This window comes from Rattus rattus, chromosome 7, assembly GCF_011064425.1.
Source record: "Rattus rattus isolate New Zealand chromosome 7, Rrattus_CSIRO_v1, whole genome shotgun sequence".
Taxonomy (NCBI): Eukaryota; Metazoa; Chordata; class Mammalia; order Rodentia; family Muridae; genus Rattus; species Rattus rattus.
Window position 1 is genome coordinate 100329450 of NC_046160.1, and position 71828 is coordinate 100401277.

Here is a 71828-nt window from a genome sequence, read left to right on the forward strand (position 1 = left end):
ACACAGTTTCCCGACAGACGCTTCTGGAAATCCACAAAGCAACAGTTTGGAGATAGGGGTATTTATACAAACCATTTTTTTTTTTGAGGCAGGATCAAACTATGTATTCCTGGCTTGCCTGTAACTCTCTGTGTAGACCTGGCTGGCCTTGACCTCACAGATACCTGCCTGCCTCTGCCTAATGAATACTGGGATTAAAAGTGTGTGCTACCACGCCCAGCATTTGGAGGGTTATATAGTGTAATATTCTGGTCCTATTCCTGTGGATGCGTAGTCCTGATTTCTTTCATCCATTAAGAGTTTAATTCTAACTTTTCTATTGTCATTTCTTTATTGAAATGTAATATTATATAGAAATATATATAATTAATCAGTAACTTTTTTTTGAGACTGTCTTTTTATGTAGTCCTGACAATTGTAGAACTCTCTACGTAGATCAGGTTGACCTCAAACTTCGAGATCTGCCTCTCTCTTTCTCTGCCTCCCCAGTGCTGGGATTAAAGGCGTGCATCACCTCACATGGCTTAGATCAGTAAGTTCTCTTGTCATCAAATAATTTCCTGCTACATTAACTTTTATTTATGTTGCTGGGATGGAATTCAGGACCTTGTGCATGCTAAGCACGTGCTTTAGCAATGAGAACAACCTGGTCTCATGACATCAATTCTGTGAGACTGCAAGGAATTCTGCTTCATAGATATACCATGATTTTACTGACAAATCTCTGGCTATTTTTTAGCCAGAAGCATTGCTCTTTTTCTGCAACAAATGCTGCAGAAACCAGTTTGTATATTTTGATGTTTTTAAAAAGTCTATTTCGATTTTTCCTTAGAATAAGTCTTAGAAGACTTTCTGAGCCAAAATTCATATGTAATTTTTTTAAAGAAAAACTTTCAATTTTGAGATAATTTTAAGTGTACAGAAAAATTATGAAGAGTCCACAGTTTCTATATGAACCATACACATTTAACATTTTATTTATTTAAAATGTTTTTTCATTTATTTATTTATTTATTTATTTATTTATTTATTTATTTATTTATTTATTTATTCAGTTTACATCCTGATCACAGTCCTCCCTTTCCAGTCCACCCCCTTACAAGTCCCTACCCTAATACCTCCTACCCTAATCCTCCCTCTCCTTCACCTCTGAGAACGGGAAGGTCCCTCCTGGGGAACTAACTTACCTACCTAACCTACTAACCTAACCTACCTTAAGTCACTGCAGGACTATTCTTTCCCACTGAGGCTAGACAACACAGCCCAGTTAGGGGAGCAGGATCCACAAGCAAGCAACAGAGGGTAAGCCCCCACTCCAGTTGTTGGGGAACTCAAATGAAGTTCAAGTTACACATCTGCTACATATGTTGGGCTTAGTTCTGGCCCTGGTATGCTCTTTGGTTGGTGGTTCAGACTCTGGTGGTGCTCAAGGTTCCAGATTGGTTGAGTCTGTTTGTCTTCCTGTGGAGTTCCTATTCCCTCCAGGCCCCTCAGTCTTTCCCCCAACTCTTTCACAAGGCTCCCTGAGCTCCATCTCATGTTTGGCTGTGGGTCTCTACATTTATTTCCATCAGCTGCTGCACACCCAAATTTCCTTTGCTTACATCTTAGATAATATATAGTATATTAATCATAATTAATACATCGTTTGACTCAAGTCTTGCTATGCTAGCTGGAACTTGATGTGCAGTTCAGACTAACGCCAGGCTGGCAATTTTTCTTCCTTGACCTTCCAAGTGCTGGGATCATAGGCATGTCCCACCGTACCCAGTGTCTTAGTTACCGTTTCTATTGCTGCAATGAAACACCACGACCAAACTGTTATCATCTGATCCCCTACCCCCCCCCACTCCCCAAATAGCTATAACCATTCTGTTCCGTGCCTGCCAGTCACTGTCACAGAGAAGTGACTTGGCTCAAGGACATGCTGACCACACCCTGTTTTGTTCTGTATGTTCTGTATGAGGATCGCCAATCTTAAGTCATGCCACAAAGCTTTACGTAGGAGCCATCAAATCAAAGGTCAGTGTGAACTGTTATGTCTAATGCAGCCTGAGTCAGAGCTGACCACCAGGCAGCCCTTCCTGCACCTGTGATTGAGTTCACTGGTTTTTGTGACTGACGCTAAAAAATGCTACTAATAAGCCAAAAGTTATGATTATCATACTCATGCTCTGTTATCTCAGTGTTGTGAAATTCCACCCATCCACCTCCCCTTACCTTTAACCAGTCAGCTTAAAGGTTATCTGATAATGCAGTACTTAGTAAGCCAACTGCTCCTCTCCTTGCTCTTTAAACTTTTGAACTTAGTTCTGACTCTGATACCACAGTCCTTTTTTGGGGCCTGAACATCCAGTATTGCTTAACTGAAACCAGTGTTTGTTTTGAGTGGCGATTCCTGAACCCAACACAAACCAAGCTGGGGAGGAAAGGGTTTATTTGGTTTACACTTTCACAGAATTGTTCATCATCATCAAGCAGAAATCAGGATAGGAACTCAAATAGAGCAGGAACATGGAGGCAGGAGCTGGTGCAGAGGCCGTGGAGTGATGCTGCTGACTGACTTGCTCCTCATGGCTTGTTTAGCTTGCTTTCTTACAGAACCCAGGACCACCAGCCCAGAGATGGCAGCATCTACAATGGGCTGGGCCCTCCCCCACCAATCACTAATTAAGAAATGTCCTACAGACTTGCCTCCAGCCCTATCTAATGGATTCATTTTCTTAATGAACTTAATGAACAAGGAACTCCCTCAATATAGAAAGACATTCCATACATTCTGTGTGTGACATATACAATGCCCTTAACAGTTTTGAGGAATACTGGTGAAGTGTTCTGTAGGCTAGTTCTTAACCATACGTGGTGTAATTTCTTTCTTTTGTTTGCTTTTTTGAGACAGGGTTTCTCTGTGTAGTCCTGGTTGTCCTGGAACAAACTCTGTAGACCAGGCTGGCTAGCTTCTCCAGTATAAAGTGACCCCTTTGATACTGCATTATTCAGAGGGAAGCTGCCGTGTACAGTTCAAAATGCTCCAAGAGAGCCTATGTCTTCTACGGGAAATGTATCTCTTTTCCACTTACAGAATATGGAATATCAATAACCACTCAATATGGAGTTAATATTTTAATGCTTTGAGTTATAATACAGTATGACTTGCTTTTTGCTCAAGCCACGTACACTTTTAATGTCATGAGTAACTTAATGTGAAGGCAGACGACCCACTTCTTAAGGTCAGCACCCTTAGGGAGAGGTCTTGTCTCATCTGTCTAGCCCATCTGTCCTGACTTGCCTCCAGGCACTACTTCCTAGTTTCCCGGAGGCCCCGCCCACCGTGGAGCGGAAGTAGGAGCACCGTAGGGCGGAAGTGCAGGGCGGGCGCCTGTCCTTTCTTGTAGCCCGCCCCCTCCCTTACCATTTCAGCCCCACCTCTTAGGCCCAGACCGGAAATGAGGTCAGAGAGGGAAACCCAGGCTGGGAGCTACGGCCCCGAAGGCGGCGCCGGGTGCAAGCGACTGCGGCAGCCGGTGAGGAGCAGGATGGCGGCCGCTGGGCCAATGCCGGGCGGGATAAGGGCTCCGGGTTGCGTCAGGGCGACCGAGGGCACCGCTGGGCTGTGGCGAGTGACCGAGGGTGGCGGGGCCTGGCTGCCCTAGGTGCGTCTTCTCAGCCTGAGCTCTGAGGGTCGGCCGCCTCTGTGGGGCTGTCCCTTAGATGGGCGACAGCGAGAACTCAGGCTTGGTGTCCCGGGCAAGGGTTTCCCTAGCCCCCGAGGACGGGCTGGAAATGGAGGAGAGTCCTTCAAAACGCGGCTTTTTTCATATCCGTGGTGGTGCTGTGATACCTCTCTCCCCAGCATCACAGAGGGAATGCAGTCACTAGGACAAGATTTGAGACAGTTTCTGCCCTAGACAGCTGACCTCCAGTCTCAGGTGAACCCAAATGAGAAGTTGACTCCTGTCTCCCCCACCTCTGGTTACTCTGACCTAGAGAGTGGCTCGCTGCTTTGCGGCCCACCAGCGTCCTGTGACTCAGACCAGGGTCTCCAGGGTGTGCTCTTGAGAGTGAGACTGGAGGTGTGGGTGTACCAGGGTACTTTTGAGACGCGGAAGAATTCTATGTCAGCTTATGATGACACGTTGTTTAGTTTACTTGTCCCACGTTAAAGTTTGCGCAGTTCTGCCTGAGTTTCAAAGCTGTAATTCTTTATTAGAGACTTAGGCGTGTTGTTCCCACTTGTTTATCAGCTTCGGGCTTAGGGACAGTTGTCTTCCAAACCGCAGTCCTGGCATTTTAAACTACTACCGGTTGCTAAAGGGAAATGGTCTTTTATGTGTAAGGCTTTTGACCCTTTGAGGAAGTTTGCGTGGTGGTTTTGGAGCAAGGTGGCTCTATTGCTCTCACAAGTGTGACACATAATCCAGAAGACTTTTCCTGCTTTTGAATTTGTTGACATAGGGACCCTGTGAGATTAATTTTTAGAAAGCCCCTTGCAAAAAGTAAATTGCATGAAGGGAAATACGGTCTGAGTTCAGCTTTAAGCTCCAATTATGGGCAAGATGTATTTTGAGCTTACCAAGAGCTGGAAAGAAAGTGCTATTTTAGCATACAAAATTTAGGTGTTGTGCAGATGGTATTAGACATTTCTTTTTGAAAACCGAAAATTTGAAAATTGCCTCTGCCAGGCATGCCTGGAAAGGGTTGCTTCTGCTAGCCAGGTATCTTAGAGATTTTATGCTGTCCCTCCATTTTGGTTTCATTTATGTCCCAGATTTTGTGTGATTGGCACTAAGCACATAATTGGGGTGACTCAACACTATACTACTAGTACTGTTAGTGTTTCTATTACTACTACTGCTGCCACCACCAGGATGAGGGGTCTAAAAGTCCTACACTGCTGCTCCTGCTACTACTAATATAACAACAACAATACAACAATGCTAGCAACATCAAATCAGTGTCATACTCCACAGCAGTCTGTTTCTAATAACTTTCAGGTGGCAGTTGGTACCATGGTAGTACCAGATGTGGGCTTTCTTTTTTTTTTCCCCATTCTGAGTACCTGCTTGGGTCACTGAAAGTTCTGGGACTATGAATATCGTGAAGTCTTCTTCATAGGTGCCACTCAGCTCTTCCTCTCCTTCCTACCGCAGCCTTTTTAGCAGAAATCCCAGACCTCAGTGTGACCTCTATCGTGGTTGGTTCATGCCTGGTGCTCTCTTGGCTCTACCGTAGTGATGAAGTTGTGTGGTTTGCTCCACACAGTGATTAGGCAACCAAGGGATCACTTAATTGGAGAAAGGAGGAAGCTCAATTTGTTTATTTTTGCTAATGTCCTAGTTGTCATCTGGCGAGCTACTGGATATGTTGATTTCCAGTACTCGCCAATGGCCAGACACCTGTTTTTTGTGGTATGTGGATGGTAGAAACGGTAGCCGATGAAAGAAGTCTATTTTCTGTAGCCAGCCAGGGAGCCCCAATGGCAGTATGCTTTATAAGCTTTCTGGAAAAGCAGCAGGTCTTTTAAAGCATCTCTTTGCTTTTATTTGGCAGATGTGGCCTCATGGATGAGCTGGTGCATGACTTAGCCTCAGCCTTGGAGCAGACATCTGAGCAGAATAAGCTTGGTGAGCTGTGGGAGGAGATGGCCCTGAGCCCCAGACAGCAGAGGCGGCAGCTTCGGAAGCGCCGAGGCCGGAAGCGCCGTTCTGACTTTACTCACCTGGCTGAGCACGCCTGCTGCTTCAGCGAGGCCTCTGAGTCAAGTCTGGATGAGGCCACCAAGGACTGTCGAGAAGTGGCTCCGCTCACCAACTTCAGTGACTCTGATGACACAGTGGTGGCCAAACGGCACCCAGCTCTCAGTGCCATTGTTAGGGGTAAGCAGCACTCTTGGCATGAATCTGACTCCTTTACGGAAAATGCACCTTGTCGACCCCTCAGGCGCCGGCGGAAGGTGAAGAGAGTGGCATCCGAGGTGGCTGCCAGCCTTCAGCAGAAGCTGAAAGTGTCAGATTGGAGCTATGAGAGAGGCTGCAGGTTCAAGTCTGCCAAGAAGCAGCGTTTATCCCGCTGGAAGGAGAATACTCCCTGGACCTCATCTGGCCATGGGCTGTGTGAATCAGCAGAAAATCGGACTTTCCTAAGCAAAACAGGAAGGAAAGAAAGGATGGAGTGCGAAGCAGAGGAACAGAAACACGGCTCCGACGAGAACATGTCCGAAAGGTGAGCTCTCCCTCCGTAAAGCCAAGGTTTCCGGGGGCTGACACACCCAAATGCAAACCCACAGCCTCTGAACGAGTTCTGCTTTCTTTTAAACCAGCCCTGCTAGAATTGCCTTTGCAGCCCTCTTTTAGTCAGATGGTAGTTGGTCTCTGCTTTGCAAAGTATCCTTCATGAATCTCTTTCTTCAAGGATCTTCATGAAGGCTGTGTGTGGCGGAAATAATTTCACCCTAAGAATAATTTCACACATGTACCTCAAATGCGTAACCAAGAATTTGTTTTAAAAATAAATGCTCTGCTGTTCTTTTTACCATTCCGGTCACACAAAGATACTGTTATTTAGAACCAAGGTATCATCAGCAAGGGCTGGCAGTGACAAATGTGACAGAGAAGCCATGCAGGTGCCAGGTCTAGGCAGTTTGTAAATGAATGCAGGCTATGTTTGCTCTTTAATTGTCAGGGCTCTATATACTTTGGGGCTATAATTCTGTTCTCTACTAGTTATACTCTGACTATATTGAGTGCATTTCCTTTCTGTGTGTGTATGTGTATGTATGCACAGGTGCATGTGGAGGCCCAAGGAGGGCGGCACGTGTCTTCCTCTATTACTTGTCACCTTATTTTGGGGAATAGTCTGTCACTGAACCCAGAACTTACCAATTGGCTTAATTAGGTGGCCAGCAAGCTCTGGAAATCCACCTGTCTCAGCTCTCAAAGTAAGAGTACAGAGGTGTACTGCTGTGCCTGTCTTTCATGTGGGTGTTAGGGCTCCAAACTCAAGTCCTCCTGCCTGCTCAGGAAGCACCTTACCCACTGAGCCAGCTCCTCAGCTTCTTGTCTCTGTCTGTCTCTCTCTGTCTTTCTCTCATACACACAAGTGTGTGTGTGTGTGTGTGTGTGTGTGTGTGTGTGTGTGTGTGTGTGTGTGTGTGTGAGATCAAACTTAGATCATCAGGCTTGACAACAGGTGCCTTCACCTACTCACTAAGCCATCTTGCCAGTCCTTGAGTGTATGTGGCAAACATTTAAATTGTATGAATATAGAGTGGGGTTTCAAAGTAACAGTGTGTCCCTTTAACCTTGTATCACACGGGATCAAGTACTCTGATGGTTGTATGTTTAAAATGTCAGTGTAATTTTGAAAACTCACTTTTCTCCATGTCCAATCTCCTGTAAACATGGGTCCTTGGTAGCTTCATACTTTAATATGTGACCTCTCAGTGGCTGGGGCAGTGCCTTGTGGCACACTGTAGGATGTTCGACAGCTCTGCCATGTTGCTGCCCCTCTTCCTCAGATACTGCCAGTGGTGGCTTTTAGGTGGGTTGAGGACTGCGGGTTTGTTAAGCACTCTGATAGGCATGGAACTGCATGCCTGCTGGGTATTCTTATTTAATGCGTACAGTTCTCCTGTATGGTAGAACATCATTATTTGTATTTTTAGAAGTGGAAACTAGGTTTAGAGTTTGGTTAATTAGGGAGGGTCACCTAGCATTTGAACCTGATTTCCGGGTTCATATCTCATCAGGTTTGCTGCCTGTTGTTTTCCAGCTGCAGAGAAAGTAACCTTGTTCTTTTAAGGTTTGCACCCCCAAAGACATAAATGCGCTTAGGTACGCCGAGTGCAGTGAGGCTGTTGTAGCTCGGTATGCGTCCTCTTTTTCTGGCTCTTTTTTAACTTAACTTTAAAACTCGTTTTTAACGAACTGTGTATTGTGCGAGCACGTTCAGCTGCGTTACAATTTGACTCTTGTAATTTTCTTCTAAGCTTGATTCTTTCTAAGGCCTGTTTATCCAATTTATATGTAATTTTTAGATTATTTAGACACACTTCCTCCATAATCTTCTATTTTTAATCGGACAAGAATTGCTTAACTAACTTGTAGCTCTTTATAATAAACTTTCTGTTGAGATATTCAAACTGACTTTAAGATTAAGCATGTGCATCTTAGATTCTTATAGTTGAGAATGGAGAATTAAAATAGCCCCTTGGAATGCTACTTGTATCTTTTTCTTACCCAGAGTTTGTTGTTAAACTGAAGTTACTGTGTGTGTGTTCCAGCTGTGGGGCTGTCCCTTCCAACCCAGACTGTCAGGCTCTGAGTTGTGGTCACTCGAGAGCCTGGAGACACTGAAGTCCGACAGGAGTTCTTGTGAAATTCCTGTTTTTACATTGAGGAGACCTGGTTCTTCCCTGTGGGCTCCTTTCCTGGCCAGGACATCAGAGCCTTGCAGTGATAGGGATGGCAAAGTCCTTGTCACTGTGAAGAAACAATGGGTGAAGTGCCAGTGTCACATTGGTCCTGTGTGAGCCATGGCTGGGAAGGAGACATTCTAAAAGGATACCCTCATGTGGAGGCCAGATAAAGGGCTCAGCAGTTAAGAGCACTTGTTTTCAAGAAGACACAAGATCAGTTCTCATACCTACTTTGGATGGCTTACACCTTTAATTTAATACTTTCTTCTGGGGATACATGCACATGCACACGCACACACACCCTACTTTAAAGAGCAACCCTTGTGCTCTCAGTGTCCACTGTTAAGATGATTGAAACAATGGACCCTAAAGAATTAAAATTTCCTGGGAGTTCTCTGCTGGGGCAGAGAGAGGCTGAAATGCTGGTTCAAGCAGAGGAGGTGCTCCCTTGCCTCCCTGGAAGAGATTTCACACTTGAGAACAGCTTATCTCACTGTTAATGGGAGCATTTTCCGGTTATTTCATCCGAGGTGGTAACAGTGTTACAGGAAGGCAGTGGGAACCCTAGGAGTTTTTATCTCCCCAATTTTGGCCAAACTCTAAATAATTCCATTTTTGCTCACCAATCTTTGTTTCCTAATTTCTCTTAAAATACTGGGAAACTAGGTGTTGGGTTTGTGGTAAGAGTACTAGACATGCACTGAAAAAAATCTGAACTCTGTAATTGGATTACAAGGCATAGTAGCACACTGTTGTAGTCCGGCAGCTGGGAAGTAGAGTCAGGGAGATGAGGAGTTCAAGGTCAGTCCCAGCTATATAATGAGCTTGAGACCTTGAGCCCTGGCTTTTGAGACCCTGTTTTTAGAAAAATAAGTAGGATCTCATTTTTAAGGGAATGTTAAGTGGCTCTTTGACTTTGTCTCCATTTATCTGCAGTTACAAAGAGAAATGATTTTGTATTTTTCCCCCTAAATACATTCTGTAGAGAGACATGCTTCTTACTCTTTTTCATCAAAATATGTCCAAACTTTCCTCAATGGAGACGGGAAGTGAAATCTTATCATTTTCAAGCAGCTCTTAGCTATATCTTAGTTTTACTTTTGTCTCCTCCTTGTTAACTGTACCATTATTTGGAATAGGGTCTTTAACTCAAGATGGCCTTCAACTTGCAATCCTCCTGCCTCAGCTTTCTAAATGCTAACAGACACGTGGCCCGGCTCTTGTTTTACTTTGGTGTTGGGGATTGAGCTCAGCTTTGCACTGGCTGGGCAGGTTCTCTGACACTGAGCCTCACCCCAGCCCCGCCCAGGTAGTGAGCATATTGTGTAAACAGGGCTAACATTAAACTGCAAATAGAAAATAGTTATGATTTGTATACTACAAATATAAAAATATTTGGTGAGTTGGTTATGTCAAAATGTCCCTACCTCCTGTTTTAAAAGAAGCACTTTCAAGAATCCCTGAGTAGTTTGTTCTTTAATGGAGCTGCTTGGCAGTGCCATGGCTCAGTCACAGAGATCAAAGCGTTGGATTTTACTTTCTGTCAGTCATGTTGAGGGCTCTCACCAGCAGCCTTGTAATCTAATCTTGATCTACCTTGTAAAATTACTGACATCAGAAGTTGATCATTAATCTTAGCCTAGTCTATGGATAGTGTTTTTAAAAAACTGTGTGTTAGATGTTTTGGGTTTGGGAATGTCTATCTTAATTTGGCTTTATCTCTAGTGTACTTAAACTTAACAACTGAAAATTACCAACAGCTTTAACCTTACCACTATTTCTTTCTGCTTTTCTCTCTTTGGTCTTCATTCAGTTGTGTTCTAGTCAAGAACAGTGAGGATTTAGAAATGGGTGCAACATAGTAGCTTTATTTATGCTGTATAAAGTTATTGCTGTCATGTTCTTCTGTGTATGTATGGGAGTGAATGCTCTGAGATTTAACAGATCTGTGAAGTTAGTTCCTGCCACTCTTCATTCAGATTTTCTGAGAGTCACTTATCCGTTAGGTGATGGACTTAGCCCGCATCTGCGCTTCAGCAGCGAGTTGTTCTTCTTGAATATAGTCTAGTTCTCATGAGCAAATTGGTCAGGTGGTAGCCCAAAGTCACATCAGGAGCCTTCCTCAGGTGATGTATTAGAGGCTGGTCTCACAGGAAAGAAAACATTCCCTTGTCCTGGAAGGCAAGTGACAGAGATGGAGTGCTAGGCCTGTCCCCTCCTCCCCAGCCCAAGCTGACCTTCTGCAGCCCCTTGGTGCCTCTTGTTTTCTTATTTTTATAGAAAATCAATATCCCTTCTGACACAAACAATAGCTCAGAAGCAAGAATAAATGGGAGAAAGCTGAGATCTCTGTCCATCACCTCTCACTTTAACTGCCCCAAACTCTTTAATTACGAGTGTGCTCTGCTCCAGGTGTTCGTGACAGTGAAATTGCTAAATGAGGACCATTTTAACCAAAGATTGGGTGATCAATAACACTCTATAGCAGTAGCTTGTTGGATCAATAGCCTTCATTATTTCATGGTTAAGGTAAGTAGTCTCCTTTGCAAGTGGAGGTCATTAATCAGGGGTTACTGGGGCAGTGGAAAGAATATCTGTAGTGTTAGAATGTTCTGCTTGTCTGTAAACAGGTGCCGACCAGGAGCACACTTACCTTTTCTGCAGTTGGCAGCATTCCCCAAAAGGTATTAAAGGCTAGCAGAGACTGCTTATACAACAGGCTTAGTCTGGTTCTGCTGGTGAATCCTTAGAAAGCTGGACAACACTTGGAGGCACCTGTGAGCTGACTGTATTTGAAGGTCTGTCCCTAAGGCTCTCCCTCTAGGAAAGAAAGAACTTTGCTAGGAAGTGCAGAGCTCAATGGCAAATAGCATTCGAAAGGACATAAACTGGAACACTTCTAAGGACCCTGACATAGGAGGTTTTGTTTCTTAGTCTACCTGCTACTGTGAATTCATATCTTAAAAGGCATCTAAGAAACAGTTTCCACTGCCTACTGGAATACTTAGAAAATATGAACCATTTGGGCCAATGGGTGAAGCGTTTTACCATCAAGCTGGATGTAATTCATTCTCTAAGACCCAGGAGGGAGAAGGAGAAAGCCAGTCCCCTACATGCAGGGCATTGAGTCCTGGGAAGTTGAGCCTCCAAGCAGACAGTTTAGTATTTCGTGGCCAGAAAAGAAAAAAATTCCCACTTTGTAGCGTGTTCAAGAGATTGTAGTGTTTCATATACCTCAGTTTGTTACAAATGTCTAGGGTGGGGTTGGGGAGAGTAGGGAGATGATCCAGTGTTGGTCTAGTAGACCTGTGTGAGGTGACGCCCCCGGTCGCCCTGGGGGTTCTTCAGAGCCTCCTCACCTCATGCCCATTGGTCAGGTGTGGGTCTGGCAAAGGGGAATGGGTCTGAGGCCATATAAGTATCTGTGGACAGATGGGAACCAGTGGCCTTCAGAGAACTGGAAATAATCCTAAGACTTGACAAATAGGATTGCATAACATAAAAAAGCTGCTACCCAGAATAAAGAGAGCCTCTAGGATGGGAGGAAATCTGCCAGCTATTCATCTGGTTAATATCCAGAATCTACAGAGAACTCAGAAAGTTAAGCACCAAAATAAATAATCCATCAGGAAATGGGCATAGTATGTAAGCAGACAGTTCTCAAAAGAAGTACACAATCCCAATAAATAAGTGAAAAACTGTTCATTATCTTTAGCTGTCGGGCAAAGCAAATCAAAACTACACTGGCATTCATTCAGTTTTACTCCAGTCAAAATGGCTGTCTGCAAGAAGTCAAACAATAGCAAATGATGGCAAGAATGGGGTTGTGGCACTTACATACAGCGCTGTAGTGTAAACCAGTGAGGCCCCAGTGGGAATGAGGGTGGAGACTCCTGAGACAGCCAATGATTCAGCTATGCCGTTCCCAGCTAGATACCTGACAGAGCTCTGCCAACGCAGATAGAGATGCTGCCATGCCTGTGTTTGTTGTGATGGACTCACTTGGTGATAGAAAACACTGTAGACACAAATAATGGAATATTAGGTAGCTATTAAGAAAAATGAAGTCATATTATTTTCAGGAAATGGCTGGTACTGGAGATCATGCTAAATGAATTTAGCCAGACTCAGGAAGACAAATATCACATGTATTTTCTCTTCTTATATGGAATCTAGACATTAAAAAAAAAATAGAGGATAAAGCAGTGGGGCAGCGATCTGGGAAGGGGAAGAGGCAGGGGCCAGCATGGGAGGAGAGGTCATGGGAAGGGTGAACAGGAGCTGGGCATGTGGTGTGCAGGTGTCCTCACCATAATGAAATGTGGTGTTCTGCACAGTGATGTGACTAAAAGCACACTAGAACATGAAGTCAGAGGAACTGAATTTAATTCTGCTCAGTTTCATTTTTTAGTTTTTTGATTTAATAAAGTTTTATTTTCCCAAATGTACAGCAGATTGAATCTGTTCATGCATCTTCACCAGCAGCTGGGGCACCTCCACCCTTTGTGTTTCTGCTGTCAATTACTTGTTCTGTGCTTTGAAACCAGCTTGACAAGTCCTTCACTAAGTAGCTCCTGAAGGGCTGCCCCGGCCAAGGAACCTCCAGTCTCCAGTCTCTTGGAGACCACAGCTGGAGTAATAAGCTATCGTTGGGAACTTCCTTACAGTTTGTCATAAGTAGCTTTGTCACAGATTTAATTACTGGATCTGTGTCTTTTTTGGTCCACTTTCTGGCGTCTTTCTTCTTGTCATCTGGGCTGCGGCATGGCGAAGCTCAGAGTAGTGTGGACCACTGCAGCCTCACTAACATGTCAGAAAAAAAGGCCAGTTTCATTTATTATGAAGGAAGAAATATTAAAAATAATTTAGCACATGTTCACCAAAAGAAAAAGAGAGGCTTTTGGACACATTCTGTAGAGTAAGGGAAGGCAGAACATTTTTCTCAAAGTTCAGAGGAGGAGCAAATCAGGAAACAAAAAGAACATTCTGAATGAGGAAACGTAATTGGAGAGCAACTATTCAGACAACCAGTGTTTCACAGGAAAACAATAAGGAAATTTAAAGTGAAATTATAATTATAAAACAAAGGACAGAAAATTGAGTTGGTGTCATGAAAGACTTCAAAGTCTTCCTAGAACACAGATGGTGAGATGTTGGGGACAAGGAATTGAGGCGTTGTCAGTGAGCATTCTCCCAAAGAAGACAGGAAGGTGCTGGGAAGGAGGAGTTAGGAGATACAACTGTTGGGGGGAAAATCCTTAATTAAAAAAATTAAGCCTAATGTTTAAAAGGGAGATCTAATGAAAGCAATCCTCTCTCCATACATGTTCTGGCATGTTTGTATGCTCTGCATGGGCAGTCTGGGGAACAGGTATGAAGGCAGATTCTGAAAGAAAGAAAATGCCATGGCCTTCATCCTCTGTGATAAACGTGAGGGGCTGTGTTTGCTGACATTATTTTGAGGAGAAAAACGTGGTCTCTTCTGAATTTTACACATAAAAAAGAGAAATTTTATGTGGAAAGGCAGCATAAAGTCTCAGAAATGGGAGCTAGAGAGATGACTCAGTGGTTAAGATTACGAACTGCTCTTCTAGAGACCAAAATTTGATTCCCAGCACTCACATGGTGGCCCACAACCCTCTGTAACTCCAGTGCCAAGGGCATCCAACATCTGCTACTGACCTCTGCAGGCACCCACCACACACAGAGTACACAGACTACATACAAGAAAAACACCCATGCACATAAAAAAGATTTCAGAGAGGTCTCAGAAATGTAGGCCTCTTAAAAATGAGCCCTTTCCCACTTAAAGGTGAACTGCTACGAATGCTACACATAAGGTGCCCATTAAGAGGATGAGTGGGCTTCTCTGAGCTCAGTGCCAGCCTAGATTAACCCAGCAGACTACCTAACTGTCTAGTCCCTTTCTGTTCATGATCATGTGACCTGGAGAGGCTGCTCTCTGCATAAACTCACTGCATTCTAACTCGAAAGACCAGTCTGGAGGCAGAGCTGTCTCTGAGTGACCTGAGTTCCATTGTGGGATCAGGTTCACAATGGTGTGTGTGCCCTTGCAGAGACCTCACCTCTGCCCAGAAGCATGGTAGGAAGCAGATGGCAAGAACGGGTGTCTCTGGGTGACAGGGTGACATTTTTCCTCCTTTATTTTCCTGGATTCTAAAATATTTTTAAAGTTTTTATTAAATGCACTTTTACTTATTTTTGAATAATTTTAGTTTTTGTAATACGAGATTTAAATTTCTGTTTAGTTTTAAATATATGAAAGTTATATATAAAAGATAACTTCAAATTTTTTTGGTTAATAAATGAGAAGCAACAAACCTGTGGTGACAACAGTTCAGGGTGTGTGTGTGTGTGTGTGTGTGTGTGTGTGTGTGTGTGTGTGTGTGTGTGTGTGTGTGTTATGCATGTGTGCACTCAGATGTGCACCTCTGGATGTGGAGGCCAAAGGAGGACATTGGGTTTCTTCCTCTCTGTCCACCTTAGTCCTTTGATCTCCCACTGACACTGGAATGTCGTGATTTTCAGTTAGGCTGTCTAGATAGCAAGCCACTGTGGCGCTTCTGCCTCTCTCTTCACGGGATATACCAGAATTACTAAAATGGCTTCCAAGGACTGTGGCGGTATGCGTGCACTCAGTGATGAGGCCCGGGCTTCTGTCTCCTAAGAGGAGGGAGGAGATTGGAGGCATTGCTGAATGCCCCTGAGTGGGATCAGAAGTGCCTCCAGTCAAGAATGACTGCTCATGGTCCTCTGCTGAGATTGGGTTTCGCTTCATTGACTCAACTTTATATAATAGCGTGGGTTTCAAATTGAGAAAATGAAATAAAACCAAATAATTGATTTTCCCTATAGAATAAATATACCATAGATTTCAAACTGAGACCTCGTATTTATTTGAAATGCTGACCTTTAGTTCTCCCAGAAGTACATACACTTCCTTTTCAGAATTTGGAAAGAGCAGCACTCAGAGACCAGAGCAGTGGAGTCACTCTGGAGAGTTATAATGCCGCCTGGCAGTGACTGGAGTCACTCCTGAGGGTTATAATGCCGGCTGGCAGTGACTGAGACGGTGGCAGCAGGTGAGCGGCATCAGGCAGTTTATTGGGCTCATTCCTGTGATACATGCTTATGTGGATGTGAACCCTGTGCCCAATCATCTGCTCCACTGAGAGAGCCTCTAATTACAAGGAGGCTCTGGTGAAGCTTAGATGGATGGATGTGTGATAAAGCAGCGTGTAAGTGATCAGTGGGTGCCAGCCACCTTTTAATTCTAATAGAATGCTGGTGGGAGGATCAATCTTTAGAGGAGCTGGCGAAGGTAGCTTTCTTTACACTTCTGTTATTTCGTTTGGATGTGCTTCAGTAGCTTTTCCAATAATACTGTAGTAATTAGATAATGCAATTCCTAGTCCAAAATCCTGGCTCTAATTTTGTGTCTCATTTAAAATGGTGATCATGCTGCTCAGTGAAATATGGAAACTTTTTTTTAGTAGAAAGCATTATAGAGGAGTCTGGGGTCAGTGAGATGGCTCAGTGGGTAAAGGTGCTTGCCTCTGCACCTGATGATCAGAGTCCAGTCTCTAGGATGCACATGGTAGAAGGCAAGAACCCACTGGCAGAAGTTGTCCTCTGACCATCACACAAGTGTACACACACATGCACAAATAAGTAAGTGATCAGAGAACTCACCTCCCGGTTTGTCTTAGACCACCTCTAAATTTCTTTTTATCCTCCTAAGAATCCTTAATTCTAATTCTTCATATCTCTCTCCCATTAGCTTGACTAGGAGTGTTTATCAAATACATCGTTTAAATTGCTGCTGAGATGATTCTCGTTGGTTTTGATGTGATTCTAGCAGTGTCTGGTAAATGTGGAACAAATGCTTCCTCAGTGAGCTCTGGGCTTATGCAGAGGATCTCTTCTCTTCACTTTTCTGTTGGAAATGTCATTATTAGGGTTGAGTGGTGGTGGTGGGGGTTATGTGCAAGTTATTTGTAAAGATAATGTAGTCCTTCGTTGTTTCAGAGCTAGTCAGGAAGAGTTTGTATGCGCACCATTGGTACATTTGGATCTCATAAGAATGGGGAACCAAAGCTAGGAGGCATGGATGCCACCCAGCTACTGCCTCTTTAAGAGATTGGCATTGCATTATCCGTCTTCCTGTGGAGCTTCAGAGGAAAATTAGTGTACATGCTAGAGAGGTGGGATCAGTTTCTCTGAACAGAAAGGAGGAACAGAGCTTTTCTCCTTGCCTACTCAGAAGGCTCCTGACAAATTACATTTTGAAGGCTTGGGGATGGGAAAGAATGTGCAGGGGCCTGACACTTCTTGGCTTGTGGTATGCAAAGGTGATAAGAGGAATCAGCCTCATCCAGATGTGATGTGCACAGCTTTAACTGAGCACTAGGGAGGCAGAGGCAGGAGAGTCTTTGTGAGTTCGAGGCCAGCCTGGACTACAAAGTGAGTTACAGGACAGACAGGGCCATGTGGAAAGACCTGTCTCAAAACAACAAAACAAAAGCTATCAGTCAGGCACACTTATGCAGCCAAAACACCCATGCACATTAAATACAATCAATCTAATTGTTAACAAGGCATAATCTTTGAGCAAGAAACGAGTGAGGAGGCTGTAGGACCAAACACCTCTGTCCCAGCTCAGACACTGAGGAGGCTGTAGGGCTCGGCACATTTGCCAGCTCACAAAGGGACACACTTACCTATCTAGCAAGGACACCTCCTGCAGGCTGCTTCTTAATTCTTACGTGCAGGCTTGCTATGACTCATTACACTAAGGGAGTACACAGGGTTAGGAAATGCCATCAGATAGTACACTCATTTCCACAGTGGTAGAATAAGATACTTGTATGGACTAAGCATCCTATAGACTCTTTTTTAAATTAAGAAAACACATACCTCTCTTGGTCAGAGTCTTCAAGTTCTGAAGACGATTCATGACATCATTGTCTCTACAAACTCCATATAGGAAACTCTTAGAGAAGTTCAGTCCAAGTTTTTATAAGAATATTCTCTTGAAATGCTGTTGATAAAATGTTTTTTCATCTTTTTTGATCAACAGATCCTCTTTGAGCCTGACTTTTAATTTACAGTATAAGGAGGGACTAGATTCTGCCTAAAAATAATCATAGAGACATTGTATGCTGTAGTGTTGCTGGTGACTTGAAATGAGTGGAAAAAGAGATTTGACAGACTTTACGATAAACACCTCCCTTAGTTTTTTAACATTAAAACAGTGGAAACATAGTCATCTCAGAGGAGTACTTTCTCTGTATGAGCTACACAGCCAGTGACTGGCTGAGGACTCTGGGCTGTGTATCCCTGCTGCACTGCTTACCTTTGTGGAAGAGTGCAGAAGCCTGGGTGGGACGTGAATGAGTGCACATGGCTGCCTCCAACTACACTTTATGTACATTGAAGTTTGAATTTTATGTGGTTTCTACATATCAGGAAATACTCATTTTTTGAGTTTTTTTTTTTTTTTTAACTTCTTCCAACCACTTAAACTGTAGAAAAGCACTGTATAAAACTGTAGAGCCGACATCTGCACTCAGGTAAGCGCGTGGCCAAGAACCGAGAGCCACAGAGTGCTCACGGGTCAGACCGGAACAAGAAGAAAGAGGAACAGCTAGTGCTTGAGGCTCCCTGTGGCTTTTGTAACAGTGGCTTGAAGTATTTTGAAAACAGTTTAATCATTTTAGCATTCTTCTCTTACCTTTTGGAGGATGGATAAACTTGACTTGTGTCTTCTGTGTGAAATGTATGTATCAGATTGGCTAACGGGCTGAAGTGAAGTAACAGGCAGTTGGAATATTTCCATTTGAAAATAGTTTTTACCGGAGTTGCTGAATCCTCTTGTCTTTTTCTTCCCCAGTGAAACTAGCAGCGTGTGCAGCAGCAGTGACACGGGGCTCTTCACCAATGATGAAGGACGCCAAGGTAATCTTAAAGCCTTTTCATTTTTTAAGAGACTTATTTTTTAATTTTTGAATTATTTATGTACCTGTATGTCTGAGTATGGTTAAGTACATGTGAGTGCAGTTGCCCACAGAGACCAGAAGAGGGCATCAGATCCCCTTGGGCTAGAGTACAGGCCTTGTGATCAGCCTGATTGGGGTGCTGGGAACCAAACTCTGGTCCTCTGGAAGGTCAGTGCACACTCTTAACTGCTTAGCTGTTTCCCCAGTTCCAGCTTTGGGACTTTGTCTCAGTGACTGAATCCAGTGACTGTAGAGTGACTTATTTAAGGTGTATAAGAGCCACTTGGGGAGTTGTGAAAATTTCAGATCTTCTGAGGTGCTAGAAATCAAATACATTTGGAGTTGGTCCCTAGAGTCTGTCGTTTTTATAAGGCCCTAAAGTAGTTCTTATATATTAGATTACTGCTTGAGAATCCTTGGTCCCTGGGATCAGAGCATCAGGGCCGAGCTTGTGGAAGTTTCCTTTGGTTATAACCAATAGTATTCTGATATGTAATTTTTTGGGGGAGGGTCGACATATTTGTATTTTTACTGAGGGATAACTTTGTTATTTAAAGTTTAAATGCCTGAAGATTATTACAGAGTCATGTGAATAAACCCTGTAGTATCCTGGGTGAATATTTAGTAAATGTCTTTAAAAGTCACCATGTATTCCACTTAAATATGCTTTTTTTTTTTCCTTTTTCTCTTTTTCGGAGCTGGGGACCGAACCCAGGGCCTTGCGCTTGCTAAGCAAGCGCTCTACCGCTGAGCTAAATCCCCAACCCTTAAATATGCATTTTATTCCCCTGAAGAAACCCTGAGTGTGTGCATGTACGTGTGTGTGCAAGTATATGCCTGTACACACACACACACACACACACACACACACACACACACACACACACACACACGTTCCTTGTATTTCATGATTTTGTTTGTCTTTAATAGATATTTTTAAATTTTATGTATATGAGTGTCTTGCCTGCATGTGTGTAATATATACCATGTGTGTGCTCGGTGCCCTTATAGATTAGAAGAAGGTGGATCCCTGGAACTGGAGCTGGGGATGGTCATGAATCACCATGTGGGTGCTGGGAACTGACCTCAGGTCCTCTGTAAGAGCAACAAGTGATCCTTAACTACTAAGCCATCTCTCTAACCTCTGCTTTTTAAAATTACCTATTGTGTTGTGCATTTCCCTTGAAGTATCCCACAGCTGGGAATTACTGTTTTTATAGATTTACTTATTTTATTTTTTATTTATGTATGTTTGTACCTGAGTTTATGTCTGTGCACCATAGGGTGCATGAACCAGAAGAGGTTAGAAAAGGCGTCAGTCCCTGTACTGGGGCTATGGGACAGCTGTGAGATGCCATGTAGCGACTAGGAACTGAACCCAGGTACTGTGCAAGAGCAGTAGGTGATTCCAACACTGAGTCCTCTCTCTATTCAGCCCTTGGAATTATTTATAACCATGACCCCTTAGACATTGCCTGGAATGTAAGAGTCCCTGTTAAGTTGACGAACTCGGGTAAGTGTAAGCTAGGGTGCAGTGAAACCACCAAATTAGACTTCTCCATGGGTAGAAAAACTGTGTATTAGGTCACACTGCCAAGGCTATCTCTAGATTAGGGCGGACACAGAAACAAAATGGCAGGAAAGCATGAGGATTTTGTATGGTAGTCTCACAAAGTCTCTTCTAGCTCAGGGAGATATTGCAAACCCCCTGCCCCCCTTTTGTTTTTGTTTTTGAGAGAGAGGATTTTTCTCTGTCTTTCTGGCTGTCCTGGAACTCATTATGTAAACTGGGCTATCCTTGAACTCATATAGATCTTCCTGCCTCTGCCTCCTGAGTGCTGGGATTAAAGGAGTGTGCTACCACATCCAGCTACAAGTCCTTTTAAAAATGTGTATTGGTTCATGAGTGAATTTTAAGAACCAAAATTTTGGGTTAATTTGCTGTCAGAAAACATAACATAATGGGTTTACCTGTTGAAGTGCATGTCCTGAGAAATGCTTCTGGATGACAATGGAGTGAACATGTCAAAATTGTATAAACTGGCTGGTTGTCGAATAGTGTTCTCAGGTTGTGCTCCCCACACGCACTCAGCTTCATTAGGAACTCGCTGGTATTTGGTTCAAGTCAGAATCAGCAACTTTGGTAGATAGGGCCCTGCAGTTTGCACGTCACCTGGCATGTATCTTCCTTTCTATCTGTCGACATCCCCTCACTTCCCTTCTGGTGCTTCTGGTGCTTCCTGAAGCTTAGGAATGCCTATTTCTAAGACAGTTGTTTGAAGCTTATAGTGAGACACCGGTAGACGCCTGAGTGCGGCTTCTTTAGTGTTTGGTATAACTGCTGTTTGCAGGATGCAGGTCTTACTGCCACTCTTGGAAAGTTCCACATTAATTGAAAGAGTCATTATTATTTTGGGTGTCAATGGGGGGTGGGATCTATCCGGTATATTTTAGAGGACAAAGGCAGCATGAACTGTAGATGCTGACGGTACTCTTGCAGTCTGGAAAGAGGATGAGGTAGCAGACATGGAGCTTCCTCGTTCTTACCTGTCTTGCTGGCAGGAATACACTGTAGTAGAAACAGAGCTGCTGTTAGTGTAGCTAGTTGGGAGTTTGGACCAAGAGTTTGGACGTATGGCTTAGTTGGGACCTTACCATTTATGAACAGCATGGGTTCAGGCAAATGGTATAGTTTCTTGAAAAGGCCTAGGGGGGTTTATTGTTGTTACTTGTGGTTGTTTTTTTTTTTCCTGGAAGCTTGGATTTCTAGTTCAGAATTATTTTCTGTCCTATCAATGATATATCAAGGCCAAAACAAAGTGTTGGCATACATTCTTTACTGGTCTATTATGATAAAATGTAATTATATAACTCCCCCCAAGCAATTACAGCTAATTTTTCGAATTGAGGAACATTTATAGCTTTGAACTATATTATCTACACCATGGGTAATGATCAGGAAGACAGTTTGTTTTTTATAGAAAATACCTTGGGCTTCATTTGTCAGGTTCTGGGTTCAAATTCTGACTTCATTTACTAGCTGAACCCTAACTTTCAGGCATTCATTGCCTCACTCTAAGTTGGAGCTGTTGTGTGTTTTTAAGAGGTAAATTATTTGCAGGGTTTCCACATGGATTCTGAAGGGCGTGAGGCTAGAGCTTAGATTTTACTACTTAGTGGTGAGAACAGTTCGCCATCCATGAGGAACTAGGTGGATGCCTCAGTTTCCATTTTACTGCGTACCAGGAGGGACTGGACAGGCTCTTTTGCACCTTGGCTTACTTGAAAGTAGCACAACTATGGCGTGAGAAACCCTCCTGGCATTTGGATTTTATCATGACAGCTCAGGACACGATCTGTTTGCTTTAGGGGATGATGAGCAGAGTGATTGGTTTTATGAAGGAGAATGTGTCCCCGGATTCACTGTCCATAACCTTCTGCCCAAGTGGGCTCCTGATCACTGCACTGAAGTAGAAAGGATGGACTCCGGACTGGATAAACTCTCAGATTCCACATTCCTTTTACCTTCCCGGCCAGCTCAAAGAGGTGAGTTTGGAGAAGATGAAAGACCAGGTCATGGCTTTATGGTTCTCTGTGGGACGACTCAGCATGCTTTGCTCAAGCTCTTGCACGCCTCTGATCCTGCATTGCTCTCTGAATCGTGCAGTTGGCTTAGGGTTCTAGGGGATTCAAGGGTGAGTCTCAAAGCTCAGAGTTCTCCTTCTCCTAAGTCAGTCCATGTAGGCTCTTGGGACACATCCCCAGTGTGTGCTGTGTTAGGAGCCTGGTATCAGTCACAGCCACATATCAGGGTCATGCCAATGCATTACTTTTTGAGTGCTTGTTGGAAGCTTGAAAGTTTGGCTCTGACAAGGAGCAGGCTTTTGTAAGGACATTCACATACAGGAATCGATGACATTTTACGTGGATGGTCTAAAAATACTTCTTTAAATGTACTTGTTTTAATGACCCTCTCGTCGTGTACTTTGACACAGATGCAAACCTCCTTTTCTTCAGTTCTAAAGTAGCAGAATGGGCTGGAGAGGGCCCATGGCAGGGGACAGAAATGTGATGGTCCTTCTATTTTAGTTAGCTCCATGCTCTTGACCAAGTCACTTTACTTTCAGAGCCATTGTCTAAGATGTGTGACAAGGAAGAGGACTGTTGTGCTCTGTAAATTTAGGACTCTCGGGAGGTGGCAATCAATCATTGTCTGGTATCTATTGGTGCTTAGTGTGGCTTCCCTGCCATCATACTGCTTAGGACAAAGATTTGGGCATAGTAAGTCTTTTTCAGATAGCCTTGTGCGGATGCTGGGTAAAGCTCCAGTGTGCTGTAACATCTGTGCTTGCACAGTTTGTGCTTACGCAGTCTGTGCCTTCAGTAACTGAGGCCTTCTTTCCACAGGATACCATGGTCGCCTGAATCGGTTGCCAGGAGCTGCAGCTCGGTGCCTCAGGAAGGGGCGGAGAAGGCTGGCTGGGAAGGTGACAGATCTCATGGTTTCTCCAGTGCTGTGGGAAGGTGTTAGTCCCCATGGGATTTGCCCTACTGACAGTTGAAGGCATCACCAGACTCTCTGGAGTTAATGAATCAACTGAATGTTCTGGGAGTTAAGAAGGGTGAATGACCATTATGTGGGATTTGAATGGATACAAATGTGAAAGATAAGCACTTTATCAACACAGAAGTTCTGACCAAACAGACATTCCTTGTAGCCTCCATAGTATGTAAACCTGCTGGCTGATCTCTCTCTCTCTCTCTCTCTCTCTCTCTCTCTCTCTCTCTCCTCTATTACTGTATAAGTTAAAATATTCTGATTTAAAAATCTTTTTACAACTCCTGAATTCAGGAGTTTTTTTATCCTAAGGTAACTTTTCATCCTAGAAATGATTTAAAGGGATGCAACAGCAAACAGGCAGAAACAAGCAACCCCTCCCCCCACACAAACAACACTAAGCTTGCTTTGCAGAAGTCCAGGAGCTCCTTGTGGCCCCTCGGGCCATCCACTGCTCCTTCAGTTCTGTCCTTGCTAGGGGCATCTGGCTGGGCGCCCGGCCATTGATTCCTCCCATTACCTGCTTGAAGTAGTAGAGAAGAAGCTTGGACCTAGGGTAACGTTCTTCCTTTTAAATTGAATTTATCTTGTTATTTTTAGGTCTCTATGAAGTCCACACTAGCCTAGTACTTGTTTATGTCTCCCTTGCTCTGTGGCCTTCCACCTTGAAATTGTCCTAACTCCCTGACTCCTAGGGTTATAGGCATGCCCTAGTGCTTGACCTAATTCATATCCTAGCTTGGAGACTGAGAAGTAGGCTATGGCAGAGGTTCCCATCCAGGAGGGATAACAGTAAGGAAGAATTAGTCAAGCTCTTAGAACGCCTGCTACGGGGTTGTCTGTTTGCCAAGCCATGCATATGTTGTCGGTCACAGTCTTCTGGCTATTGCTCTATACTGTAGTCTACCCAGAGAACAATTTTAGGGGTTATTTTAGACGTTTAGGACATGGAAAAGGAAAAGAGGTGAGCTTAATTAATTTGTGTATATTGACTGCAGAGGATGACCTGCAGAAGTCTCTTCTCTTTCTGCCACGTGGATCCTGGGGATTGAACTCAGGTCGTCAGTCTTGTCAGCAAATGCCTTTACCTACTGAGCCACCTCTCTTATTTCTTCCCTTTGAATTCCAGTTCCAGTCTCTAACTGGAGAGCCATTTGATCATTGAAAGAATCGCACATTGGCATGCTCCATTTACAGACAGACCATGGACTCTCGCTCCCTGTGCTGTTTAGGAAGCTCACCCTTGACAGGAGTGCTTCTGTGTACAGAAGGCTAAGGAAGATAGAAGCAGCTGGGGAGTGGAGGACAGTGGGAAGGTTTTACTTTCCCTTTGGTTGAGCAGCAGAGTCATTGTCTCCCATCTGCTGCCTTGCTTTAAGCTCTTGTAGAGTAAGAGCCTTCTGCTTCCGTGGAAGCCGGTTAGTTCATCGTGAAGGGTCTCTTCAGCGCACCTGGGAGGAGCCCAGGGTTATTGGACGTGCAGCTAATGATCTCAAGTGAATAGGGTGATATACACATGTTTAATTCATCTTCATCACCTTAAAGGGAGATCTGTCATTTCTAGCAGAGGTCACCGCTCCCTTCCCTCCCTCCCCTCCCTCCCCTTCCCAGTCCCTCTCCTCTTTCTAAACTGTAATCATAAATAATGAGTTTCATTCACAGCTCCCTGCCAGTGAGCTGCTAATTACGTAAAGTACTGCTTGTAATTTACACAGTAATAAACTGTAAATTTAAATATTACGGCATTTTAAGTTAATAATTTTTCTGCTTTAATAAATAGCTCATTTTTCATCCATCTTTTCCCTTGGCCCCTCTACCATTCTCTCTCTGACCTGGAGCCATAGCCGGAGGGATAAAAAATTAATGTGTATGGACCTTCCACTTACTCCACTCCTGTTTAGAATCTGACCTCAAATTAATTTTTCTAAAGCTGGTGCTTCTACTGAAGTGTGTTTCCTACTCTTCAAGCTAATTCATACACACAGCTGAATGCAAACACCATCTGCCAAGATACAGATGTGTTTGAGTAATGCTGACGCTCATGCCTGTGACGTGACCTGTCACCCTAGCACTACTCTGGTGTGTGACTCTGGGCTCTGTTTGGGTTGCTGAGGCAGAATTCATGTGAATGTGCGACAGTTATGGGAGGAGAGTGCCTTCACTCCAGTGGGGTGACTGGCTTGCTGTGGGCTTACAGAAGGCTTTTACACTGCAGTCCCGAGAGCCCCAAATGTTAGTTAGTTTACACAGCCTTCTGTTTTACTTTGAAATGAAGTGCAAGGGACAGAACACAGTGATAATCCTTGTGCCTTTTGTTTCTTGTGGTGGTAGGGATTGAACGCGGCCTTGTGCATGCTAGGCAAGCACTCTGCCATTGAGCTTCATGTATCCAGCCTGGCTGGTCACTTTTATAAGCAGCACAGTTCTCTGACACATTTCACACACAGTATTTAGGTTTCACAGAGGTGGTCGTTGAGCCTCAGTCACATAGTTCATGGAGCTTAGTGTGCTCTTCTGTTAAAGTCTGGCTCCTGTTGAGTTTAGTGACAGAGACCTCCATTCTCAATACTTGGGAGTCTGGAGCAGGCTTTGAGGCCAGCTTTACCTACATAGGGAAACCATGTCTCAAAACAACATCAGCAAAAGTGCTGAGTCCTCTAAATAAGTTTTTCTACTTCTTTACACTTTAGTACTGTAGGAAGTGTTATTATATTAGTACTCCAGGAAGTATTCTTATATTAAAATTACATACACATGCAAACAATAAACAGTGTATACACATGTTGAAACATCACTTGGTATTAGTTTTATATTTCGCTTATGTGCTAATCAATAAACTGGAGAGAAAGCTCAAGCTGGTGAAGCATTTCCGGAGGACTTGAGTTTGTTCCCCATCCATGTGAGGGGGAAGAAGAAGCCTCAGGTCTGGTGGCATGCTTGTAATCCCAGCAGTGGGAAGATAGAGACAGGGAGATACCTGAAGCTCACTAGCTAGACAGCCTATTGTGTATGGTAAGCCATGGCTAAGAGGTAGACAATGCCTGAAGAATGACATGGGAGATGGTCCTCTGGCTTGTGTACATACACACACTAACCCATGTGGGAGATGGTCCTCTGGCTGCCATATATATATATATATATATATATATATATATATATATATATATATATATATATGGATGGATGCTGTACGTCTATACTCTTACACATGCCCACACACAAATACTGCCCTGCATATTTACACAAAGCTAAACAGAAGAAATCCCAAGTCCAACAAATGATATTTAAAGGCTTTTTTCTTTTTGGATCAGCAGAAAATAGCTAGGTAATATATAATACTCCTAAGATGGCTTTGCATAAAAAAATATTTGCTGTTGGTTTTTAAGGTTGACACAACCTTGAGGCTGCTTAGCTGGCATAGTTAGGGAAAATTCGAGCTTGGTGACAGCTTGCATTGTCACATTTGCTTCTGTTGTTAGATGACACTCTTGCTCTTGTCCTCTTAGGAGACCGGCATAAGCAGCCTGGGAACCGAGAGGATCGGCCACCCCATCAGTGACCCCCGGCAGACGGAGTAAGTGACTGAGCCCCCACTGGCTGGTCTCGCCTGTTCCTTGGAGAGGAGGCAGAGAAGTTTTTATAAAGCACCTTCATGCTAGGCTTGAGAGCCGAAAGGGGAGATCTGAAAGCTTGCTGCTTCCTAGCAGTAAAGATGGCTCCGAGGCTAAAAGTGCTTGCCCCCTGGTGTTGCATGTCATGAGCAGAGTGCAGTCCCAGAGTCCACGTAACGGTAGAGAAAAGAACCAGCTCTACAGGCTTGTCCTCTGACCCCCCACATGTGTGCTGTGGCATACACAATAATTAAAAAAATAAGATTTTAAGATTGCTAATGTCCTAAAATTATGACAGTGGTTTCCTTTTCCCTTCTACATTAATGTCATATTTCTAGCTGTTGTATTAGTTAGTGTCCACCACTGAGATGCCATATTTTATTTTATTTTATTTTATTTTATTTTATTTTATTTTAAAGCCAGGTTTATTGGGGAGCTTCCTCTGTTGAGCTCACTGGCCCCAAGGATTGAGGCCAGGGGAGTTGCCCTGGGGAGAGAAGAGGGGAGGGGGAAGAGAGCAAGAGAAGGGGTGTAAGCACAGGGAAGAGGAGAAAAGAAGTAAGATGCCATATTTTAAATGCATTTTTCTCTTTTAAAAGTTTTGTTTTAATGGAGTTAGGGGAAGGACTGAAGGAGCTGAAAGGGATTGCAACCCCATAGGAAGACCAACAAAATCAACCAACCAGACCCCAGAGCTCCCAGGGACTAAACCACCAACCAAAGAATACTCATGGAGAGACCCATGGCTCCAGCCGCATATGTAGCAGAGATGGTCTTGTAGGGCATCAATGGGAGAGGTCCTTGGTCCTGTGAATGCTCAATGCCCCAGTGTAGGGGAGTATCAGGGCAGTGAGGTGGGAGTGGGTGGGTGGGTGGGGGAGTTCCCTCATAGAAGCAGGAAGGATGGGGGATGGTATAGGGGTTTGCAGAGGGGGAAGGGGGATAACATTTGAAGTGTAAATAAATAAAATAACCAATAAAAAATTTTTAAAAATGTTTTGTTTTAAATAGTCATTTCAAATGGCTGATTGCTTCTGTTCTCCTTTAGACCTCTTTAAGGAGAAATCTTTTTGTCCTTGTTACCATGGTGAATACAGTGGAAAGCCCAAATGTAACCATTCAGGAATCATCTGCCTTTCTTGGAAAAGCTTCATCTCCTAAACAGTTGGCTTTGCTGTGTGTTTTGCCTTCCTACTGGGTCTTCTGTGGCAAAAATTTAAATATTTGCTGAATAAATACATACATATTGGGGCTGGAGAGATAGTTCAGTGAAGCAAGCATAAGGACTTGAGTCTGGATCCCCAACACCCACATAAAGGCAGGTGGGTGTGGCAGGCCTGCCTGTAATATCAGCACGTGAACGGTAGATCCCAGAGCAGGCTGGCTAGCAGTGAGCTCTAGGGTCAGTGAGAGACCCTGGCTCAGTAAACGAAATGGAGAATGACCCAGGAAGATATCAGGCATCAACCTCTGGCCTGCACACACATGTACACCTGTGAACTAACACACTGCAGACACATACACGTACACGGTGTGCACATATGCCAAACATACCCACACATGCCAAAAAGCCCCACATTTGTATATGGTAAAGCATTCGTATAGCTTATTCCTTATATATTATGGTCGACATATGTAGTCCTATCCATGTCTCACCTAGTCTACTTGTGGAGTTAGAGCCCTCTCTGGCTGTACAGCCGAGATAAGGGCTGTCAGGCTGTAGTCAGGGTAACTTCACTTGTGGCTGGTGTCCTTGGGCCGCCTGTCTCCCAGTCCTCCTCTGTCCTCGCTGCAGTGTCCCCTTCTCTTCCCTCACTCTTTCCTAGCGCCTCTTATCGTCTCTTTCCTGTTCTCTCTTTAGTTTCTGGTTGCCATCAGCTGGGAAAAGAGAACGCCATCAGGTAAGGTCACTCTTCGTGGCCATCTTTATTTTATCATTCAGTCTCCTTTCCTTCAGAAAGAGTAAAGCATTAGCTTCTGGGTTCCCCCACGTTTCTGCTTATGCACACGAGGTGAGTGAGATTTGCTCTTGGCCATTACTGGTGACTGTTTTAGGAGCTGTGTTCTTTGATGGCCACATGCTCATCTGCAAGAACTGTAGTCACTTTCCTCTTAGGGTCCTCTGCAGATGACAGTTTCTTATTAGTCACACATTTCAAGGGAAGCCTGGTTTTATTTTGGTTTATTAGTTTTTGCTCCCTGGCTCCCTGTTTAGGGGTCCCTGATATATCAGGCTTTTGAATGGTATCCATGATTTAAAAGTGACTCACGGTTGTGTTCATGGTTATGTTTAGAGATGTTTGAACCATTTTCAGTTCAGGGGTAGGGTTGCTTTTCCTTAGTGAAATTGATGGAAACTGATGGGGGAAGTGTCTCAGGCTTCCTCTTGCTCCTTGCTTGGTGGTTGGTCTTTTTGGCTACCTCTTAGTAGCTTATGCTACACAGTTCACACTTGGAACGTTCACTGTGGAGTTGCTGGTTCACCGTTAACGAGAACAGTGGGAGATAAGTGTGTTTATGAGGTGATGTTAGGTCATGTATTTTAAGTCACATAATAGACGTTAGAAAAAATGTAATTACTATGTTGTGCTTACTTTGTGGAAACAGCGAAGCTGAGTGTAAGTAATGGGTGTAAAGGAAAGTTCTAGATAAACAGTAGTGCAACAGGTGGGCAGACAAGGGAAGGGTCATGAAGCTGGCTGGTGTGCAAGAGACTCAGGACTGTTAAGCTAGACTGTGGATCTTACTTGGTTCAAAGCATGCAAAGGCAGAAGGGGACTTATGGCGGTCACTTGCTCCACATCTGATGTACAGTGAGGAACATGCACCATGAAAGTTGCAAAGCAGTGAATACCAGCTTCGTTGCTGTTCTTTTTAAGTCCATTTCAAGTTGCCATTCAAGTTCTTTCTCTTACATTATTAAGTTACCCATCTTCAAAGGAATGCTTATTTTGGGACAGAAGTGCGGTGCTTTGTATACAGTACCCCATGTGATCCTCAGTGCTTTGTACACAGTACTCTATTTGATCCTCAGTGCTTTGTACACAGTACTCCATTTGATCCTCAGTGCTTTGTACACAGTACCCCAATTGATCCTCAGTGCTTTGTACACAGTACTCCATTTGATCCTCAGTGCTTTGTACCCCATTTGATCTTCAGCCTCATTTTTGGGTTTGTAGTTTCGGGGCTGAGGATGTCTCGCTAACACGCGCACTGAACTCTTCACCCTCTCTCAGTCATCTTTTAAGGTCAATAGAAACAGAAATTCTTTATAGCCTGAAAGCAGTACTTGAGCTAGCCCTGCCAGTAGCCCCGTTCTACGGCAGGTAAGATGGCCAGTGATATATCCTGGAGAGCAGGCTAGCAAAGCTCTGCAGGCGATGCCCTTTTTTTTTTTTTTTTTTTTTTTTTTTTTTTTTTTTTTTTTTTTTTTTGAGCTGGGGACCCGAACCCAGGGCCTTGCGCTTCCTAGGCAAGCGCCTACCACTGAGCTGAGCTAAATCCCAACCCCACCACTCTTAAATGTACAGCAACTCAATGGCACATTCAGTTGGGCACTCTAATTCCAGGCGCCTTTTCTGTACACTGTACTTTGTGCACTGGAATGTGCTATGCAGTTGTCCCTGACATGGTAATTTCATGCTGGCCCGCTTGGGAGAGGGCTGCTACCCAGTGGATATTTGTGAGGTAAGTTCCTGGACTGTCCATTAAGAAGTACTGTGTTTGGCCTTTAAGTGATTATTGCATTAAAGTTTTGTTTGACAGGCAACAGCTCTGTTTGCTCTATGCTGGGACATTTATGGACAAGGTTAGACCCTTATTGAATGGCATCGGTGTTTATGGCAGAAGGGTTGGACATTGTTAAAGAAAGCATGTAGGCTGCTTTGTGGACTCAGGTCTGTTTCATTCAAGCCTTACTGAAATGATCTCCTTCGTCCCCACAGTTTAATCCACTCTCTCCTCTTTACTCCCTGGATGTTCTTGCTGATGCCTCTCATCGAAGGTGCTCACCCGCACACTGCTCTGCCAGGTAATTGGCTTCCAGTGGCTATTATTTTCCTTTGGGAAACTCCATGTCCCTTTTCATAACACTTGAGATTACACGGTGTATGTACAAAGGATCCAGTTTGATCCTCTCGGCAGTCGTGAGAGGTAAGTTGGAGTTTCACAGAGGCAGAAGTAGGCTGAGGCCTGAGGAGTTTTTCCTGTGATCACATGCGTGATTCAGTCTGAACTGTGGCCTGCGTCTTCTGCCTCACATTTTACGTTATTTCTGCTGCTAAAAGCCCTTCCTCAAAGAGCATTACTAATGCCTCTTGCCCTGCCCTGCAAAGCCCTGCATCATCTGATTTCTGCCAACATGGCCACCTTCCTCCCATGCAGTCCTGCCCCTCTCTGAGTGGAAAGATGAGGCAGTACCAGGGAGCCCCATTTTCTTCTTACAAAATGGCAGCCCTTCCTGCTGTGGACTTTGCTCTCACTCCCTTTGCCTAGAAAGCTCTTTGAGCCCCTGGATACTTAGGGGGCCGCCTGCAGCACCATCTGGTTACGGTGTCTGTTTCCACGCAGTGCTAACCTCGTACGTAATGACGTCTACTAGCTCATTTAAATTCCACCCCATCCCATCGAGCTTCTCACTGTGAAGCAGAGACCTCGCCTTACTCCCTGATGAATCCTAGCACATAGACTTGGCACTCGTCAGACATTTTGTTTGTCACGTCACTCTCTTAACTCGGGTGACATGGAAGTTTGATGATGGCATTTCTTAGCAGTGTTATTGTGTGTAAAACAGCTAACAGTTTAGACCAAAGAACTCTTGTTTTATTTTTTGGTCGCATAAAGGATTTCTTTTCCAAGGTTCTGATGCTCTTTCGGTTGTTGGTTTTGGTTTTGTTTGTTGTTTACTTGAGACACTCTCATATGTAACCCTGGCTGTCTTGCAGCTATATACAACAGGCTGGCCTGGAAATCACAGAGATCCACCTGCCTCTGCCTCACAAATGCCTGTCTTCTGATTTTTGTTTGTCTTTTTTACTAGTCAGCTCTTAAGTGAATGCGCTCAGACTGCTCCTGTAGACTACACAGTAGAAGTTAACTGTCCTTTGCACATAGTTCCATAGGGTGTGGATGATGAGCCCTAGTTCATAACCTGCTGCTAGATCTTTCGAAGAAGTATTTTAATAAGGATAGTCTTTTGAGAAGAAAGACCATTATAAACAGTGTTGCTCCAAATGTGGAAGAGTGAGGTGATACAAACTTCTCCCATAGGCCTTTCCATCAGTGTCATGCTGCTTGATTTTCATTCATTCATTCATTCATTCATTCATTCATTCACCATGCGCTGACTCCCTACTATGTGCTAGGCTCTTTGTCTAGAACTGAAGCTCTAATGAAAAAAATCAGGTATGAAAACTGACAGTTATGATAAAAGTTTGCACACAAAAGCTATGACACACATCAGGTAAGGCTCCTAATGCAGGCCCATGGGACGTTTTCTAGATTTTAATCCAAAGAACACACCTCTGCATTTTCTTTTAGTACTAGAACAGTGGCTGTGTGTTCTTTGGGACAGCCAGCTGAGCAGCACCACACAGATCTGATGCACACTGGATTACTCTGTTCTCCTTCCTCACGTCCACTACCTGGGCTGCTCTAAGGAGAGCATTGCCACTTCTCTCCTCCATTGGAAGCCTTGCCCGTGGCCAGGGCCCAGAGCTGGATTCCTGATCCTCTGCGCATCCTGTTAATGTCATTATTGTTGCTGTCTTGACCGGTGGTGTGTGTGGCTAACCTTGGAAACATTAAGTAGTCTCAGCCAAGCTTCTAGTGCACAAAGCTGCGGGGCTGCTGCTGTTGGCTTTCAGCTCTTGCTAGAGGCAAAGGAGAGAGAATGGAGATGGTTGCCAGTTGACGGTCTTATCTTTAGGTAACAGTCCCTAGGTTAGTAGGCTGCATGCATGTTTTTAGAGTTGGGGAAAGAAGAAAGTTTAAGTTAGCATTCGTTACGTTATCCTTACACTTCTCTTTGTTTTAAGTTATATGTGTGTTTGTCCTAAAGCCACATGTGTGTGCATTCTCTTTGTGCGTGACATGTGTAAAGTCTGCTGTCCCTAACAGTTTTCACTTAGTGAAGCACACATAAAGGTTTGCCAGGCACTGCTCTGAGAGAATAATCAGTGCAGACCTGCAGTGCAGGGTTCAGAGAACAGGAGTGGGGCACAGGTCCCGGGGATAGTGCTCAGCACCTTTATAGTGATGGGTCCTGGGCATCGAGATGTGGTCGCAGCAGGACCTGTCTAACTCCAGCTCATACGAGGGGTTGGAACCATCAGTGGGTTTTAGGAAGCATGACTGTTTAGGAGTGGAGTACTAGAGAAGAGGCAGCTGAGTGACTGCACGGAGGAGTGTTTCGAATTGAGAGTCTGTCTTTTCCTTGTCCCATTTTATTTGCGGTAGGAAGAAATTTCTCTTTCAAAGCATCTGGGCAGCCCTGGGATTTTTACGCCCATCATTAGAACGATTTGTGAGTGTGTGTGGTGACTGTGTTATCATTAGTGGTATAATTTTATTTTGCAAAGAGCAGTGTTTCCTGTTTTATCGCAGCTTTCCCTGAGGAGGGCCGCTGTATTAATTTGCTGTATTGCCTCCTGGCTGTTCCCAGGCTGGTTTTCCTCTTCATCATGGAATTTTTAATGGCCCTCGTGCCTCCTGGGAAGCATGTGAGGAAGAGTTCCTCGGGGAGTGCTTCCCTTTTCTCACATGCCTATAATTACTCTCCTTTAAGAGCACAAAGAGTCTGATAGTCATGCCTGGGCTCTGAAGGTCTCTCCTGTCAGGGATCTGAGCTGAGCTACCTCCTGGCTGGACACTGCCACTCACACTCAGTGTGACTTCAGCGTCTGAACATGGCTGCCTCAAAAGCCACATACAACCTGGGATCTCAGAATATACTGAGGCCATGGCAGTGTGGTGAGTGGCTTCAAGTACTGGAGGGTAGCATTTCACTAGAATCAAATAACTAATGACACCCAGTTTACGGTAACACTGTGGATGTGTCATGTGCTGGGTGTAAGGTGCGGGAAGGAGACTTGTGGTCGTTGTACCAGTCAGTAAATTTGGAGGGTCACTCTAAAAATACTTAAGCTTGATGATAGGTTTCAACCCCGACTCTACTTGGCCTTCATTTGAGAAGTCTTTAAAAAATGCACTCATGGGCAGTAAGAGAGGTGGCTTAATTGGTGAGGACTTGAACAAGCACTGGGGCCTGAGTGTGAGCCCTAGCACTCATTTTTTTTAAAAAGTGGGGTGCCACAGTGTGGATCTGTAATCTCAACACCGGGCAAGCAGAGACAAGAGACTCCCTGGGTTTGCTGGCCAGCCACTCTACCCAAATCAGTGAGCCCCAGGTTGGAAAATGATTCAGAAAGACACCTAATACCAACCTCTGGTCTCCATACCATATGTGTGCACCTGTATGCAAACACACACACACACATACACACATACACACACACACACACACACACACACACACACACACACACACACACACACACAAGAACAAACTAAAAACAGCAGTGATCATCCATGCCAAGCCTGACCTTCACAGATCATATATTGTTGGTCTGGGGTAAGGCCTTTGACGTGACCTTACAGCTTCTGAGGTGACTGCTAGGCAACTGGGTTAAGGACCATTGCCCTAGGTAGTAATGGTTTCCCGCTGGCACAGGTCCCATGCCTTGGTATCGTGGACACCATTCTTCCTCGAGGCAGACCACTGGGATTCCTTTAGTTCGGGAGAAGCCATTCCAGGTGAAAAAGAGTACACTTGGTTGATGAATGAGAGAGAGCAGGCAGTGTTTAGTTGGGGGCAGGCCTCATGATCACTTGGTGGATGTCTTCATAAAGTCCATATCGCTGTTTTAGTTTGGTTCTGTTTGCTAGCATTGGCATTTGCTGTGAAGCATGAATGGGCAGGGTAAGAATTGCTGCTGCTCGAACGGCAGATGGGGTGGTTGGGTTCTGCTAGAGGCACTGCTGTTCTAGACAAATAGACCAGAGCTGTAGGCAGCTTTTCCCCAAATGAGATTGACTGGGAAGGAAAACCTTAACATTATTACCTACAGAAAGCACGTGGAGATTAGCACTTGCTACATCTCTCTGGTACCTATTAGCAGCCCACATATTTGAATGCTTTATGGACTTTAGTTTTCTCTGATTCCTCTGACCTTCCCTCCATTTTGGGTAGTGTTGTGGAAATGCATCTGTTCCCAGTTATTCCCTACATTCTGAAATAGGGACACACGTGTTCAAGTTCTGAAATAGGGAGACACTTGTTCTAGTGTCCATGTATATGTGTACCCCACCCCTTACCCCCCAAGGATGCACCAAATACACCAGTTTTCTGGGTTTTTTTACTTGTGAAATCTTATTTTTAGTTGATTAAGGATGGCAGATCCCCAGGCATGTAGTCATAGAATATACATGGATTTTTAATGAGAGAACAAAAAGTCTCATAGCCTCTCCTGTGGTCATCATTGCTCATGAGATGCTGGACAGAAGCATAACATTAAAAGCATGGGTGTTAATGTATGGCAGACTCCGGTGAATGTTGGGTTTACCTGGGCAAGCCCTTAACCTCCTTGTCCCGCAGTTTTCACATGTTTAAAATGGAACTTTCTTATGGGACTAGTGGGGATCAGAATGAAATGATGTATGTAAATATTCAGTAGCCTGGCAACCACCATTATTTTTGAGTTACTTCCTTATCCTGTCCTTAGGATGATTTCAATTGTAAGTCTTTGGAGCTGGCTCCAGATGTCTTTGCTAATAAGATGCCGTGCAGATTCCTGAGGACTTTAAATGGCCTTAAATAGACTCTTAAGAAGAAACATTTGGACAGTGTTTGGGTAGAGAGAGAGAGACCTTCCTGCCCATTAGAGAGTTGAAATATGATGGGCCTAGCTCATTGTAATTCATTTTATCTGTTCATAAGCCTTACGATCTGCATATCAGAGTCGTGTGCCCAGCTGGCTCTACCACTTGACAAGGAGTTTCAAAGAGCAAGAAGAAGACTCAATTCATGCTATTAATTTTGACCTTTGGAGCCATAATAAACAGCCTCAGGTTTTACCCCAGGGCTTGGGGGAAGGAACCCTTTATTAGTCCCCTGTCTGTGTGGGATGCTGGGACACACAGCAGCTCCAACTCAACTCTTTAGTGCCTGGGTTTCAGCTGTGTGAGAGGAAGGGTTTTGCTGTAATGGTGTCCACACACATCCATAGTTCATCTTGGCCTGTTGTCCAACCTCCTCAGTATAGCACACCGTTCTTACATCTTCTCTTGGAGGGACTTAGTTACAGGAGCTCTTGGATGGCTGCCATCTTATTGTCTGTGTGGAGTGATGAAAGCACTTTCTGTCTGTCTGTCCTTCCATTGTAATACACATCTTCCCTGTTCGTGTGGCTGATACCTGCCTTGGCCGTGCTAAGGGAAGAATGTAGAGGCAGTCTTAAGTGCTGCGAGCCCTTTGCCACAGGCTGCTGAGGGTTAGCTTTAAGTAGAGGCAATGAAGGAGTTGTCAGGGTTTCTTCTTGCTAGGTCAGCGCTTGCCTCTTGTGTGCTTGTGAAGTGGGTTTCTCCCCTCCATGCTATGGCCCTTCATGTTTAGCCCCTGTGCAGGTAGGTGGAGGAAGAACTTTCTCCTACTGGGTATTTAATACATGCCAGGAACCCTGAAGATACACTCAGAGGTGAGGGAGGGTACCCCTGCTTCTGCAGATGGAGCCGCCCTCTCCCTCATTCCTTCCAGTGCTTGGCGTCTTCCTTGACTATGACTCCTTGTCTCAAAAGTATTAGTTCTCTGACCCCCACCATGCTGTGAGCTCCTGGGGACAGGGTCCTGGCTGTCACCATGCATCAATGCTATGTGCCTCCAGCGTAAGGTTTTATACAGGGCAAGTCTCTATAAATTTTTATGGAAAAAAATTGAGGTGAATGGATTTGTAATTAAGGAGAATTAGAATATATGATATATATGACCTTTTGTCCTTACTAACGTCAGTTTTTCCTCTGGTGTTATATAAGAAGAAAATATAGCAGGTAAATACCTCTTTTTTAAAAAAAAAAAAAAAAAAACAAGCACGAACTTTTTCATAGCTTTTAAAAAACAGCAGTTTTGAAGGTGAACTGGTCCTTCCGTTAGCTTGCCCTTGGCAAACAAAGACTGTTTTTGCTCCTCCAAGTGACTTTCAGTGAGGGTGTTCTAAACCAGAAACAGCCACTTGAGTTGTTTTTCTTTTTTCCCTCCTTTCTTCCCTCCTTCCTTCTCCCTCCTCCTCCCTCCCTCCCCTCCCTCCCTCCCTCCCTCTCCCCTTCCTCCCTCCTTCCTTCCTCCCTTCTCTTCCTTCTTTTTTGCCAGCACTGGTTCTGTTTAAACATGCATATATTTCTCTCAAAGTATTTTTCCACCTAAAAGCACATTCCTGCCCCTGGGACACAGTAATCTGCCCAGTTACCTAAGTAACCCTGCAGTTTGGGCAGCTCACCTGAGCCTTCACCCGCTGCAGTACAAATAAAGTAGAAATGTCGTGTTTACAGGAGCAAGGAAAAAGTTCTCTTTTCATTAATTGTTAATCTGCACCATTCACCTTCACAGAAGAGTTTAGAGGCTGCTTATAAAGGAATATATTTTTAAAGTGTAGTAATTATTAATAGTTATTTCCCTTAACTATTACCCCCACACCTGCTTCTTTGAGTGTGTGTGTACATGTTTGTGTGTATGTGTGCATGTGTGTATGTCCACATGCTTAAACATGGAAGCCCAAAGTCACCATTGTGGGGTGTCCTCCTCAGCTGCTCTGCCTTAGATTCTTACTGTATTTTTTGCGTGTGTTTGTTTTGGAGGAGGTGGTGGGAGGCATGTCGTGTGCACAGCATTCAGGCTGCGGTCAGAGGGCAGTTTGTGGGAGTTGGTTCGTCCTTTTCACCACGTGGGTCCAGGGCATCATATCCAGGTCATCGGGTTTGGCATCAGCACCTTAATGCATCGAGCTCTCACCGACCCCCCCTCCCCCAGCAAACTCTAGGAATCCGTTTATCTCTCCCTCCCCAGTGCTGGGACTGCAAATGCACTCTGGTGTGCCAGGCCCTGACGTGAGCGTTGGGGGTCCAAACTCAGCTCTTCGTTAATACGCACCATGCACATTACCAACCACTGGCCACTCCTCCGGCTTCAATCTCCAACCTCTGGCAAAGGCCACCACAACCCGTAGTAGGAGACTATGACACGGAGTAGGAGCAATACTGATCCAACATTCATCCTGAGAAGGACATGCCTGACCCAAGTACTCACTGGCCTGTGGGCAGAGTCCTGAGGCCCAGTCAGATGAAGTGGAGCAAGAGGAGAGTGGGTTCTTGGCTTGTATACTGGGAATATTTTTATTATTTATATTTAATTAGCATTTAGTTGAAGTAATTAGACTCTGTTATTGACTAGATTGGTTTTGGGGGTAGTACTGTGTTCTTGACTAGATTGGCTTTGGGGTAACTCCATAATTATCACAGATGCTAATCAGAGTTATCCAGGAGCAAATTTCAAAATAAACCTTTTCTGCTTCTGTACACTAAACACAGATCTTAGCCAGACATGTATTTTATGAAAACTCCTTATGTGATTCCAGTCACACCAGTCAAGAGTGATGTTGTAGCCTGGTAGACACACGGGCCTGACTTCCGAGTAGCCTCTGTTCCCAGAGTAGCTGGGAGGCTCCTTGCCCAGCACATGTTGTCTGCAGCCCAGGACCAACTGCACACTGCTCTCAAGAAGGAGTTCAAGTCTCCTGCCTTCCCTGACAGGGAGGGCTCTGCAGGCTGATTAGCGTGACTCTTCCTTCTCCTTCCTGTGAGCTGGTTTTGTTGTCGTTGTATTTTGTAGGAGCTGACTGGGATTGTTGTAGTGAAAGGACATACACTGAGAAGCAGCACGTTAAAGAAAGGCCAGATCCCTGCAAGTGAGGGCGTGGGTGGGAGCTCGGTCTCTTTACTTTTTTCTCCCTTAAAATATTTTTATATCCACTTTGGAATTATTTTGGGATATACAACCAGAACTACTAGGGTAGCAAGTAGAAGGCCCAACAGTCATCTGTCTACTTGCCAGAGTAAGCTGAGCTCCCAGAAATGAGCACAGCAGGCTACCTTCCTGGTCTCCTTGTTCCTCCTCAGTCCTTTCCTCCTCAGGCTTTTTCCAGGTCCTTGTCCTTTGTTCTTGTCAGGCTCCCCCCAACTCAGTCCCAGTATGCCCCTAACATCAGAGACTTGTCCTCCTCAAATCCCGACCAGAAAGGACATAGAACAACATCCCTCTGGTGTTTTCCGCCTACCTCCTATGAAACAGCTCTCCACTCTGGAGCTTGGTTTCAGTGTTGTAAGAGGGCGAGCATGTTTATACTGAGATTTAACTGAGCCTTCTCTTTCCCAACGCTCCAGTCTCTCTGTTCCCAGAAAAGCCATGAAGCTGCAGATCACACTTGGTTGGAAGACTTGTAAAAGCAGAGGTGGTCTGCTCATCACTGTGTTCTTGGTGCTTGGTACTGTATGTGGTACATAGTAGGTGTTCACTTAGAGCTTCGCGAACAAAATCTATTTTACAATCAAGTAAAATGATCAACTAACGATTTTTTTTTAGGGGGGGAGGCTTGGTTTGCTTAGAATCCTGCGGTTCTTTCCCCTCTGTAACCAGAGAGAGTTCCAAAAGTTAAGGGAGTTAGAACATCCCAGGAAGCTGTGAGCAGTGGGAACAGGACATAGAAATAAACCTTGAGAGATGATGGCCTTAGATGTTGGATTGTTTAGTTGAGGAGCCGCTGACCCTCAGGTCTTTAGTGTTGCTCACCGGGACAGGGCAGGAGAGTGTGAACTGCCCTGAGCTGGCCAGTCCACAGCCCCCATGGACTTGCAGTGCACTAATTCCATTTGCTAAAAGAAGTAGTTCTGTAACTGCTATATTTTCACTTAAGGTGGTTAACATTTTAACATTTTGATACATTGACAAATTCAATTTTTACTTAAAATGTATTTCTTGGAAGTGTGTGGTAAGCGTTCCTGAGTGCATACATAAAGAGGTTGATAGTCTGGGCCTTTGACTGTATTACAGACATAAACCAAGAGTGCAGAGCTTGGGAAGTGATGGGTGTGATATAAATAAACCCCACTGATCTCATTAATCCGTTAATTTTATGTGTGGGTGTTTTGCTGGCAAATAGTCTGTGCACCAACCACGTGTGGCATGGAGCCTCAGGAGGGCACTGGAGGGACAGTGGCTGTGAGGCACTAAATGGGTGCTGGGACTCGAAGTAGGTCCTCTGCAAGAGCAGCCAGTGTGCTAATCCCCAAGCCGTCTCTCCAGCCCCGTAAATGCTGCTTTTAAACTAATGTGAGTTTGGTTTGCTTTTGTCCTTTATATTATCCTTTGGAAAAGATTTAAAAAGTCAGTCGTGGTAGGAAGAAGCCCAGAATCCTCTGTTCCTCCCGCTCCCATCCCTCTCTGTTTCCTACTGTCCTTACCAACACTTACTCTGAGAAGGATGGCAGTAGTAGTTTTTAGATAAGCTTACAGTGAAGAGAAAAGGTGACTGATACACACCCGAAGTCCCTGTGACTGAGCGTGCCCGAGTTAGGTGAGAGCACAGGTAGTTAGAGCTTCACTCCTGTGTAATTAGGGCCCTTGTGTGGAGAGGTGCACAGAGATCTGGACATGTCTCTGGATCAGGAACACCATTCTGTACTGTCACCTCCTTTTCTGCCTAAGTCTTGACATCAAAGTGTCTGTCCCTCTGTGTGCTTTTAGTGTTCAGTTACCTCCCTTAATTATTAAGTCAGCACGCTGATTTAGAGCCATCCAGTGGATCTGAGTAAGAAACCAACCATTTTCATTACCTTTCCCATTTATTCAGAATTAATGGTTTCAACTTTCAGAATTAACATCATGAAGTATATAACTTGAACTTAATTTAACTCTTGCATGAAGGACAGAGTGATCAGTAAAGGTGATTTAAATGGATTTTCTTTTGTCCCTTTTGTTTAGCTTTAGGGGAAAAAAGACCTTGCTATGTAGACCTAGCAGTCCAGTACTTGGCTATGTAGCCCAGGCTGGCCTTGAGCTCCTCCTGCCTGTCCTCTGTGTGCTAAGACATATAAGGTGTCTTATATGAACATGAACACAGACACACACACAGACACACAGACACACACACACACACACACACACACCCATGAAGGTCAGAAGAGGGCCCTGGACACCCTGAGATGGAAGTGCAGGCAGGTCTAAGCCACCTCATGTGGGTGCTGGGGAGGGAACTTGGGTTCTCTGCAACTCCTGATCATCCTCTCCAGCCCCACACACCACACTTTCTTTCTGGTTTTTTTTTGTTTTGTTTTGTTTTGTTTTTTTGGTTGTTATTGTTGTTGTTGTTTCTTGTTTTTTGTATTTTAATGGGTTATAGCTGTTTATTTTTTAATTGTGACAAAATATAAATAATGTAAAGTTTACAATTTTAATCTACTTTTCAGGGCTCATTCGTTTGTTTGACTGTTTGATTTTTAAAATTCTTCCTGTAAGTTCTGGCTACCATATTCTTAACGAGGATCAGTGCTTGCCCTGCGCTCAGGATAGTAGATCATTGGATAATTATGAAAGAAGTGTAAATATGGTGCCTGCTTTCAGGATCCCGTTCTCATCTCAAGGGGATTAAGCCTCATTAGGGAAGCATGATGTATGCTCACCAGTCAGATAATGATTCGTGGCACGTAAGCCCTGCAGTGTTGAAGAAAAGCTTTGTGTAAAAGTGACACTCAGCTTAATCAGACTGCAGGGACGGAGGAGGCGAGGAGCTAAGGTATCAGGGCAGCTGCTCCAGTGTTGAGTCTGTCACTTCTGGAAAGCTTGCCATCCTAGCTTAGATTATTTAGGGGTCATACCTGTAAAATAAGCTGAAAATCCAACAGTTTAACATGTCATTGACATATAATTATGTTTTTAAGGTCCCAGAAACAAATATTTAATTTGTGTTATAAACAGTATTAAAAGTCCAGATTATCATGGGGTGAATGATATGAAATCACAAAGAACCAATAAGAAGTTACAAAGGAGGCAGCCCAGATTACTGGGGTAGAGATTGGGCTCAGTGGTCAAGGACACTTGGGTCCCCAGCACCACATTATGGCTCACCACTGTTTGTAACTCCAGTCCAGGAGATCCAAGTCCCTCCTCCTACATCCTCTACGGGCATTAGGCACACATAGGATGTGCAGACATACTTGTAGACAAAGTACTTGTACACATAAAATTAAAATTTTGAAAATCCAGATTATCTAGTGACAGCAGGGTTCAACTTTTTGTTATGAGTTTTTTTTTTTTTTAAGTTTTTCTTTTGTTTTTTTTTTTTGGTTTTTTTTGGATGGTGGTAGTGGTAGGGTTTTTGTTTGTTTGTTTAGTTTTTGAGACAGGGTTTTTCTGTGTAGCCCTGTCTGTCCTAGAACTCACTCTGCAGACCAGGTTGACCTCAACTCAGGGATTCGCCTGCTTCTGGCTCTAGATTGTTGGGATTAAAGATGTGCACCACATGGGGTTGGGGATTTAGCTCAGTGGTAGAGCGCTTGCCTAGCAAGCGCAAGGTCCTGGGTTTGGTCCCCAGCTCCAAAAAAAGAAAAAAAAAAAAAAAAAAAAAAAAAAAGATGTGCACCATCACTGCCCAGCAGGGTTAAATTTTTTACAATTCTATGTGAATGTCCCTGATCACAGGGCATTAACCCCCTTTCAGTGTGTTTTCATGTGGAGGTAGGTATTTCCTTAGTAAGTTTAGCTCAATTGCAGTTAGAGTTTTCCTGTGAAAGCATTGTAAAAATTGATGTCAAGAAATACATATTTACCTAAACTTGAGTTTCTGCTTCCCTGAAGTCTGTAAGTGGTTGAGAGTGCCATGTATGGTGGGCTCTGGATAGTTCTGTGCATGTGCAGAAGCTGCAGTGCCGAGTGGCGGAGTTGGTGCTGCTCTGTCACCGTGAATCTACAGCGGGGAGAGGCTTTATCTGGACAGCACAGTGCCTCATAACAAGGACCACAGCGTTAACGTCTTTCTTCTTCCTCTCCCTTCTCTTCTCATTTCTGCAGGCAGGCAAGTGTACACTGGGGACCCCCATGCTCACGTGACATTAAAAGGAAACGGAAACCTGTGGCCTCAGCATCTTTTTCTAGCCCTAGTACAGGTGATTATTATATACGGTTGTCATTTACAGAGCACCCATTGTGTTCCGAACGCTGAGTTATGTGTTTATGTGCCTTTCCCTGTGACCTTTGTGATAAGGAATCTCTAATCCTATTTTATGTTAGAAGTTCGAGGTGCTGGCAGTAATTTTCACAGTTCTCTCTGACACTGGAGTCTGCTTTCTCATCCTGTCACTGGGCTTTCTGTGTTCCTGTCAGCTGTCCCCAGTTGTCTGAGCCTTTGCTGGAGTGAAGTTCATGCTGATGCACACCCAGCTGGATAGCAGCTTGGTCAGCACTCAGTGGTTATCGGGGTTCCTTTACTCTCTTCTTTAAAAAAAAAAATAATTTTTATTTTATTTTATTTTACGTGTGTGTGTGTGTGTGTGTGTGTGTCTGTCTGTCTGTCTGTCTGTCTGGTGCCTATGGAGGCCAGAAAAGGGTGTTGAATTTCCTAGGACTAGAGTTATAGATAAATGACTGTAAACCACCATGTGGGTGCTGCAAATTGAACCTGGGTCCTTTGAAAGAACAGCTTTCTTAACCACTGACCCATTTCCCTAGTCCCTGTTTGCTTTTTTCTTTTCTTTTTGTTATTTTGAGATAGGGTCTTGCTATATAACTCTGACTGTCCTTCAGCTCACTACATAGGCTGTAGAGCAGGCTGGCCTTCACACAGGGACCCATCTGCATCTGCCCCCAAGTGCTGGGATCAAAGACGTGCGCCACTGTGCCTGGCCCTGTTTACTTTCTTCATTGGTGTACAGGGCAATGCGTCCTCGCTGGTTGTGTATAATAGCGTGCCCCTTTTTACTCATCATAAAATGTCTAGTTAAAAACAGATTTTCAGATAAACCTTTTTTGTTTCTACAAAAACTTAGACCAGTTGTGAGAAGCCCAGATAGCAGCTGTCTTTGGTGGGAGAATGCCCAAGAGAAGACACAGAAGAATTTGGAGCTGGAAATGTTCTACGCTACAGACTAGAGAGGGGTGGCATGATTGTTTATGTATGTAAATGTTTTAACTTCACACTTAAGATATGTAGACTTTACCACACATGCTAGCAAGTATATTGAATTTTAAGTCCATCGTAAATTAGTTTCCCTAGATAAGCTACAGGTTGAACGACCCTGATTTAAAATATCCAAACTCTGAAGCAATTCAAAGTATGAAAGCAGTCAGCAGTGGCCCACACCCTTGATCTCAGCACTCAGGAGGCAGAGGCAGGTGGATCTCTGAGTCTGAGGCCAGCCTGCTCTGTAGAGTGAGTCCAGGACAGCCAGGGCTACACAGAGAAACCTGCCCCGAAAAACAGACAAACAAGAGCAAGAACCTTTTGAGCACTGACATGCACCTGTAAGTAGAGTTCTCTACCTGGCTTTGTGTGGTGAGCTTCAGTCAGAAGCAAGTGTGGGAACAAATCATCCTCATGACCTCTGAGCTGTGAGGATAAGGTGTTTGTGAACCAGACCCACACCCAAGGCAGTGCTGTTCCCAAACAGCTGGGAGAAAGCTTACTTAACCTGTGCTGTACATCACATACTTCAGATCAGTTGTGAGCTGAGTGACGACAGACCGCAGGCAGGTGTGGACCTCCCCCCACCCCCAACACACACATACACACACATACACACACGCACGCACGCATGCACGCACACACGCGCACCTTGCCTAAAGTGGAAAAGTGGACCTTTTGAGCTTCCGTTTGGGGTGACTGTTACTCTGTGGTGCGTCCTGAACAGTTATCTCAGGCCTAGTGGTCATTGTGGATTTTTGTTGTGGTTTCCACCTGGCCAGGCCCTGAGGTAGGCACTTTGTCTACAGTAGTTGATTCAGCCTCTGCCTCAGCTTTAAGGCAGTTCTCATCATTCCCACTGTTACATGTGAAAACCGAGGGGTAAGCGTAAGTCACCTTCTGAAGGCAAGTGTTAGTAACTTACAGGGTCAAAGCAGACATTTCCCTGCTGCCCTTGAACACTTGGGCATCCTTTGCACGTGTGATAGGATTATTCCAGACTGTGACTCAGCTCTCCTTGTCTTGCTGGCCAGCGTTGTTTAAAGGATTTAAGTCTTTCCTCCTCATTTTTGTTCTCTTCCCCCCTTGATCCTGTTCCTTGCTTTTAGTTTCCCCCCAGTTCTGGGGATCAAACCTCAAGTCCAGAGGCAGGTACTGTACTGCTGAGCTGCACCCCCAGCCTATAAGAGCAGAACCACATTCAAAGCAGGAAATGTAGTTAGTGCATTAAAGAAGATGTTAGCTGTAGGTGTTTCCCATGGGCCGACTCCTCTCCCCTAACTTGTTGACTAAGCCCGGCTTCACCCAGCACTTTCTTTTTTTTCTACTCACAACCTGAGTGCCCCGTGGAGGTGAAGGACACAGCCTGAGCCTGCGCCATCAGTCAGGAGAACAAATGGGCTTGCTCTGCCTACCATCGGGCCATCTCGGATTCCACCTCTTTTATAGAAATGAGTGATGAAGAGAGGTGCGTCCCGCTTTGCCGCTGTATTAATACACATCAGGGGCCAGCTCCTGGCACTAAATCACACAGCTGCATACATCTGTTATCAGCTCTTCACCCGTGTGATGAACAAGACTGCAGATAGAGGCTTCCTTGTGTCATTCTTTATAGGATTTTCCTAAAAGAATGAATAGCTCAGATCTCTGCCAACACTCTCCCTGTCACCGTGATGAATTCAGCTTCTTTCTTAAGCATGCAGCCACAAATCTCTGCCCTTCCCCCACCCGTAGAAAGTTTTGAGTTGAAATTGACTGAATTTAAAGATCTTAGTAAGGCTAGAAGGGTGAAGAAAGGAAGGGGCACCCAAGTCCTCATTGTGTGTGTGTGTGTGTGTGTGTGTGTGTGTGTGTGTGTGTGTGTGTGTGTGTGTTAATAGCTCAAAGGCTGGGAAAGGACCCTCTTTCTCGGTCATTAAGTAGATCTTCTGGGACTAGAGCTCGGTTGATTCCTTCTTTTGTCTCTGCTCCCTTCCCTCCCTGGCTTTATAGCAGGGAGAGGTTTAGTGCTGTTTGCTGGGTCCTAGTGAGTAAATGTGTGGGCCCTTTCTAAGACCGGTACCCAGGCTGTACCTCATGCTGGATCAAACTGGCTGAATTGGGCACTTCAAAATAATGTATTTGGTGGGTGGGAGCGGGAAAAACTGGCTTCTTCAGACTTTGAGTGTCAGTGGCTGTCAGAATGTAAGGCACCCATGCTTACACCGAGCCAAGCTGTGCTGCTTGAAGTGATTTTCTTCATCAGAGCCCTTGCCATGCAAACCGCTCCTTTGCCTTCAAAAGGTAAACCATAGTTTTTAGAGTAGGGGAGCCATTGGAGATTCTGTTCAGAGCCTGGGTAGTTGAGGCTATCCCTAAAGCCTTTCCCCAACCTTCCATCCCCTGGGAGGGATTGTGACTGTCATTGAGAAGCTGTTTAACAGACGATCTGTTAGTGACCCTGAGCATCAAGCCAGCCGAGTGTTCTGTTCGGAAGGGTAGGTGTTTTTAATCCATTCGTTCAGTGCTAACCCCCAACATCTAACTGGACACCAAGCACTACAGCAGACTTAGTAGGTAATAGTCATGAATAGACCAACAATATCTTATTTATTTTTATTAGCATTTATGAAACTACTAGTTGTCATTGTGACATTTCACACAGGTAGATAATATACTTTGATCACCTTTAGTCCCCATTACCACATACTGCCCCCCTCCCACTGTCCCTTTCCTTTCCTCTAAGCACTCCTTTTACTTCATATATTCTCTTGTTTTCTTTCATTGTTTTTTTGACGTACACATAATTTCATATATTTATATATGCATACACACATGTATATATGAACAACCTATTGAATCTCTTACTGTTGTTCAAATGTACATGTTTTTAGGACTCACCATTGGGGGAGACTGATTGTCCCTCTCAGCAGCCATTCACTTTCTGTTCTCTTCATCTAGAGGTAGGCCCTGTCTGACTCCCTCTGTTCATGTGGCCTGTCAGTTGATGATGTCACTGTCTAGGTCTTGTTTAGGCAGACATATTGTTGATCTTTTACAGATGTGGCATCCCTCTTTTTTGTAGAGGACAGTCACACAGCAGATGTCTAGGTCCTTTCACTCTTGCAGTCCTCTCACGTCCATCTTCTTGGTACTCTGTATGCCTTAGGTGCAGGTTATGTTGTGCACAGGGACCAACACAGCAAGACGTCACCAATGTGCATAGTAGTACTTACATCTTGGGAGTAACCAACAGCTGTCTGATTGGTCTTTTTTTTTTTTTTTTTTTTTTACTTTTTAAAAATATGAATACAAGTGCTCTGTTGTATGTACACCTGCAGGCCAGAAGAGAACATCAGATCTCATTATAAATGGTTGTGAGCCACCCTGTGGGTGCTGGGAATTGAACTCAGATCCTCTAGAAGAGCAGCCAGTGCTCTTAACTGCTGGGCCATTTCTCCAGTCCCATGTCTGATTGGTCTTAAGTCATGGTCAATAGGAAGGATTTTATGCCGGGTACTATAAACCTAGCAACTACACATAATCGGTGAGGTCATAGACCTAGAGGAAATCTACTGCTGCCACTTTCTTACGTCAGTATAATCTCTAACTGCGTTCTTAATACTTCCTCATAAGTGTGGCTTTCAGTGAAGCCCCTTTTTTTTGCAATAGCTGGAGACCATTACGGCTAGCTATAACTAATGGATCAGAATGTGAGAGAACTCCAATTGATATATCTAAATTAATTATCTTGAAGTTGAAACAATGTCCTCCAAATTATTCAAACCCCTTGTCAAAGACCTAATTGCTGTAAAAAGCTATTGATACATAAAGTGTAAAGAAACACAATGTGGCTAGCAGATATGCGCCATTCACCTTAAAGTCTCCCACTTTGCTCAGCAGCGCTGTTTTCCTCCTTGTTTGTTGTTTTTCGTTTTAACCATGACTTGTTTTTTAAAGTAGTTTTGACAGACAGATGCATCTTTAAAGATATCACTAAAGACTATTGTTGTCTGCTTTTTAGTGTTTCTGGACCTCATACAAGGGGATTCATATTGACGAGTTTCACCCAGTTCTGTTCCTGAGATTCATGCATCTTTTCTTGTACAAAATCCTTTTGTTTCTGCCGGCCACACACAGAGTATTCTACTGTATAAGGAGACCTGCGCCACAGCTCAGTTACTTGATGGCCGTTGGATTATATCCTGTTTTACACTGTTGTGAGGATGGTGTAGGCATTCTTCTCAGTTACCTCACACTCATTTGAGGGTGGCTTTTCAGAAACCACACAATACTTGACAGAGACATGGCCAGAACTCTCGAGCATTTCTGGTGAAACGCCAAGTACTGCATCCTGTGGAAAGCTGCAGTTTCTCAAGATGGTCGTCATCAAACTGTCACGAGACCTGCCAGCTCTGCGTCTTGGTTATGTCACCTAAAGAGTTAAAAGCAGAAAATTAAAAACGGTTTAAAAATGTTATGTATATGTCTGTTTTGCTGGCTTGTATATCTCAGTAGCACGTGCATGCAAATCTCACAGAAGTCAGAAGATGCTGGATACTCAGAAACTGTGGTTACTTAAGGTCATGAGCCTCCACTGGGGCTGTGAACTGAAACCAAGTTCTCTGGAAAAGCAGCCAGTGCTCTCAACGGCTGGGCCATCTCTCCAGCCCCCAGAACATAGGTTTTCCTATACTGCTGTTGCCAGCAGCATTGGTCACAACAGAACCCGGCTCTCCATGGCCAGGGGAATGAGCATTAACATACGGTGTTCACAGGGAGTGTCATTTCGCTAAGTTTGTTTTTCTGACCCGCTATTAGAAATGTACCAAGGCTATACACTTGGGTAGAATTACTGGATGGGGAAGAAAAATCTAAAATGTGCTGTATTTTTCTATATCTGTATATTTTTATTCTTGGCAGAGTAAACACACGGTGGTGGGGAGGGTGGTCTGTGGTGATCCACTCGGGCATTTGGAAAGGTGAAGAAAGTGACAGCACTGGGGTAGGATACCTTTAGTGTTCAGTGGACAGGATCCAGGGTGCTGAGTGCTTTGAGAACCGCACAGCTCTGCATCAGCACTGATTACCCAGTCCGGAATGTCTCACGAAACTTCCGTAGAGCACCGTGCCTGATTCTGTTTATTTCCTTGTTGTATTTACTGGTAACACCATCATATTGGGGGTCCAGTGTGGCAAGAAAACCACAGGGCTTCCAGCCCAGTATTTGAGTGTGAATTGCTACTTTTGATCTCTGCAGTTTAGTTTTTGATCCATAAAATGCAGATGACAGTGCTTACTTCCAAGAGTTTTTGTTAAGAAATTAGGTCATGCAGATAATGAATGACACAGCTGTGATCCCAGCATTCGGGGGGCTGAGGCAAGACCATGAGTTTGAAGCCATCTTGGGCTGCTTTGTAAGATGTTATTTTTAAACACCACACACACACACACACACACACACACACACACACACACACACACACATGGGATGGGAGGGAAAGAGTCAGGTAGGGAGTCCTGAGTGTGCAGTGTTTAGCAGAGCAGTGCCTGGAACATGTATGCTCTGTGGGTGAAATGTTTTGGGTTTTTCTATATTGTAAATTTGTTCTAAATGTTTTAAATGAAGAAAACAGTAATAGGTGAATAGGACATGAACTAGAGATTAAGAAGCTGCTGCTTTCTCCTTCTCTTCCTCCTCTGTCAAGATTTAATTTATGTATGTAAGTACACTGCAGCTGTCTTCAGACACACCAGAAGAGGACATCAGATCCCATTACAGATGGTTGTGAGCCACCATGTGGTTGCTGGGAATTGAACTCGGGACCTCTGGAAGAGCAGTCAGTGCTCCTAACCGCTGAGCCATCTCTCCATTTCCAACCCTCAAGCAGCTTATTTCCAGATGCCTCTTATCCTAACTTCTTACACTAACTCATCTCCCCCTCTGTTGTCACACACAGGGCACCCAGATGTCCTAGAGCCAGCCATCCCAGCACAGAAGCCTCCTGACTCAGAGTGGTTGGACGGGACCTCTGCAGCAGAGAAAACCACTGCCTTTCCTCCAGCCACATTTTTCAAAACGCCACAGGAAAAGAGCTCTGGGTGCAGCTAGAGCCCAGTAACCAATGGGCGTTGAACCTCTGCATTGTACAGTCTTAGTGTTCTGATCAGCAGTCTTGGTCCTGATGCCACCAGGACCAACTCCTCTTCACACGCAGCAGTCACTCTTCTTTTAGAAAATGATATTTGGGGAATCTTCTTTTGTAAAATATCAGTTTTCTTTAAATGGGTGGGGCATCCTCTGCTGTATTTCCTCCTTTGTTGATAGCCCACCATTCGCGTCCAGCTGCCGCCTTACAGCTGCTGCCCCTTGGCAGCTGAGTCTTTGTTCCTGAAAATCTAGTAACCGCTTTGCATACCTTCTGTGTAGAGCTTTTAATATCACGGATGAAGTCCTAAATTCTCAGCCAACTTGAAACACATCCCTGGATGGAAGTGTGTTTGTGCAGTAAGGCTTGCCATAAAGCCTTGGTTCACTCAGTGCCAGTAAGACACATCAACCACGTTCTCCGTTTGGGGCCCCAGAGGAGACACCAGCAGTATGGTTTGGGAACTTATTCCCTTGCCTGCACATGGTCTGAGGGGATTGCCAGCAACCCCATTGTACCTGACTCATCTTCATGCTCAGTGTTTACCGACAGCAGTCACAGAGGTCAGTGTACTACAGTGCAGGTGAGGGTTGAGGTGCCCAGCAAAATAGTGGATAATGTTCTGACCCTGGTCTCAGGCTTTATATCCTAAGTGGGATTCCGCTGTTAGTGTTTTATAGGTCAGTGACCGGTGATAAGCAGAAACTCATGCTCTGTTATCTGTTGGGATAATGGTTGGTTGGGGCCATGGTTTAGGAAGGAAAGATGTCTTTGTGACATGCCTTTCTATGTGGCGTGTTTATGACTGCTCGGCTGCAGGTACAGTTGTGTATATAGTAGTGTCCAAAGTCGATGCTACTTTGTCAGGGTGAGGCATAAGTGAGTACCCGGAGCTGCTAGGGAAGAGCCACGTTTCCCAAAAGTGTCATTCAGAGTGCCTGTCATTCAGGCCTGCTCAAGAGTGCTCTCTTTCTGTATCAGCTGAGTGCGTTGACTCTGAAATGTACGATAGCGCTCGCTAAATGCTCGCTGCCTTGGTTGTGTAGGAGAGAAGAAACCTCTCCTTAAGTCAGCTGCCAGGTGGTCTGGTGCCTCCTTTTCCTAAAGGATAATTACCCCTCCACACGGAGTGCAGTGAGCATGTCCCCCTTGAGCGTATGTTCATGTGAGAGGATGCTCTGACTCGTTAGCAGTGAGGTGGGCAGGTGGCCAGAATGTGGTCTGTTTGCAAAGGGGGACCCGAAGCTCGGTGTTTACAGATCGTGTGGATGGCTGAGAGTGTATCAGCTGACCATAACAAAAATGGTGGAGGGGGGCATAGAGAGAGATTGCAGCATGAGAAGGGTGACACCAAAACCTATCCCCCCAAATCACCCTGGTTCTTAACAAGGAGACTGACTGTCTTATGGGTGTCTTAGCTACATCCATAGAAGATAGGGACTGTGACACTGTTACATAGTTCAGAGATGAAGGTGGATACGTGTGCCATGGTGTTCCTGCAGTGACCTATGGAACACATTTCTACTGTCCTGGGTTGGGGTGAGGGAGAAATCTACTGACGATGCCTTTTAAATATTTCCAGACTTTGATGCAGACATTGGTCCTGATGATGGCTGTGGAGACCTCCACAGTTAGGTGCAGAGGTGTTCCCATATTCTCCTTTGTTGGACATTGTGGTACACCGCCTGCCTGGTCATCTTCTTTTGACCTGGGACTTAAAGTAGCTTAAATATACATATTTATTTATATTTTAAATACCTCTCTGAAGCCATGCCAATTTTCAGAGGTAAAGGCAGAGTTGCGTGCTTTACTTGATCACAGGAGTGAGCCCAGACTGAAGCAGCAGCCGTTCGTGTGTTCTGCCCTGGTTATATAATCTGTAGTTTCTTGTCGGTATCCCGAGTCAGCCCTCATGAGGCCCACATCTGGGCCTCTCATGACTGTTTATCATCTTTGTTGGTCATGCATTTCTACACATTTCTGAATACTTTTGACAGGGATCACCCAAGATTACAGCATCTACCTATAATGAGTGGGAATAAAGTTATTTACCGAGAAAATAGAATATTAAGCACATAAATTCTTTCGAAAACAGGGATGTAATTTATGCTCATTTTAAAGTGTAAATGCATGCTTAGGGAAGCCATTTATCCTGCTTATCTTCTGTGTTAACCAGCTTTGGGGCAAACTTTAGTACCAGTTGTATTTTAAACCTTACATTTAAAAAATTTTTTATGGCACAGTGGATAATGTCATAAATTAAGACCTGCTTTCCAGGAGAGATGCAGTTTTGCAATCACGTTTTGTTGTCAGTATTGAAGATCACCTGACAGACCTTAAAGACGCCATTGGTTGTGCTCATGCATTTCATATCGGAGTTAATGAAGCCAAGGGCATGGTTCTGATTTCCTGTTCTCATATCCTTGGGGACTCTGTGGATGTTTCTCTGAATGTCATTGTTTTCTTTTCTATAGTGGACAAAAGTCACATTACCTACTTGCATGATGTTCATTCACAAGACGTTAGCGTCACCAAGAAGTTTAAAGGGATCTGAGACTTTTCAGATGCAGCAATTAAAGAAAGAGCTTTATTTGTATCAATCCCCCTGTAGCTCTTTGGTCAGAGCTGCTGAGAAGGAACTCAGTGCTGTTTACATGGTGCTACACTTGGAGGGGCAGAATGCAATGTTCCGGGTGACATGTGGTTGGGCCTTGAGATTTTTAGAAGTCAGTTGCTATGAAAGATTTCAGATGACACTGGCTCTTAAACAAGGCAGTTCTCACAGCAAATGACCCAAAGTAAATAAAGCGTCTTAACTTGTGGTGCTTATGAATGAGGTCTTTTATTAAAGCTCAATGTAGAGCGAGTAAACTAATTACCAGTCCTGAAAAGATCAAGCTTTGCATTTGGGGACGAGAGACACTAAGCATGTCTGTCTGTCTGTCTTCTATATCTACCTATCTATCATCCATCTATATCTACCTATGTTTATCCATTCATCTAAAATTTCCTTCCCTGGTCTAGGAGGTTCTGCTGCACCCGGGTTAACACGTAAGCCACTGAGAGCTGAGAGTTCCCAGCTTTAGGAGGAGCTGCCAGGCTGCTGTGGTCGAGGCTGATGCAATGGGTTCCTTGGCTCTGGGTGAGGGATGTAGGGGGTGCATGGTTCATTCAAGGTCTTTGCTCTATTTTGACATCATTACTGTGGTTCTGAGCAATGTGCTTTTACCCCTCCCTTCTGGGAAAAATGTCTTGGATATACTTCAGCAGCAGAAGCTGCAGTCAGTGTCTTAGGAACCTTGTTTGGGCTGAGAGCAGAGTGGCTGGCTCTAGCAAACATGGCTGCTGTCTTGTTGGGGACATAGCTTAGACAATGAGGTAGTGGAAGCATTAGGCATTAGTCAGCCTCTCCCTTTGCTGAAAGCTAGTTTTGCTGGTCAGTGTTTCCTTATCTCCTGTTGCTGCAGTTAACAGGGTTAGAGCTGCTAGCAGCAGTCAGGATAGGTCCCTAGCCTGTCAGAAAGAGAAGCAAAGTCAAGGAGTGGGACCACACTACACACAGTCACCAGGGGTGACTCCTGTGCTATGGTCTCAGACAAGGAGGGCCTATGCCTAGGGACAGCAGTATAGGAGAAAAAGGAACAGTGATAGTGAAGACTGTAGACTCTAAGGCTTTTCAAAAGGAGCCTAGCAGTGCAAATTGGGCAGAATAATACTCTTAACAGCATGGAAATCTCTCCGTAGATTAGCAAATAGGAAGATGAAGCCGATTCTGAGGGGAGCCATCTTAGGCAGAGAGAGAAAGGGCTCCTAGCAGAGTCTCAGACTAGCCCTTAGACTAGCAGGGAGCTCAGTGCTGAAGATGGTCACAGTGGAGAACAGTCTCCAGCAAAGGGAAAGGGTCAGCTCAGGGCCGTCCTCAGACCAGCAGCACCTACCTACAGACTCCCAAACACCCGAAAGATTAATACTAAGAAAGGATGATGTGGGAGAAACCGTCCCAGTGTCCACACGAGATGGGAGTGGCTTGAAATGGTTGTCAGTAATATCAGATATACATTATATAAGATACAGCCACCTGTGAGCTTACAGTGTCAATTAAATCATAGTTTCAGGGAAAAGCCATACACATTTTAGCTCCATCTATAGCTGAGAGAAATGAAAACTTAAATAATACCTCAGGTCATCGCAGGCATATACTTAATAAGCTCTGTTGAGTTTGGTAATCTCAGTACTTCAGCTCTTCACAGCCCACCCACATTCTCCTGGCTGCTTTACACACAACTAATGGGGTGTGAGGGCTTGGAGTCCAGCAGGGATATCCCGCTGTTTTTGTTATCCGAGTCATGGCTTCAACACTTCAGAATATGATAGTCTCATCTTGGAGCCTTCAAAAGAAATGGACACTGTTCTTTATAATTTATTCATCATAATTAAGGTGGGTCCTGACTTGCCAAAGCTCACAACCCAGGTCTTCCCCTCCAGACAGATGTGGTGGAGGAGTTCACTGTTTGGGAAGGTGTTCTGAGAACTGTCTAGCCTTGGCCTTTATACTCTTACCTGTGTGGCTGCTTTGGCTCCCGATTCTTACAACCGTGTAGAACACGACATGGCTTTTCTTTCCCATCTTAAAGACCAATTAAAACCACCTGTGGCCAAAAATGGCAGCATTACTAAATAACTATCAAAAGTCTCTTGATAGTGCTGGCCCTGGTGGCACACACCTTAATCCCAGTACTGGGGGGGCAGATGGGTCTCTGAGAGTTTGAGGCCAGCCTGGTCTACAGACTGAGTTCTAGGACAGCCAGCTACAAAGAGAAATGCTGTTAAATAAAAGTCTTGATGGTGGCTCATGCCAGTGAACCCAGCAGTGCCAAGGCAGAGGCAGGGGGATTCTAGGCTGGCCTGAACTTCATAGCAAGACTTTGTCTTTAACAATCAGTTTTAAAAGCTTCCTAAAGGTTTAATAATGCTATTTTTTTCTGCAAGGTAGTTTATGGCCCTAGTAATCTTCAAATATTATAAATTGAATGAAAGAAGATAGAGAATTTCAGAAGAGCCCCTAGGTAGCGTTTTTAACCAAACTACATTATTCTTGCCGATGGCTAACGAATAAGAGCTGAGCAAAATGACACCGCCCCAGAAGCATGTGGCAGCTCCTACTGCCCAGCGTCTTGGCGGGTGCCCCCCCCCAGCAGCTTTTGCAAAGCTGCCATTCCAAGCCCAGTTAACCTCAGCCTCCCAGCAGCTGATCTCACCCTCCCACCCACGGCCTCCCAGCCACACTTCCTCTCTTGCCCAAGTCTGTTGCCCTCTGCTCTCTTCATTTGTGCATTACTTGAGCTGGCTGTATATGGCTTCTTGTCATAGACATTTCTTCATTTTTTCAGTATGCTCAGAAATTGCTCCCTTCAAACAAATACCCTTTCTTAATTCCAGACCCCTGCCTACCATTGAAGTATGCCCACCTCTACCTGTGAATTCTATTGTCTATTGAAGCAGGGGTTTTAATCCTGGATGTACATGAGGACCAACTGGGGTTTTTAAAACGGAGGGTGGTTCAACAGGTAAAGGGCATTGTCACCAAGCCTGATAATTTAAGTTCTGCCCCTGGGGCTCACATGGTAAAAGGAAAGAATGGCCCTCACCTGTGACTGTCCTCTGTCCTGTGCCATGCGGCACAGCACGGCATGTATGTACACAATAAATAGGATTTTCTTTTCCTTAAAGGCAAAACAGTTTTCAAGTGAACTTTAGGGAAAGTCCATCCGTATTTACTCTCTTATGCCTACGCATAATTGGATGACATATGATTAAAATGAAACTCACTACAGCAAAGGACTTATGCAGTAACGACGATGTGAGTTAGCAGTCAAAGCACTCGCCAGTAAGAGGCTCTCTGCCATTGTACCTTCCAACCATAATTCTCTCTGTAAAAGGTACTGATTTCTGTATGCTAATTTTATTTCCTGCTACTGACTTGTTCCACTTGTGGGAGTGGCTTTTTACCAGTAATCCACTGGATTAAAAAGAAAAATTTCCTAAATGCACAAAACAAACAAATGAGGCAGATTAGACAATGCCATCCTTCACCCTAAAAGTATTCACCAAGCCCCAGTGAACGTGAGCTTCTGTCATGAAGACTAAGGTAAGCACCTGAGGTCAGGCCTGGATGCTCAAGGAAGGGGGTTTCAGCCGAGGTGTCTCACAAAGCCAGCTCCCTGCCAAGCATGGCGTCTACTAGTGTGGGGTAAGTGCTAACTAAACCATGGACCTAAGTAGAAGCAAGTTCACCTTTCTTCATTTTGACCTGGTGGGAGAAATATCGTTTTCTACCTAAAAAGATGTTTAACAACTTGTCCCTGACATAGGTTTCTGTTTCAGTGTAGACTGCCTGTGTGGTCTAAAATGTGCAGCAGACCTGGATCTGACATAATCAGATGACGAGCAGAAGCAATGCCAGAACTCTGCAAGAGCAAACTTCCGCGCAGAGGTCAAAGTAGTCCCTTGGGTTAGGTGATGTAGAAGTTGGGCTCACGGTTGAAACCATAAACGAAAGCAGGAAGTGAGGTAGATGCAGCCAAGATACGAAAGTTAACAAGGTGGTGCCGTGAACAACCTTAGCCCAGAAACTTGAAAATCTCCCCCAAATAATTTACTAAAATTACCCAATCAGGAGAAAGGAAAAGATGGATTAGTTCTGTGACGTTAAACAAACCTGATTGTAATTTAAAATCTGGAATTGTCCTCTGTTGAAGGATCTGTGGTCCACCCCCAACCCAGGGGAGTAGGTATGTTTGTGATAAGATTGATTTGAAAGAACAAAGGGAGAAGATCAGCCTGAGAAAGTCCTGAAAAAGTATGTGGAAGAGGGACTTTGTCCTGGCACGGATTAAGATGAAATCTAACTCTGAAAGTGTGGTACAGGCAAGAAGCGGAGCAGACGATTCAGAAATGGGCTGACTGCAGGGAACGCTCAGGACACCGTAAAGTTGGCACGCTCAGGCACAGTGGCATCGGCGGTGGGTGGGTGGGTGGAGGCGGATCAGAAGACTGAATGATGCTGGAACAACTGGATAGAATTTCATAGATGGCTATACAGAAAAGGGAAATTAGACCTGTCCCTCATACTTAATGGCAGGATAATTCCCACACTGGCCAGGGATTTAATTATATGACACTATACAATTACCAGGGGAAATGACAGGACAGATAACTAACCGGAGTCAGGAAGCTATGGCTGGTTGTCTACACTTTGCTCAATGCCCATCTCAGAGCTGCTAGGAATGCATGTGCGCATTCGCGCATACAAATGCACACACACACACACACACACACACACACACACACACACACACACACAAAGGATTCAGTAAAAAAGGAATGAGCTTGGGATAGAGATGTTCTGTGCTTGCAAGCCCTTAAAATACTAAGACATTGCATAAGAAAGTTGGCCACCTGTAAGCTGGGAGTGGGCAGGCTTCCCAGGTGTGTTGGTCAGCTGCCAGGGTGTGATGGGGTGGTCAGCTGGGGCAGCTTGCTCCCTGTTCCTCATTCTCCTTGGGCTAGTAGGCAAATTCACCTTCACGAATCTCCCCTCACTGCCTTTTGAAATCCAGCTGCAGTTGGAAACTTTTGACTCCTTTAAAGAAAACAACTAAAGCTTTTGCATGCACCTACGCTGTAAGCAAACAAAAATATAGTAACCGTGAAGCGCATTGGAATTTACTTCCCTGATTATGGCTAAGCTTAGCATATAAGGAACTTTAAAAATAGAAATTATTCCATAGGAGAATGGGGAATAAATATGAACAGCCTGCTCTGTGTGTGTGTGTATGTGTGTAAATAGCTCCTCAAACATTTAAAAAGATGCTCATATTTCCATATAGCCAGGTGGTATGCACAGTTGCCTAATCAGCGGGTGCCACCCACCCTCACTTTAAAAGGCAAGGGAACGGAGTTCTGAGGAGGGAACGTATTCTACTGAGCACCAGTAGTACGCTGTGGAGCTAGGGTTTGAATCCAGCCAGATGGCTGTAGATAAGAGTAATTCACCATGACTAAGTGAGGCTTATTTCAGGAATACAAGGATCATTTAATATTAGGAATAGCTGGGTGTCTCCTTAATATGATAAAATATATTTATCTCAATCCGAAGTCAGCGTCATGCTTAATTGAGAATACCAGAAGCAATTTCATTAAAGCCAGGAACAAGACAAAGATGTCTACTAATCATCACTATTATTTAAAATTGTTCCACAGGACGTAGACAAAACAATTAGACAAGAGAAGGAAATTAAAGAGAGAAATTAGAAGGGAAGAGAAGATAAAACTGTAATTCCCAGATGAAATGATTGGATTGTTTACCTAGAAGCAAAAGAGGACTAATCAAAGACAAAATAATTTACAAAATTAATTTTCAGAAAACAATCATCTTTATACACATGGTGTCCAATTTCATGCTTTAAGGAAAAATAACTTCCAGTAGCGGCTTAAAACAAAAATAAAATATTAGGAATAAATTTATTTGCAGAAAAAAAATGTAAATACTAGTGAGGGACCAAACAGGACCCAGAGAAAGTAAGATCAAACAGAAAGACACCACGTTCATGTTCTTTCACAGGAATGAACAGCGTCATGAAGAAACCACTTCCCAATGCTTAATCTGTTAATTCTATGTGATGTCCAGGGTTGGAAGATGGCTCAGCATTTAAGAGCACTTGGATATTCTTCTAGAAGATCCAGGTTCAGTTTCCAGCATCTGCATGAGGCAACTAAACTCACTCAAAGGGATCCGATGCCCTCTTCTGGCTTGTGTAGGCATCCACAGGCATATATACACACACACACACACACACACACACACACACACACACGATAAGAGTAAATCCTATTATGATATCCAAGAAACGATACTAGTAGGCTTTTAAGACATATCTACATAAGCTGTTTAAAAATCATGGAAAAATAAATAGTAATGGCCCAGGCAGAAGGAAATGGTGATGTGACTGCTACACATTGTTTACGTGTGTGTAGTAGTTACAATGTGGCGATAATTTATAAATAGGAAAATTAGAACAGTTTGGAGTTAGACCAAACGTTCATGGAGCACTCCACGTGTTCTGGAAAAATGAGCAGTCCTATTCTTCACTCACACAGGACAGGACACAGTTCATTGAACACTGGAAACAGTTGTGTGGGTGAATTTGTGTCAGTGGGGTCCAGAGGTGATGTTCTTTGAAAGCCATCCACCTTATTTTCTAAGACAGCTTCTCCTTGGCCTGAGAAGTGCTACTGTATCTGGGTATTTTTATGTGGTTCTGAGGCTAGAACTAAGGTCCTCATGCCCATGCAAGAAGCGCTTTACCTACTGAGCTAAAAACAAAACAAAACAAAAACAAACAAACAAAAAAATCCTTAAGAGTGGGAAGGCTTTTACATCTGAAGCAAAGCACAGAAACTATAAAGGTTGCTAGATTCGATTTTATAGATAAAAAGTTCTTGGACTAGAGAGAGATGGCTCACCATTAAGAGCACTTATTCTTACAAGGACCTGGGTTCAATTCCCAGCATCCACTTGGTGTTTCCATAACTCTAGTTCCAAGGGATCTGATGTCCTCTTCTGACCTCTGTAAGACATGCAATTGAGAAAAACACTCCATACACAAAATATATAGACCTAAAAAAGACATTAAAAATTCTTCTTGATAACAGGCAAATGGGAACCCAGGCAGAGTGTTGGCAACTTCAGTATGGTGAGGAGCTAAAATAGAAGAGTTTCTATAAAGAGCAAGCTCAACAATCCAAAATAAAACTGAGCCAAAGAAGTTAAGGAGATTTCAGGGGACAGCTAGCACATGTGGCTTTTACGTAACACAGGTGTTAAATAAGAATATTTTACGTGTTGAAATAATAATCATCGAAAGGGGTGGGAATTACAAAGAGGGAAGGTTTTCTGGTTGTGTGTGTGTGTGTGTGTGTGTGTGTGTGTATGAGTGTGTATGTGTATGTATGAGAGTGTGTGTATGAGTGTGTGTGTATGAGTGTGTATGAGTGTATGTATGAGTGTATAAGTGTGTGTGTGAGTGTGAGTATGAGTGTGTATGTATGAGTTTTGTGTGTGTGTGTGTGTGTGAGTGTGTATGAGTCAACAGGGTAATCTTAAAATGGCTGCCTACTATGTATGAATGGATAAATATCTCCAAAGCTTACATAGTTGCTTCCAAGAGACACATTTTAATGTAAATGCAAAGAACAACTGCTAAAGTAAAAGGATGGGGAAGGTGAACTGAGCATAGAGCAATGGAAATGAGGCCAGTGTAGCTATTTAAATATCTAGGTAGCTCTAAGCCGAGAAGCGTGATTACAAATCCAGAAGTATTGTTCAAAAAAAATTAAATGAGAAAGAAGAATATGTAGTTTGGATTTTGTGTATTGTAGTTTCAAAATATGGAAAGAAAAATTAAATTGTACAGACGAAAAATATGGACACTAGAATAAGAGGAGTAATTAACCTAATTGTGTGGCTAGGGGCAGGTGTTAGCTCAGTGTAGAGCCCATGCCTAGCCTTGGGTTTAGTCCCCAGAGTGTGGAAGAAGATGAAGCTTACCCATTTTAAGTATAGAACCCTATCATCAACAGTGTTTTAAGGCATTCTGTTCAAGTACCCATGGAATATTTACCAAAAACTACATGCTGATCTCCAGGTGAACACATCTACAATGTCCTCTGTGTGTAAAAAGCTGTGTCTGTGAAACACAGAGTCAGAGAGTCAGGATAACAAAGAACTGGCTTCATTCCTAAGGGGGAGCATTGGGAGCCACAGAGAAGCAGTGAGGCCGAGGAGAAGTGTGGAGAGACAGAAAGGTGGTGGGTGGGATTCAGTGCACCGGAGTAGGCAGCACAGGACTCCAGCCATGGCTCGCTGACAGAAGGAGGGAAGAGAGCCTAGGAAAATATATAAGAAAGGAGAAAGGAGACTGATGGTCCTACCCACGGACATTCCCAGGGCTCTCCCAAGCCTTGGATGCAGTTGAGGGTTTGTGAATCAATCCTGGATAGAGGACCCCTGGATAGAGAAGGGGTCTGTCCTGTTTCCTGAAGCTGAGCTGGATTTAAGAACAGCCTGTTTCCCCGCACACATCTCAGTGATGTTTGCCTACCCCACCTCCCAACACACTGGCAAGACACCATGGCTAGTCAATGTAGTGTACAAACCTTGGGAGCATGGGAGGGTCTACCTAGCCCCAGGCGGTAAAGCTAAGAGTGGCTCGAGCAGGTACCAAGTACAAAGGGCAGCATGGCTCTAATGAGCACGATGGGACGTTCTGGACTCAGCACCAACTTAAGTGATAGAAAACGCCAGGCTCCCATCTTCAGCTGAGCACCCACTCTTCCACCCGCCAGGCTCCATGTTTAGAAGACGCAAACGGTGATACTCCGATGCTTTCATTTATTTATTTTTTAATTTGGCCCCAATGTCTCTTTCTCTCTTCCCACTACTAGGATTTTGCTTTCACTTTTAAGAAAGCTTACATTTTCAATTCCTCCTCTTACGTTTATTTTGTTTATACGTTTTCAGCCTTGGGCAATCAGCCTCTTTTATCTCTTACTCGTTTCTCTCCCTTTGATTAATCTCCATTCTTCTGGCCTTCTGTCATTTAACCTTGCCTCTCCCTTTCCCCCTTTCCCACTTTTTTTTTCTACTTTATCTCATTTATCTACCATTTTATTTTTACCCAAGTAATTTTAACTTCATAGCAAAGTTGAGCTGAAGAGAAGACTCCATGGTGAAGAGCAGTGGCTACTTCTGAGTTCGGTACTCCGTACCCACATGGTGGTTTACAACTGTCTGCAGCTGCAGTTCTAGGAATGGAGCAGACCTCTTCTAATATCCCTGGGTACCAGTCATGCACATAGTGTGCAGACACACATGTAGGCAAAACACCTTTATACATAAACTAATTTAAAAATCTAAAGTATAGTCTGCATGGTCTCTGCCATTGTTTACTCCACAGTCATTGATGGCATCCTAGTGGGCTTTGGGATATTTTAAGTGTATTTCTATTTCTTGCTCAGTTCAACATTATGATTACAGTGTTTTGGATTCTGTCTGAGGGGTAGTGGTGACCGTGTCCTCAAAGAGTAGACTGCTCACTAAGGAAATCTGTAAAACTGGATGAAATAGCACAGGTTCAGGTACACGGACCACCACACAGAACACAGGGAACACCAAAGAGCAAGGCAATGCCTTGGAAAGATCCTAACTCCCCACTTCCCAAATCTGAAGACAGTGAAATGGTTGACTTGTCAGACACATAATTCAAATGTCTACTTGTAAAAATGATCCATGGCTTCAAAGAAGAAATAAGAAGTAGACCAATAAAGAAAGGAGATCAAACAAGAGAAAAACATGGATGAAAATCAATCGAGGAAGTTTATGTTTGAAAATAAAAAGACTGGAAACGTTAGCAACGGGAAGCCGTTTGGACTGAATGCAAACACAGTGCAGAGAATCCCCAGCAGACTAGATTAAGCCAAAGAAAGGATGTCAGGGATGGGAGATTAGGACAAAGAATGCTACATTCAGTCATAAAAAAAAAAAAATTAACAGGTAGTACTCCAACTTTCAAGAAATCTGACGTAAGAGAGCCCCTCACCTCACAATAGAAGAACAGACAAAGGAGCAAAATGGATTAAAACAAGATTGAGCTATTAAGTCTTCAGTAAATGCAGTCTTCAGCCACGAAAGCCAGAGATTAGAACATAGCATCTAACTCCATTCGTATGCAGTAAAAACCGAGTGCTATGGTGTAGACTTTCAATGTCTTCATGCGTAAAAGACTTGGTTACCATCCATGGCATTTATTGGGAGAGACGAGGTAGGACCTGTAGGAGGAGAGAACCTCATGTTAGCTTTTCATTGCTATAACAAAACGCCAGATGCAATCAACTTATAAGTAAAAAGATTTTAGGGTCACAGTTTCCAAGGTTTTAGACTCTGGTCAGTTGGCACTGTTGTGTTGGGCCAATGACGGCATATCATGGCAGCAGCATGTGACAAAACAAAGATATTTAACTTATGGTAGCAGAGAAGCAAAGAAAAAGAGAGGAGAGAGTCTGGTCCTGATATCCTCTCCTTTTCTTCCCTTCATCATAAAGTGACCTAGGCCTCTTCATGTTGTGAGGCAGTGTAACAGTCAAGTGACCATGGGTTGAAACCTTTGAACCTTTGTACTACAAGGAAATTTCTTCGTCATGCACCACTCACCTCAGGCTTTTTGCTACGGGGATGGAAGCTGATTGGTGCAACAGGTAAAACGGGAACTTTATTGCTGCAAATCAGGATCCGGCTCACCTAGAGAAGTATGGCATCATGGGAAGAGAGGCGGAAGGTCCCTGGAAGCTGAGGTGATATCTATTCTATGTCCTAGGAGTATGCACTGTCCTGGGAGTGTGTTGTTTTCCATGAAAAAAGGCAAGACAAAACAAATGCAAAACCATAAAATGTGTGTGAACAAAAACCAGTGTGTGTGTGTGTGTGTGTGTGTGTGTGTGTGTGTGTGTGTGTGTGTTTTTTAGTGTAAGGTAAGGTTGAGAGCTTGGGGATGGCAAAAGCCTTCCTTCCTGAACTCAGGGATCCCCCACCCCACAATTGTTTGGAGATCCTGGAGGACCTTGACAACAAGCCACGTATAATTTTTAGGTCTTTTGTGAAAGGGACTTCCACAGCAAGGGACATGCTGGGAATCTGACTTTTGGTCATCATACACCATCTCCCTTGATTGGGATAACTCCTTTCCCACAAAAGCCTTTTCTTTTTTTCTTTTTTCTTTTTTTTCTGGAGTTGGGGACCAAACCCAGGGCCTTGCGCTTGCCAGGCAAGCGCTCTACCACTGAGCTAAATCCCCAACCCCCACAAAAGCCTTAATAGGGGACTCAGCTGCTGTCCCCTGATGCTTTGAGTACCTGCTCCTCTGATCCCCAGGGTCTGAGCACCTGCCCGTCCATAGAGGGAGGGTTAGAAGAGGAGTAAAGTCAAAAAAACTACTGAGCTGAGGAGAGAGTCTCGGCCGAAGTGACTCGGTAAAAGCCCACGTGTGAGGCTGATTCTCTGAAGAATGAATTCAGGGACATGCAGGGACACTCTCAAGGCCACACAGGATGTTCACAATCTATAGCTCATGACTGCATCCTCATAGGTCATTTGTGGATTGGATCATGTTCTCGCTAAGACACAAAGCTTTTAAGATATTAAAAAGTAGTGCATGTTCATAGCACAGATATCATCTGACATTTAGAAATGCATTGGAGGAAGTATTGCCTGTAAGAACTCTAGTAGAATTAATATGACAGTGGGTAATGGTTTAGGTCAGCTTTCATTACTATAATGAAATACCCAAGGAGGGATAACTTTACAAAGAAAAGAGATTTGTTTTGGCTCACTGTTCAGGACGTACAAGGTCTGGCGTTCACGTTTAGGAATGGCTTCCTTGAAGGGAGAGTTCTGACTTGTGTGGCTCGTCAATGTCAAGTCAGGGATGGCTGTGTGTCTCTCTGTGTGTTTCTGCTTTTGTTTGCTCTTATATAACCACCAGGATTCAACTCAGGGGGCTCCCACCTAATAAACTTATCTAACCTTACCACCTCCCAGGGCCTTACCTGTAAACCAAGGTGAGATCCAGCTTTCAATCTCTTGGTACTTGAAATGGGAATTAACTTGGGGAACACATTTAACCATATCCAAACTGTAGCCATGCCCTGGCAAGCAGGTAGGGGTGTGAACACAAGTTAATTCGCCCTCTAGGCAGCAGACAGACTGATGGGTTCAGCCACTCAGGATGCCTATATGGCTTGACAGTCCAACGTTTATAGCACTGGTTCTCAACCTGTGGGTCTTGACCCATTTTTCATGAGGGTCACCTAAGACCATCTGCGTATCAGATATTTACATTACAATCCATAACAGTAGCAAAATTACAGTTATGAAATAGCAACAAAAATTAATTTATATCAGTTTGGGGTTCTCCATGACAGGAGAAACATTAAGGGGTCACAACATTAAGAATGTTGAGAACCACTGGGAGCCTCTCTCCCAGGCAGAGGCTCACTCCATAATTCTCAGTTTCTGGAGCAAGGAAAATAACAAAACTTAACTTTCTTCTAGGGTACCCCCAGCACACACAGGATATGTGGTGGGGGGACCCCTGGGGCTTTCAGAAAGCAATGTGCTTATTGCACTCACTCACTTAAATGCTCGTTGGAAGCCTGCTCGGAACACCAGCGTTATTGCTGTAGGCATCCAGATGTGTGTGATTTGCTTCCCCAGGTAAGCTCACTTCTTCGTTACTCCAAGGCCCTAGCAGGAGCAGAGCTTCCCCTTTGTCACTTCCAAGATTCCCAAGGGTCTTGTTTTGAATGTCGTCCCACTTTGGGGGACAGAGGAACTTCTGATTCCTTTTAGTGGTGGTGCACGCGTGTGTGCTTGTGTGTACAGAAAAAGAGGCCGCTTCTTCCTGTCACCCCTCTGCATTACACCTCTTTCTCTCACTCTGAACTTCTGTTAACTTCTGCCAGGGGGCACGCGGTTTCTAGTCTGTCAGTTTCCCAAGGTCATCCTTTGAGACTGGCTGACTGCTGGGTGTATCTGTAGTAAGCACCGGCTTGCTCTGCTCACTCAGGAGGGAAGCTGGGCCTCTTGGACCCGGAAACTGCGTGGTATAGCCTGTAGACTGTCTAGTCGCTGTTTTCCTAGGAGAGGTCAGAGGCAGACTCGTCATTCCTGGTCCCCATTTCTTCCCTCCTCCCTGCCCTTTGGTGTATGCAGAGGATATGACAACGCCTGGTGGAGCTGGTGGAGGGGGAATCAGTGGCCTGTGGGTTGCAGCTTGGAGAGAGAGGTTATCCTAGGATGAAATATCAAACCGTATCACATCGATTTTTCCTCTTGTGGGGAGGGCCGGATATCACATCCTTCCATTTCCCTCTAGTGCCTGCCCGCCATCGATGGGGAAGCATTAACGGGGAATAATCAATGATGCTCTGTCCTGAAAATAAAAGGCTTGTCATGTCTCTCCACTTGGTGGAATGGATGTGGGACAGGGGGTCATGTGGCCACTTCCATCTGTCTCCTGACAGGCACCAACTCAGACATGCTTCCCACCCGGAGCCCTGAAGCTCATGGCCAGGGGACCACAGGCTCTCCATGAGCACCAGGACCAGTTTCTTTGAACTCTCAGTCAGCAACTCGGCTACCTCACAAACTTGGCAGGCTGGGAGGGGCTTTCATGTATGCTAACCTGGGAGTTTCATCACGAGCTGGTGTTCCCTCATGTGCTAGGTGCTGGGAGCTGGGCTGGCCATCAGTACAAGGCCTTGGTGCATTGCTTCAAGGCAATACTTCCTCTGACCTCGCAGATTCAATTCCTATTGTCTCCTCCCTCCTCATTCTCCCACTTACAAGACTGTGAAATCCTTTTAGATTGAGACACATGCCTCTGTTCAAGCATTCCAGGGCTCTTCTTCCAACCCCTGGGGTAGCCTCTCTGCCTTCCCTGTCTCCACACTTCAGCTCAGAGGTATGTGGGAAGCAGTCCTTCCATTTTCCCTGTGTTCACAGGGCTGAAGACTTCAGAAGATATTCGTTGAACTTGTTTGATGGTAGTTCTAGTTTAAAGTCCCTTTGCTTTTCACTGGGTACCCATGTCCTCCTGGAGAATGGGAGGTGGGGGTCCTCTATGGAAACTTGCAAGAGTCAAGAAGTTCAGAAAGCCCCAACATTTCTAAATCCCCTCCCCCAGGGTGTAAGAGCAATAGCTCACTGTGGAGGGAGACTGCTGGAGCTGCCTGCAAGTTGGGCAGGAACTCGAGGGGTTTTGTGATCCCTCACCCATGCTAGGATACACCTTTCTGAGAGTTCTTCTCTACCCTCCTGAAGCATCCCCCATAAATTCACCACTTCACTCAACTAGACTTGGGTGGAATCCTTCTTTGGTCTGCTGCTGCTGCCCCAGCTGGGATGAACAGACACTCAATCTCCAAGGAGAAGTCATACATTTATTATTGGGGGTGATATGCAGCAGGGGTTGGGAGGGAGATGAACCTAGGCTGTTAAGTGTTCTAGCAAACGCTCTACCTCTAAGCCACATCCTAAACTCTTTTATTTCCTTTTTAAGACAGAGTCTAAGGGAGCTGAGGTTAGCCCCCAACTTGATATGTAGCTGAGATGGCCTTGGATAATTCTCCTGCCTCTACCTCCTGAGTGTTGAGATTACAGATTTGTGCTTCCATCCCCAGTTTTATGCAGTGCCAGGGATAGAACCCAGGGTCTCAATGCACGTTAGGTAAAGTCTACCACCTGAGCTACATGGTCCCTGCCTTGTACTCTTTGTGTAGTCTAGCTTGGCCTTGAACGCGTGGCAAGCCTTGTCTCAGCCTCTGCGTTTTTGATGCATGCTCTATCGGAAGTTAACACTTTCCCATCCTAGGCCTGCATGGCTGGCCTGTTTTGGACCTACACAAAGAACCATGCATCTCCTGTCAGCACACGATCTCAGGTTAGATGCGTTTAAATCAGTTTCCACTACTGAAACATCCACTTTCATTCACAGTTTTGGCTAATCTGGAAATTCTGAAAGCAAGCCTTTTCTCTCCTGGCAAACACGAGGGTGGGGCCCAGCAGACCCAGATGTCAGCTTCGATAGAGTACAGGAGTATGGAGGCATCAGACACACAGAGGAGTTGCACTTCTCCTCTGGTTAAGGGGACAGAGCTTAGCTGGCCGAGTCAAGACACAGCAGAGAGTAGTGTACCAGAGTAGGCAGTGTGGCAGAGCAGAGAGCAGAGTAGGCCATCAGAGGGAGGGAGAGCAGCTCCTTGTGTAAGTTCACCAGGCCTTCCTCCCTCCCGGCAGTAGGGGCTGAAGCATCCCGAGACTCCCTGCTGTTTTTCACACCCCCCCCCATTCACACTACCCAGATTAGTGTGTGGGCTGAAGGGTATTTTTCCTCTCTGAAGTCCCTCCAAGGTCAACATGGGCCCCAGAAGCATAGCTTCTCTCAAGGAGCCCTCTACCTAGATCCCTGCAAAAGAACTGTAAGGTGATGTTAAGTTCCCTCAACTTTACTTCAAGAAAAACAAAACAAATCACAAACCGATTGCTTCTGGGGGTCTGTGTTCCTCCAGTCCTACTTGTGAGCTCTAGGGCAATGTCTGTTTCTTCAGGAGCAAGGGGCTGCCAGGAGCAAGCTCTGCCTCCCTACCTCCTACTCTCCTCCTGGGGTCCGGGCAGGTGTCTCTCCTGGCCAAGTGAGCCCTGCCCATCCGTGCGCAGCCCTTTCTTCCTGCTAGCCGGGAAGTTCTTCAAGGTTTATCCAGGAAAGTCCTCTGCTGCTCTCAAATGCCTGAGGGATTACAGCTGCCTGAACACAGCAAAGAGACTCCAGGCAATGTGAAAGGCAGGTTCAATTGCAATCAGGCTCTGAGCCCCTGCTTGGACTCAGCTTCTAGCCCCACTCATCTGACTTGCCATGTTTCCTTGTTGGCTCTATCAGGCTTCCCCTGTCTATCAAGACACAGCTCAGCCTCCTGCTTGGCAGGGAAGGAGCTAAGAACCACTTTGATAAGATGCATAGTCCATGCCCATATTTCTGTGCCATATTGGAGAAGCTAACAGTTATGGCAAAGATAATGCCAGTCTGATGTGTGCACGCGCGTGTGTGTGTGCGTGCGTGCGTGTGTGTGTGTGCGTGTGTGCACGTGCGTGCGTGCATGTGTGTGTGTGTGTGCGTGTGTGTGTGCGTGCAGTGTGTGTGTGTGTGTGTGTGTGTGTGTGTGTGTGTGTGTGTGTGTGTGTGTGTGTGTGTGTGTGTATAAAACCCTATCTCTCGTCTGCTGGCACCTGCTCTTCTGGTTGCTCCGAGCGGCAATCCCATTTGCAAGGGTTATCAGCGTCCTGGGAAGTAATTCATCGAGGTGAGTGACTTTAATTCATTACATAGCTAAAGAAAGGGGGCACTTTCTATAATCTCTAAACTCCAAGCTTTAATTCTCTCTTATCAATGTCTTTGTTACCCATTTCGTGGTAAAAGATTGTATTTGACAGTAAAGCTGGGAGAAAGCTGGGAGTGTAGAGGTGCTACCTCTTTTCTGATAAAAAATCACGGGTGCTTTAAACAGCGACCTGCGTCACTGTGGGGTTTTTTTCCTTCTATTTGCCCCCAATTTAACTTTAAAAATCTACTTTGATGACTTTTTTGATGTCTCCACTCATTCCTCAGCATCTGACACCCTTAAAGCAAATGTCATATTCGCTATTAAAACTGCTTGTGGGCAGTGAAATTCCTGTTAGCACCACAAACGCCTGGGATAATTGACTTGTATAGAGAAAAGTTATCCGGGTATGGTGGCCGTGCCTGTGATTCCCAGAATGTGGGAAGATGAGAGGCTTAGAACCTCAAGCTTACCCTCAGATGTACATCCGGGGCTCATTGCATGAGATCCTGTTTAAAACAAACACAGTGGGGTGGGGGTGGAGGTGGGCGGGGGATAGAGCAGAGGAGAGTGGACCCCACCTCCTAGGGCGCTGTCACCTCCCAGCACTGCCCTACGCCTGGACTAGGCCTATATAGCACTTACCCCAATAACACTTGGCCTCCCAGACACAGGTATCTGTCATCCGGAAGTTCTGTTCTGCAGCATCCGGGGCTGGCCTCTGAGGCCCACGCAGTGGTGCCGTGGTGCTGTGGACCCTGGGTTTGGTAAACCTAGGAATCCTCATCTCATCGCCTTTCACTAAGTTTGACCTTTCACTGCCGTCTGCAGCGTTTGTATTTTCTCACACTTCATCTCTCTCTTCCTGTTTGGCTCTGTTTCTAGTTCCACAGCGAGCTCTGAGCTTTTGCGAACCTCCCGGTTCTGATGGCTTGGATCTGGCCCATTCTTCGGAAGTCCACCATGTTGAGAGGTTGGTGAACTTCACAGGCAGGCGGGGCTCTCCGGGTGGCAGTCTGAATGTTGATGCTGTCGTCCTCAGGCATATCCGTTGGAAGTGGGTTAGGGGTCTATGAGAAGAAGTTGATACAGGGTGAGCTCAAGCTTTTCTGGCACGCTGGTTCTTAAGTCCTCTTCTGCCACTCCCATCATGCGGCGCTGAGGCCCTGAGCTCCAGATCTCTGCTGCCCTGCTTTTAGGTCTCCAGGACTGCGAAATAAGCAAAACTTTTTTTTTCTTTTTCTTTTTTTAATATCAACACAAAAAAGACTAAGACACCAGTAATAAAGTAAATCATGCATATTAGTATATTATAAACCACTTTTAAAAAGTCAAAGAACTAGACATCACAAGAACTAAATTATATAATATTGCTGCCTCAAGACAGCTTCTTATTGGGCATCTTGATATAACGCCCCTGGATCCTTTCCTCTGTTTTAAAAGTCTGTATTTGAGGGCCAGACAGGGTAGTGCATGCCTTTAATCCTAGCACTCTGGGAGGAAGGTACAGATGAGTTTCTGTGACTTTGATGGCAGTCTCAGCCATAGCAAGTTCCAAGACAGCCACAGAGACCCTGCCTTCCTCCACAAGAAGGGAAGAAAATCTACTTTTGAATAGTAACTATACTATATATTAAATATTTTGTATTGACATTTTATAAAATTTTCTATCATGTTAGTATAAAGTTGTAACATTTTATTAACGTATATTAATTATGAAAATAATGGTTTCATTATTCACTTTCATACATGCACATACTCTTAATTCTATTCACCTTGTTACTATCTCTTGTCCCCTCCTACTGATATTGTTTCTCTTCCCAACTAATTCACTTATACTTTCATATCTTTTTGTCTGCCCCTTCCCCCACATAACCCCCTGCACCCCACAGTATCTCACTATGTAGTTCTAGCTGTTCTGGAGGTCACTATGTAGACCAGGCTGAATTTGAACTCATCAAGATTTAGGCAGATCTCTTCCCCCAAGTGTTTGAGTTAAAGGCATGTTTTCTTCTTCTTCTTCTTCTTCTTCTTCTTCTTCTTCTTCTTCTTCTTCTTCTTCTTCTTCTTCTTCTTCCTTCTCCTCCTCCTCCTCCTCCTCCTCCTCCTCCTCCTCCTCCTCCTCCTCCTCTTCCTCCTCCTCCTCCTCCTCCTCCTCCTCTTCTTTTTCATCCTCATCATCACCTTCATCAATGGCCCAATGAGTTTCAGTATGTTTGCATACAGGATCATGGACAATGTTTGTTTAGAGGAGCATACCTTACCAATGGCTATACCATTGAAGAAAAATGTTCTTCCCCATCAGCCATCAATGAATATAAACCCTCACAGAAGGGTGGATCCCTAGAAGGGCCTCCCCACTCCATGACAGAACACTGATGGACTCATCTTATGCAGACATGAATGGACACGTCATACCCAGAGCTCAATATTTGCATCCTGGTGATTCTCCCTTTTCTCTGGTCCCTACATCCATTCTGCCCCTTCTTCTGCAGTATCCCCTGTGTGGAGAGATGCTCTAGACATCTTGTTCCTCACTAAGCATTCATCAGTGACTTTTCTCACTGCATTGACCAGTGTCTCTGTAATCATCACTGCAAGAAGGAAGCTTCCCTCACCAAAGCCAATGGTAACACTAACATGGGACAGAACCATAGTTACCGAGAAGGCAATTTGATGGACATATCGTGTCCATCAGCAGAACTGCAGCAGACATTTCCATACCAGGACCTACGGCAGATTTAGCAAGACAATGAAGGGATACGTTCTGCCAACAACATTCAGTAGTTTGGAAACAGCTCTTTCTTTGGTTGAGCCTTGGATGAGACTA

At 44.5% G+C, this 71828-nt stretch overlaps 1 protein-coding gene across 1 annotated transcript; it reads left to right on the top strand.

Annotated features, from left to right (window-relative positions):
- The first annotated feature begins 3434 nt into the window (after positions 1 to 3434).
- Gpatch2l (G-patch domain containing 2 like) lies at positions 3435 to 45810 on the top strand. The gene is made up of 10 exons (XM_032908190.1): positions 3435 to 3524; positions 5551 to 6222; positions 18330 to 18394; positions 21805 to 21981; positions 22843 to 22922; positions 26500 to 26567; positions 28466 to 28505; positions 30549 to 30634; positions 42773 to 42867; positions 45330 to 45810. Exons 2-10 carry the CDS (start codon positions 5561 to 5563, stop codon positions 45467 to 45469), a joined length of 1413 nt encoding a protein of 470 aa, XP_032764081.1. The 5' UTR covers positions 3435 to 3524; positions 5551 to 5560; the 3' UTR covers positions 45470 to 45810.
- Positions 45811 to 71828: the final 26018 nt, after the last annotated feature.

Excerpts from the sequence above, each read along its gene's own strand:
- Gpatch2l (XM_032908190.1), top strand. The coding sequence starts at position 5,561 with ATGGATGAGCTGGTGCATGACTTAGCCTCAGCCTTGGAGCAGACATCT. Across the intron at positions 22,923-26,499 it reads GGAGAAGGCTGGCTGGGAAG|GAGACCGGCATAAGCAGCCT; the intron begins GTGACAGATCTC and ends TTGTCCTCTTAG. Across the intron at positions 30,635-42,772 it reads CCCGCACACTGCTCTGCCAG|GCAGGCAAGTGTACACTGGG; the intron begins GTAATTGGCTTC and ends TCATTTCTGCAG.